The 54870-nt window shown below is 33.1% G+C and overlaps 1 protein-coding gene across 2 annotated transcripts; it reads left to right on the plus strand.

Moving 5' to 3' along the window:
• The first annotated feature begins 1960 nt into the window (after window positions 1–1960).
• mute (gon-4 like protein muscle wasted) lies at window positions 1961–49342 on the plus strand. Of its 2 annotated transcripts, none has more exons than XM_072532972.1 (17): window positions 1961–2374; window positions 3849–4014; window positions 4744–4958; window positions 6223–6664; window positions 17100–17261; window positions 18407–18543; window positions 18600–18626; window positions 21176–21343; window positions 22405–22741; window positions 23960–24619; window positions 26082–26259; window positions 34734–35178; window positions 38765–38963; window positions 39041–39241; window positions 43379–43660; window positions 44439–44634; window positions 48922–49342. In XM_072532972.1, the coding sequence occupies exons 1-17, from the start codon at window positions 2037–2039 to the stop codon at window positions 49209–49211; spliced, it is 4443 nt and encodes a 1480-aa protein (XP_072389073.1). In that variant the 5' UTR covers window positions 1961–2036; the 3' UTR covers window positions 49212–49342. The 2 variants fall into 2 exon arrangements, with proteins under 2 accessions (XP_072389073.1, XP_072389074.1); XM_072532973.1 differs by having other exon boundaries at window positions 17106–17261.
• Window positions 49343–54870: the final 5528 nt, after the last annotated feature.

Genomic DNA, 54870 nt, shown 5'->3' on the forward strand with positions numbered 1-54870 from the left:
TAATATACCTACTAATATGTGCATTAACAAAATTACAAGTTCCATTGTTGTACCAATTGTTGAACGATATCAATACGCGCCCCGTTGCACGTTGTGGTTTTGCCTAGTCACTCGTCGTAGACTAAAATAATCCTTAAATTGGTCTCTTATTTCAAATGCCCTTTTCGAATTTGGTAAATTTTCATTTTCCTCATCCATATTTCTAGTTTACTTTTTGTTCGTAAATAGTTATGTAATACACAACTCGCCATAACATTTTTGTCTACTGTTTCTACTTTCATTTCAAATGGCCGTAAAAATATTCTAAACCGGGAACTCAATATGCCGAATGCACATTCAACCGTTTGTCTTGCTCTTCAGAGTTTGTAATTAAAAACTTTGTTTCTATAATTGTCTATCACTTGTCTCTAAGGAAAAGGTCTCATAAGGTTTTTCATTAAAGGAAATGCCGCGTTACCAACAATAACATAAGGCACAACTATGTCTTCTCTTCCAGGTAGACCCTTGAGCTCGGGCAGAAGCAGCTGTCTGTTCATCATTTTTCTCTTTAATATGCAATTATCAAATATATTTCCATCTGGAAATCTGCCTTTAGAACCGACATCAATAAATACAAATTTATAATTCGCGTCTACTACCGCCAACAGCACAATATAATGATGTGGCTTATAATTAAAAAATGATGATCCACGGTTTCTTAATTGTCACGTGTTTTCGATCCATAGCTCCCACGGTACTGGGCATTTGCTATATATTTTGGAAATCGACGGCATTTTTTTTTCCATATATCCAGTGTAGGTTCCGGCAAGTAAATAGATTGCATGTTCCTCCAAATAGCTGAAGAGACCTTGGTTATAATATTTGAGATAGTATTTTGAAATGGACTCGCATAGGCAACATATTCAACATTGTAACAAAAAACTTAGTCTGAATGTTTTTCAGTCATCTCAATGTCTCTATTGTTTTAAATATTTTTGAAATGTTAACTTATTTCCTATCCTGTTAAGTTTTTCTCTCAATCATTTTTTGTATGATATTTTTATTTTCCTAATATCGTGTATCGTCAGATTAGCGCATAGTCATGAAAGAAACAGATGGTAAAAAAAGATAACAAACTTCTCCTATTATATTACTTAAATGAAACCAAGTGAATATTCAATAACATATCGAGGATAGGTAGGTAAGTAATCATTCACGCTTTAAAATCACATACACATAAAATTAAAGATCGATGTTAATATTGAGAGTAAACTAAGATCAAGTAGATACCATGTCGGGATAGTATGATCAATTTTTTTCTAACTTTGTCATGATTTACAATGAAATTACTAACGAGTAAATTTTATTGTCATGAATGGGTATGATATGTGGTTGTTTACATGCAAACAAATCACATGCTATGATTTTTCTGACGGGTATTCCCAAGTTAAAGTTAATTTCATGTAATCAAATGAACTATCCGCCAAATAAAGCCGTCTCAGGAAAGCACCTCAAAAATATTGGCAATATTATTTTTAAAGTCATCTACTCTAAAATGTATAATATATAATATGTTTGAATTGTCAATATGAATGAGGCAGACACAGACCAAGGCAGATAAAATTAAATTATTATTAGCAGAATTTTTTGTAGCAAACAAAACAAAATAATTTATTTTGTTTGTTTGTATTTTGAGAACAATTTCCGAAGTGGAAATAGAAACTTTTAAATAAACGTATGTATTTCCAACTGAAATTGTAGTTAATTCCCATTGAAGATACTAAAGTAAACACTATTAAAATGCCATAAGAAAATAGTTTCAGAACAATATTATTGCTCAGAAAAGTAAATTTAAAAAGTAAGGAATACATGATAAAATAATTTCAACTGATTTTAAAAATTTATAATATTCTAGGATTCGATATAAAAAATTGACTTAATATATGATGCGAATGACAGGATAACAAATGACATTTGACATATTATATTCAAATGTTTTGAAAATATTTAAGATTTATTAAGCTTTTTTATGTTTAGTGTTAACAATTTATAATAAAATGAGCGATAACGAAACTTGTAGTAAAGATGATTCTGAAGAGAATTCTGATGATAATCTTCACATTGTACTTGAAAGTCCAAGTCGTAAAAGAAAGCCTTCCCCAGTTCCTACAGAGTCTGAAAGAAAAATTATAGAATCTATAGAAGAGGAATTGGAACAGAAACTTGAAGAAAAAGCTGCAAGAACCAATTTAAATGTGGTAAATGTTAAAAATCTCATTAAACAGGTACTTACAAATGAAGATGTATTATCCCTAATTAGAAACGCGGAAGGTACAAAAAATGGTGAAAATATTTCTCCTATTTTTGAACCCAAGTGGACTAGATCAAAAATGAAGTAAGTTAACTTTAATAAAGAAATAAAACATTCTGTGATACCACTATTTTATGAAATTATGAATGAAGTTTTCCTTCAAATGAATCTTCTTCTTGGTGCTCTAACTCCTATTGAAGTATAGACCACATTGCATTTCTGGTGTGGACATTCATTGGAAGTTGATAAACTATACCAATCTAAGATAACAACTAATCTAATAGATTTTTAATATGACCATGATTCATCTGTTTTCAATTAAATTATTGAAATCTACTGAGCAGTTATCTAAGCTTATATGATTTTTTAATATTACTAAACAATTCAAATATCACCACTCTATTTTTACTTCAAATTGTTGGTATGTTAACTTCATGCTCTTGAGTTCAGAAACTTTAATTGGTTTATATGAAGTCAACACTATCACAAATTTATTATTTTTATTATAGCGCTGAAACCTTTTGATACCATAGGTATCTACAGTGAGTGAATTTTCCTCTTAAGTATAGTGGGTGCTTCATGGCTTAAATCTGATAATAAATTAATATTTATTGTATATTACCAAAATAAAAAAATAAATACAGATAGTAAGTACAGCCAAGAAGTTTTTATGTCCACCACAATGAGATATATCAAACTTATCCCAGCTTTTTACTAACTTTTTTTAAATTCCTCACATAACATTTGAAAGAATCATTCCAAAGTCCATAATTTTTGCAGATAGAACATTGTAAATGCAAAAAAAGGAAAAAATAAAAGAACCCTTCAGAAATTCAGGCTGATTTTGGAGTATAATATGAGTTTAATGAAAAATATTTCCTGCTATAGAAAGGTATCCAGCCCATACTTTTTAGCTATGCTTTATAGAATAAAATGGTAATTCTAAAACCCAAAAGCATAAACCATTTTAAAGAATTTAAGGTACACTAAGGTATTACATTTAAGAATGTCATCTGATAAAAAGGGTCACAAAAATCAATGTATCAATAGGGTTAAAATATAAAATCTTTATTAGAAAGTTACCTTATAGTGGTAGGTTTATAAGGAGGGCTCTTAGGATTGATAAACAATTCAGAAAAAACCGACAATTTCAGTATACAGAATTAATAAGATGGAAACCTTTTTTTTTTAACAAATAATTATTTATATTATATTCTTTTTGCATACAGAATTTTCTTCTGCCAGAAAAATGTCTTTGATTAAAATTACTATTTTTATTGGGAATACTATCTTTGGAAATCATTCTCAAAAGAACAATTTTCGAAGTGGAAATTAAAATTTCAAAAATAAAATTATTTTAAACTTAAATTGTGGCTTATTCCCAATAAAAATAGTAATTGCATTAAGATGCTACAAGAAAATAGCTTCAGAATAATTTTAATTGGTTAATATATACATTTTATTTTATTGTAATCCTTTTGATGTTAGGCAGTTTTATTCTTAGTATAAAGTATAAAGTGCAGTATCAGTTCAAAAATAATATAATTTAATTTTTAAGGCAATTATCTTCAGTATCTGGATTATCGTTGCCTGCTGTAAACTTGGAAGCACCAAAACCAGTATCTGAAGTTCAGGTTTTATTTACTGAAGAGTTACAGGAGGATTCTTCTGGAGATGAATATGTTCCTGGCATGGGTGACGAAGATAAAGAAGATTTGGAAGAGGTAGAAATTTTTTTATATTTTTATAGAAACTCCTTTTATTATCGCATAATGTTTCATTATGGTTTTATAATCGAGGATGATATAAATTATAATGTAATATATTGATGTTACAGTGGATATTTGAGTCTTCTTCAAGTGCCTGCTCTGAAAAGTTCATTTGATGTACATCTGTACCACTCTCTCAGGTTGCGCAGCCATGACATTCTAGATATTTGAGTAGGATGCTATAACACTTCTACAATATAAAATTATAAACTATCTAAAAGGTATCTCTATACTTGTAAGTCACCAGCTAATAAGGATAGCAGTAGAGTCAAAAATCAAATTGATTATGTCTTAATAAAACATAGATACCCAAACACAACCTTTAAACACCATTACAGCTGCGCTGGAGAACTGATTAGATGATTCTTGTTATTTCGGTGCCTATCTGTTTCTGATATTGGCAATTATTATGGCTACTCGTACCTTGTTCACTGATACTCAAAACAGTCCAGTAGTTGTCATAGAAAACCATGTGCATGACTTCTATTGGATATAAATGTATGACAATATGCAGCATCTAAAGATGTTGCTTTTTTTGTTGTGCAATATCTTGTGTTTTTATATTATTATTCAGGTGCATAATAGATACCTGTGTGAAGCAGTTGAAGATGGTTCTGACTTTTTCTGTGCCACATAATCTTGTATCAAGTTAATCTCAAATAACAAGTAATATACTTTTTTTAGAGTGAGGATGATCCAGATAGTTCATTATTCAGTGATCCCCCTTCCATTGAACCAGAAACTCCTCCGGAACAGCCTGTTGCTTCACCTCCACCACCACCCCACCCTAACACAGATGCCAATACTAATTGGACAGAAGATGGTGTCTTTAAAATTCCATCCACACCTAAGGATAAGGAGGAGCCAACAGATGAAACAACAATTGCTAAGAGAACCAGGTAGGGAATTATTTAAAATTATGTAATGTGAAATGTTCCTACTCCCTGCCAGCCCAATCTTTGTCTAAATTATAGGTTATTGTTTTTCCTTCAAAGAAAAAAATCCAAAATATACTAGGTAGAATGTAAGCTACAATCAAGTAAAATTCAGCACTACAGTAAAATAAAATCTCAAAATTTTCTTATCCAGATCCACAATTTACGATTCCACAAATTTATCATTGACAAAAAAAATCTGGCGTTTTGCAAAGGTTAATAATTAATATATCAGTACATTTATCATCTTACCATCCTAGATGGTTGAGCTGACAATACCAATATTGACATAGCACTAAATAATTACACTATTTCAAAACTTACCATCTAGCAAAATTATGACAGATTATCCCCTTTACTAGAGACTACATGTTAACCATTGAGTAGTGGTGCTATAGTTTTGAAAATTATCAGCATCATAGAAGAAGTGAAAAAAAATAAAATTACCTTATTTTTACTCTTAATCTGATAATAATTATTTCAACACCTTGTTAAATGATTTTGATTTCTTAATTCTTGTTTAGTTTTTTTTAAGTTTGTGTAAAAATTATAATACTTTATGAGAAAATATGTGAAGATTATTCTTTAAGATGCTAGCTTCTAAAGAAGAATTTAATTAAATTAATTTAACTTATTACATTATATCTCCATTTATAAAAGTAGGTCAGAAAGTATTGTTGAGAAATAAAAAAAAATTCATTTGAGTTAGTTATTTGTTTTCATTTGATTGAGAGTAGATTTAAAGTATTTTCAGAATTTGTTATACAGAATGTCTTACCATTTTTATACTCATAATTTTGATAATGTCGAACTTGTAAGTATAAATAAATATTTAGTTATTATTATATGCATATTATAACATCTATAGTTTGACATCATATATGTTTGTGTGTATGTATATATATATTACATATCATTTTTATTATTACTTTAAAATTTTGTGTTTTTCTTATCTTGTCTTGCAATGAGAAAATCTGCAATGAGATTGTCATTTGTTAGCTTTATTGGCTATTATCTTTGCTTTCTCCCCAATTTTACTTTATTTTGTGTAACAAAGGAAATATCCAAACAACCATGCCCACATCTCTGCCGATTCTGAGCAACGCAACCTAGTTCATTTTGTGGGACTCAAACATCTCCAACGTTTGTGTTGCTACAAATTTAGACTTGATTAATGGTTAAATATGATTTGATTGGTTTGTTACTTATATTATTGTTTTGGTTTCAGATCAAAATTGAGCTTGAGTTCAACGCCATTAGAAGTTATAGAAGAAGCATTTGTACCGCCCGACATACCACCAGATTTGTATGAAATGCACTGTGATAATGAAGACTGGATGGATTTTCTTAAAACATTCAATAAACCTTTGGAGGAAGTTGAAAAAGTTCCTGAAGAAGAAGAATTAGATCCGGAATATAATGTTTTGTCTGATGAAGAAATCGATAAACCAGACAAAGAGGAATTGAGAGTTGACAGAGCAGTTAAAGTGAGCAAAAAAGAGTTAAATGCATTGATAGCAGAACTATATGAATTTTGTTCAAACGAGCAAGCACATCTTGATGGTATGGAAGAAGAAGACTTTGATGCGACTTCTTTATTAGAAACCCAACTGGTAGAGGAGAATTCAAACAAAGTAGACACATTTGGGACCAGTGCTGATGAATCAGTGGTAGGTGATACTTTACTTACCATTACTTACTGATTATAATTTATTTACTAAAAATATCCAAGGTTGAAATAAAGTTGTCTATCTGTAGTATCTTAGTTTTATGAACCTTCTTCTTTGGGAACTTTATCTTAATTTTAAAACATTATCTTAGTGTTGTGACACAAGTACTGGCATCAGATACAAATGTATCCTGTGTGTTTGTACTTTATAGTTGTCCCAGTAAGGAATTGATAGATAAATAAAGTAAACCCACTCAATCAATCAGTTTATAACGTTCAACGCTGTCTTCTGATTTCCAGTCTCCATTTATCTCAGTTGTTCCAAAGGTTTTCTTTAACTCCCCTCTCCCTTAAGTCTTTATCGATACCTTCTCTCCAACTTACTACCTTGCTTTCTTCTTCCATGCGGTGTCCAGTTCAATACTTTCTTTGGTATTCTGTGTTCATCCATTCTTTGGACGTGTCCATACCATCTTAGTTGATTTATTCTGATGTCCTCTGTTATATTGTGCTTAACATCCATAATTTCTCGTATTCTTTCGTTTCTAACTCTGTCTAATCTTGATTTTCCAGCCTTTTTTCATTTCTGTTGCTTCTAATGCTTTTAAGTTTTTTCCTTTCAGTGGCCATACCTCATTTTCATATGTAACAATGCTTTTTATAATGCTGTTATAGATTTTGTGTTCGATTTCTTTGGAGATTGTTTTCTCCCATAGTACACTGTTTAATTGCCTAATGGCTTGTCTTTCCTGGTTATTTCTATGTTTAATTTCTTCGTCTAATTTGCCATCCTTGGTTATTTGGATGCCTAAATATTTGTATTTATGACAGTGATTTATTTCTCACTGTATTTCTTCCAAGATTAGATTTTGTTGAATTCCCCCAATACACATGTATTCACTTTTCTTTACTTCTAGTCCCCATAGTTCGTATTCTTCAATAAGTTTACGGGTCATATAGGTCATATAGGGTTTCGAGGTCTTCATAGTCTTGGGCCATCACTATCTGGTCATCTACAAAACTCAATGTGTACAATATTGCGTCGTTTAGAGGAATTCCCATGTTTCTGCATTTTCTTTTCCACGTCTTCATCGTTTGCTCCGAGTATTTTTTAAACAAAGTAGGAGACACGCAGCATCCTTGTTTGAGTCCTTTGTTGATAGTGAAACCCTTGGATACCTCCTGACCTTTCTTTATTTTACTTGTGTTGTTCTTGTAAAGGTCTTGAACAGCCTTGATTAAGGTTACACTAATATTTGTTTTCTCGAGAGCTTCCCAGAGTTTTTGTTGTGGCACACTATCATAAGCTTTTTTAAGGTCCACGTAGAGGAGATGTATTGGTTGATTTTGTGCTACTTTTTGAAGTTATACTTCTATACGCGCGCTCCACGTTGGAAATTTGTATGGGAGTGAATCTGTGAAACCATTACATATGTAAGATAATGAGTGAGAAAGAGACAGAAGATATATTTTCTCTCTCTTCCTCTCTCGAATATAAAAATGTTCCTTTTGTATATATAATTTAATATTATACATATTATATAAAGATATATATACATATAATATTATACATATAATAAAATATTTATTAATATTATTATTTATGTGATATGTTTTGTATTATTTATTAAATGTTCATAATTATATTATTCTTTTGTATTTCAAAATAATAATCTCAATAAATCACTGTATGATCCAGAACTGTCAATTTTGAAATACATTTGTGTTATGTCCTCGGTAGTGTAGTAGTCAGTATCCCCGCCCGTCACGCGGGAGACCGGGGTTCGATTCCCAGTCGGGGAGGACTTTTTTATTAATGTTATTACATTATTGTCATTTTTAAATACTTATGGATATTGCATTTTAATTTGTATTGTATTATTATATATGGAATTATGTTGCACTGTATTGTAGTGTATTTTTTTATGTATATTATTGTCATTTTTAAATACTTATGAATATTGCAGTTTAATTTGTATTGTATTATTATATTAATAACAAAATAAACAATGAATTTTACTGCAGAGTATGTGTAAAAAAATTTTGCATTCAACTCCTTTCATACATATATGAAAATAAAAATATACATTTTCATCAAAATATTGATTCAATCCTTCATTGTTAGTAAGTTGTTATTAATTCTGTTTCTCTTTCTGCTATGTCTTACCTATAGTATTACATATGTAATGATTGTGCAGATTGACTCCCAAATAAATTTGTAACGGCGAATGCGTGTATAGAAGTGTAACTTCCAACGGCAGTCCCACTGGACTGCCACACCCGTTTTTTTTTATTAGCTGGGTAACAGTAAACAGATGGTCAATAGTTGATCTACCTGCTCTAAATTAGGCCTGTTCTTCGGCCTCTATATCACAGAATTCATCTTCCATTCTCTTTTTGATGAGTTTCCCGTAAACTCTCGGGATGAAACTAAGGACTGCGATTCCTCGATAATTGTCACATACATATTTACTTCCCTTCTTATATATTGTCGTGATAAACGATGTCCTCCACTCCTCCGGTATACTCTCTCCGTTAATAGATTTATAATAAAGGCTGGCTAGCTGCTTTTATAATTTGCTTGTACCATACTTGAGTAGCTCAGGTAGAATATTGCCAGGGCCTGGTGATTTTCTATTCTTTAATGCTTGGCATACTCGTGCTGTTTCTTTGTTGTCAATCCGAATTGGGGAAGTTATTGTATGTACTTGCACCTCTGATTGTGTTTGAGGTGTTTTCGAATATTCTGCCTTTTCTTCCGCCAGTAGATTTGCGAAGTATTGGTTCCATTTATCTAGGCTGATCGGTGAGATAATGTCTTTAGTCTTATTTTGTCGAAGAGATCGAAATATTTTCCAGCTTTCAGTGCTTCTGCTACCCCCCAAGTAAGTGTTTATTCTGAAGCAGTTTCTTTCCCAGCTTTCGTTTTTCTTCTTAATTATTGTACTTCATACATTTCTTTGGGCTGTTCGATATTCGTTTTTTACTTTGATCAGCATTTATATTTAAGTGTTTGTGGTGTTTATCTCGTTTAATCTTTTTTTTTTCGATTTCTTCATCCCACCAATATATCTTCCTTCATTCGTTTTTTTCATATTTACCCAGGGCTTCTTCTGCTGCACTTTTGAGACATTGTTTTATGTAATTGTAATGGTGCTCAACACTATCAAAGTTTTCTTGTAAGAGCTTTTCATCGAGTCGCTTTTTGTACAGTGCCTTTGTGCTTTCATACTTGAGGCTATCCAAGTTGTATTTGGTTTCTATTGTTTTTTGCTCTTGTTTCTCGTTCTTTTTTCTTGGCTAGTCTTATGGGCATTATTTTAGCCTTTACTAGGTAGTGGTCGCTTCCACATGTGCTTCCTCTAAACCAGTGGTCGCCAACCTGTCGATCGCGAGCTACCGGTAGCTCGCGGAGGCAATTCTGGTAGCTCTCACAACGATTTTAATTTAAAAAATACAAACTGCAAAAATCAGAGAAGCTTCCGAAAATTCCACAAAAAAATCTAATTGTCATAATATTAAACATAATATTAAACATAAACAAAGAAGATCTTTTGAAGTTCATTCCACTGAAAGGACACACTACTGGACAGGAGTTGTTTTCTCATTTAAAAAATATTATTTCTTCCGAGAAAATTCCAATATCGAAAATGGTAGGCTTGACAACCGATGGCGCTCCAGCTATGGTGGGTTGTGATAAGGGTCTGGTGGCGTTATGTCGTATTTATCTGTTACCACTGCACTATCCATCACCAAGCATTATGTGGAAATTTCCTGAAACTAAACAACAGCTCCTGTCACTAAACAAAAGAAATACCACAGAATACAAAGAACTTAATCGAGCCATACGAAAACAGATAAAAGACGATATTAAAAAACATCAACAAGAACATGTAGAAAGAGTGATAGAGAAAAATCAAAGTCTGAAATATACCAAACCGAAATTAGGAAAGAAAAATATTATAACTATGAAAAATCAACAAGGCCAACTAGAAACAAGCAAAGCTCAGATATCAAACATAGTTGAAAACTTCTATACTGAGTTATACCGCTCAAGAAACGATCCCCCCGACTCTTCAAAGCAAAATCTGAAAAGACAAATAACAAACGTAAATTCTGAAGTAATGCCCGAAATAAGCAAAGTAGAAATAGAAAATGCAATTAAAGAATTGAAAAGAAATAAAGCACCGGGTAGTGATGGAATTCTGGCAGAAATGTTGAAAGAAGGAGGAGAAGAAGTCATCAGGTACCTAAAAAATACTTTTTAATAAATGCCTATTTGAAGGAAACATACCAAGGGAATGGAATACTGCTAACACAATATTAATACACAAAAAAGGGGACAATACAGATCTGAAAAATTATCGTCCAATATCACTACTATCACAACTTTATAAAACATTCACAAAAATAATTACAAATAGATTGACAACAAAGTTCGATGTATATCAACCAGTAGAGCAAGCCGGATTTAGAAAAGGGTTCAGTACATGTGACCATCTTCACACACTAAAAGTCCTAATATAAAAAGTTAACGAATACAATTTACCAATCTGTTTAGCATTTATAGACTACGAGAAAGCTTTTGACAGCATAGAATTATGGGCTATTGAGGAAGCACTGGTCAACAGCAGAATAGATTCTAGATATAGGATATTAATACATAATATATACCAACACGCTGAAATGGTAGTCACGATGGATAACGGAATGAAAACGAGGCCAATAAAAATCAACCGAGGAGTAAGACAGGGAGACACCATATCCCCAAAACTATTTACTGCCGCACTTGAAGACATCTTTAAATCACTAAATTGGGAAACGAAGGGACTGTCGATAAACGGAAAGTATTTAAACCATCTAAGATATGCAGATGACGTAGTACTAATAGCCGACAGCTGGAAAGAACTGAAGACGATGATCGATGAGCTTCATACGGAATCCATAAAAAAAGGACTGAAAATGAATCTGAGTAAAACTAAGCTAATGTCGAATAAAGATGATCAACCGACGATAACCATCCAAGGAACAAAAGTGGAACATGTAGAAGAATACATATATCTGGGTCAGAATATCAAGGTAAACAAAGAAAACCAAACTACCAAAATAAGCAGACGAGTAAGAATGGGATGGGCCGCATTTGGAAAACTCTCATACATACTGAAATTCAAAAAGATACCCCAAAACCTTCGAACCAAAGTGTTCGATTCTTGTATCCTTCCCGTTCTCACTTACGGAGCTCAAACCTGGACATTCACAAAAAAGAACATGGACAAGATTCGAAAAACTCAGCGAGCCATGGAACGACAGATGCTTGGTATCTACTAACAGATCGGCAAACGAACGAAGCAATCCGGAACAAAACAAAAATAAAGGACGCCGCGAAACAAGCAGCTAAATTAAAATGGAAATAGGCTGGACACAACGAACGTCTCGAAGATGGTAGATGGAACAAAGAAGTCGGAAACTGGCGACCGTACGATGCGAAGAGACCAAGAGGAAGACCTCAAATGCGCTGGAGCGACGATATCAAAAGAGTCGCAGGACCAATGTGGAAACGCCTAGCACACAACAGGGATGAATGGCGAGAAATGGGAGAGGCCTTTATTCGACAATTCGGAGATAGAAAAATGGCTAAAAAAAAACATTATACCGTTATGAAACTGGTGGTAAAAATTGTGAACAAGATTAGAGCTCAAGCGTTACAAAGTAGAGGACGGGTGCTGAAACGTTTTAATGATGTCCTATCTGGCATAGTTCAATTTTTCAAACAACGCGATGAACCGACTCCGGAACTAGAAAATTCAAACTGGCTTAGAGATTTTGGTTTTCTCGTGGACATTACAGAGAAATGAAACGAACTTAATTTGCAGCTTCAGGGGAGAGACAAAGAACTAGCGGAAATGATTTCTGATATAAAAGCATTTATCAAAAAGCTGGAGTTTTGGGAACAAAACCTAATTAACAGCGATTCCAAGCATTTTCCTATTCTTTCAAAAAAAATATCTCAAAATCCATTAGAACCCTATGACAACAAATATCATGTAGAAATAATTTCTACCCTGAAGAGTAACTTCAAAAATCGTTTAAAGGATTTCAATGAAATGGCTTTAGTAGCGCAGTTTGTTGTTTCACCCTTTATGGAAATTGGTATCCAGCAGTTTGCAGCTTGTGTTATGCAGAACTTTGGCGAAGACATCGCTGCAACAGAAATGGAAGTCGTTGAGTTTCAAAATGATTTAGCCTTAAAATCGTTAGTCTCAAGTACTGAATGTATCTGGCTTATTGTAAGTAAAGACAAATATTCAGTTCTATGCCGTGTTGCCTTGAAAGTGAAAGCATTATTCAGTTCAACCTATTTGTGTGAATCTTGTTTTTCCAATATGAAGTTTATTAAGAACAAATATCGCAATCGACTTACAGATGAACATTTGGATAATTGTATTCGAATGGCTGCATCAAATTATACTGCAAACATTAAAAAAATTATCGATGAGTCTGAGTGTGAGCCTTCTCATTGAACGTGCTTTTTTATTTTTCAATGTTTATGTTTATGATAGTGCGTTACTTTTTTGTAGTTATTATTAACTATTTTTAAATCATACGTGACATGCCGTTGTGGCTGGATAAAAGTTTGTGTTTATTTTTCAAATACCTTTTGCGTTACGTGGCTTCCGTGTGGGTAGCTCGCTGTTTATTCCAAAATTAACAAAGTAGCTCAACACATTGAAGAGGTTGGCGACCACCGCTCTAAACGCTCTTACGTCTTGTATATTGAGTTGCGTATTTTATCGGGCGATCACATAGTCTATAATGGATTTTAAATTTCTTGATTGTTGGACCCAAGCGAATTTATGTATTTCTCGATGCAGGAAAAAGCCGTTAAGTTTTCTCAGGTTTTTTTGTTCACATATATGTTATTAAGCCTATCTCCATTGTCATTTCTAGTATCTTCTCCGAATTGACCAACTATTTTATCTTTAACTTTTTTGCCCGTTCTCGCATTTAGGTCTCCTAATAGGAGTATTTCTCTTGCTGTTCCTATTTTTGATATTTCGTAAGATAGTTGCTCAAAGAACTCTTCTTTATCTTTTAATAGAAGAACTGCTGCTTCCCAGGATATTATGCACCTTCTAAGTCTTTTTCTTATAAGTATGGCCACTCCTTGCTGGGCTCTTTTATCTCTTTGTATTCCTGAGAAAAATTGGTCGTATTCTCCTAGGTTTTCTGAGCCTTGCCTTTCTTTTTAGTCACGGTAAGTACTAAAATATCCGTTTTTAATTTATTGACTTCCGAAATTACGTCATTGAGTTTATTGGAGAGCTCTTGAACGTTCCAAGTACCAATATTCATAGTTTGTTTTCTAAGCTTTGTAACTAAATATTTTGCCTACTACATAGGATATTACTATGGGGGGTTGAAAATTGTAAGTGTAAAAGAAGATATTTATGTTCACTTCCCATTTCTTTGCACAAAGCAGAGAATACTCTTGTGTTCCGTGGGCGAGATATAATGAAGTTTATAAATTTTACACACTCTTGCATAGATTCAGTTAAAAGCAGTGGCATTTCTTTGACACCTAATACCTCTCTGTGGATGCTATAATACACCCAAACACATTCTGATGCTACGGCTTTGATCCTCGAAAAAGTCCAGTATGGACGCATGTCATTGCCCGTGCTCCATCGCTACTTGGTCCCACACATTTTTTCCATTCAATCCCATTGTCATTAATGCAGCTATTAATCAGATTAAATATTTCTTCAGCCTTTGTTCTTGTTGACAGATATTTACAAAACAGAAATTCTTCGTGAATAGTATTTTCAAAATCGTATCTTACAAAACACATTAGATTAGCATTAATCTACTACTATTTTCATTTCTGGAACTATTAATTTCTCGGCAATTGTTTGAGGATAACCGGTTTCAGCAATTAATTTTGATATTTCATAAGAAGCCAGTACAAGGTTTTCAGATTGAGCGTTCTGAGAAAAATTCAAAGACATAGTCTTTTAGGTAGCTAGTAATTCCCTTTTTGTGACAGTAGACTGCGCATCGAGCGGCCGTTTGTAATTACCACTCGTACCTGCCTCTAGATGGACTATTACTCGACTGTCTATGTATTATTATTGACGCTTTTAGAACTTGTACCCGGATGCAATCACTCGAAGGTCTGTTTGTGCCAGTCTTAGAACTTGTACTTTGTTTTATAACAAATTTATCCATCGTCAAATTCAATGTAACCAATATGCACGAAAATACGCGCTCTCTGGCTTGACACTAAGCTTAAACTGAATGGAATAAAAGAAGGAGCGGTGCAGCGGACAGAAATTTGTAATTTTGTGGATGTGGTATTGGTAGGTTAAAATAAAGCGGTGGCAAAGCAAGATGTGAAACGGCGAAGCGAGGCGACCCGGCATTTTGCTTTCGCGGCCCGGAACCGGTTCTTTTTATTATTGTTTCAGACAAAACAAGTTATCGATGCAAGATATTCCTGGTCTGAAGTCAATCTGCTCTTCCCATTCATCAAACTGATTTTTTACCATTTTGTCACTTAATACCCTGCCATACAGTCTACTCGGAAGCGTTACTCTTAGTCCACATTTCAGAGTACTGTTCTGGGTCATTTGTTTTGGTCTTATGTCAATTTTATTTTCACGAAGTCAGTCGGGACGAAATGCTCTCAGGTAAGGCAATGCCCGTACGATCCTAGGGCTGTAATGTCCAGATCTCGTCAGTTCTCTGGGGCATACCTGGTTTTAAAAACATTAGGAAATACCTCCAATATTAAAGTGATTTTATATGTAAATGTGTCTTTACTTTTAAACTTTGAAGAAAACCTCATTTATTATTTTTTATGTTATTTAATTAGACAATAATATATCGATATATTGCATATATATCTATATACTGTTTCGGATATATATCGTATATCAATAGCTTGATACGATGTATCATATGATACGATATATCGATGTATAACTTTTTTTTCCATTCGTACTTTTCAATTACATTTTCGTTTGTTGGTAGGTAAATATCAAATATAATATAAGACCCAGAACACAACCTTGAGGGACTTCAACTCCTATAGGGTAGATTTTCTGATTCATACTTAACACGGTAGTATTTTCCTTCTAATATGATTTTAGTAAAGTAAACATTGATTCTGGAACGTTCATTTTTATTTTGAAGAGCAGCCCTTCATGCCAGACTTTAGCCTGACTAACGCCAAGAAAGAGTGCAGAGCAGTATTTTTTTCCTTGAAAGTTTTATTCACTGTATCAACGGCTGTATGTACTGGTTCTATTGTTGAATGCTTCTCTCTGAAACCAAACTGATAATCAGGAAAAGAGTATTATCAGTTATTATTTATAAGTCTTGTCGCTATTGCTTCTCAAATAGTTTAGCAATTACCGGTCACAGACTAATAGGACGATAAGAGGTATGTTCATGAGGCGGTTTATCATAGTTATGGATCATTATTATCTAGATTTAGCCATACGGCTCACACTCCCTATAAGGGGAAAATTCACTCATCCCAGATACCTACGGTATCAAAAGGATTGAGCTCTGGTGGGACTCTTTCCGTGTTGTCGAGACCTAGGTGACTTGGTATGCTGAAGTATCTCCCAAAAATTTTCGTATACACCTGGACGTCGCGAGGAGTACAGCTTTCTGCATGGCCTTATAGAGATGTTCATTTAGACCCAGCTGTTTTATGTTCTCTAGGAGGATTTTGGGAATAACACCAGTAGCAGATAGAATAATAGGTACTGTCTGGGTACTTTCCATTCTTCATTGTGTCCTGATTTGTATTTCTAGATCTCTGTACTTGGCGACCGTTTCGTTGATATTAACACGTAAATTATTAGTGTTGGGTATCGCCACATCAATAAGTGTTGTTTGACTAGTAAGTTTATTAACTAGTATGAGATCAGGTCTATTATGTGTCACTGGTTGGTCTGTGAGCACAGCGCGGTCCCAGTATAGCTTGTAGTTGTCATTTTCAAGCATTCTGTCAGGGACGTATTGATAATAAGGAAGATGGTCTGTTTGGAGAAGTCCCAGTTTGTCAGCTAGTTCTTGGTGGATAATCTTTCCTACTGAGTCATGGCGTTCTTTATAATCAGTACCGACAAATGCCTGGCAGTCACCGGTAAGATGTTGGATGGTTTATTGGGCTTGGCATCCATATCGGCATTTGTCATTTTGGACTTGAGGATCTTTAACAACATATTTGAGGTAATTTTTTGTTGGAGGTTTAGTTTTTTTAGGTCATTATTACTATATATAGCATATTATTGGAATGCCACGTTTGTTCCATACCAGAGGTCCAGTCATTGGACTGAGACTATTTCTAAGACGCTTGTTATTAGAATGTTTATAACTAATAGATTGCTGAATATACGTTATAGAAAAATTACATACAATTGTAGTTTCAGACTAAAACGGACGAAACAGGCGTGTTTACCGATATGCAGATAAACTTATTGGAGCAACAAATGAGACAACATGTGCAATTACTGACACAAAACTTTATACTTACTTACGAGCATCCAGAGCTTCACGAGCATTCCAAACAAATGAAGGAATATTTGGTAATTATACATATAAAAATACTTTATATATCTTTGAGTTTTATAATTAATTGTACAGAAAAGAGATGTTTTTTCCTATAACTTTCAATTTTTAATTTAAAAGTACAGTAGACTCCCTCTATAACGAGAACTGAAATGACAGACTAATTACCTCGTTATAAGCCGATCTCGTTATATAAGACAATAATAATACTGTGCATACATATGAATCTGTAGTTTTCTAAAACAATAACTTCCTATAGTGAAGCCATTCGGAGCAATATAAGATGCTAATAAATATTGTTTGAATGGCGTTTTTGAAACAAAGTTATTTACTTTTATTGTCAATGAAATATATTAAAACATAAAAGAGTTGTTTCCTTTTATTATCAATGATATACGTTAAAACAAAAAATCTGTACTAATATTTTTTTCCAACTACATAATGTATAAAGCGTATTTTCAAGGATAACATAAACTATTACTTCTGCAATTTTAAGAACTCTGTCATTTTTAACTGCTTTAAATGGTCCAGTATCATTCTATCATATTTTCTAAAGATGTGAAGCAGTTGTATTTATTCATTGTAAAGAAGTTTATTGCGAGCTGCAGTTAAGTTTATTGAGGGGCTGTTTGAAAAGGTATTTATTTATAGCCACGACCGGACCAAAAATGCAAAAAACACGTTTTTGGATCTTATTTTCTCTCGTTATAACCAAATACCTCGCTATAGACGGTTATAGTTCAATAGAAATTTCACGGGCCATCTAATGTATCTCGTTATAAGCGAAATCTCGTAATAACCGTGTTCGTTGTAGAGGGAGTATACTGTATTATTAGCTTCAAAACTTTAAAATCAAATGGACAACCAAAACTCGAAATCTGATAGTATTGTCAGTGATTTTTCTATTTTAATTTCATCTTTCTTAAGTCCTAAACACTTGGTGGAGAGTGGCTAAATACATGATAAATAAACTTATTTATCACCACACTAATCCACCTCGCCCTCATTTGTCATTTTTGTCGTTAACATACGTTTATATTCAAAGTAAACTCACTCTATGCTATGTAATACGAACTTCTGTTAGTGGCTTACGTTGTTTGTTTATGAATTTTTTTATAAAATTTTACTTCTTATTAATAACAATTGGTATTTAAATTTCTAGTATAATTTGAAATATTTAGCTGGCGATAAGGAAGAATCAAAATTTTGCGCTGTTAACTTAGAAGAAGCTATTGACTTGATATCATCTTGGGAAGACCTAGTCGCTTCTAATACTGATGATGTAAAGAGAATGAAAAGGTAAAATAACATTCAAATGATAATGATTTCTGTGTAGTAATTTTTGCCTTTTTCAGTCATGTCAAAAGCACCATTAATAAATCGTAAGTATTACTTTTATAATCTTGAATATGTTGCTTGTGTGAGTCCATTTCAAATAGGTAAAAAGAAATAAGAATTAGACTTACTCATAACCATTTATTCTACCACCAACGACCGGTTTCGCATACTATAATTTGCTATGCATCTTCAGGTCAACGGTATATGGTAAACTAAATGCTGAAAATATAATAAGCCGTATTAGGGTGCTGTCTGATACAGAATATAACGTATGGTTCTAAAGTTTTGGGAAAAATTTCACCTGGTCTGATTGAGAACAAAATGAATTTAACAAAGAAGGCCATGGAATTGAAATGTCATCAGTTATTGACATTTAATAAACAAAGCAGAATATTTTGGTTTGTGCTCTGCAAAATGTCTTATAAAATTTATATTCGTCGAGGTGTTTATAATATGGTTGGGCGAATGTCGAAACGAGATATTGTTAATATTTATCGAGATCAAAACATAAGCAAATCGACAATTTATAGCACAATCAGAGAATGTGAAGAAGGGATACCATGTGTTAACTTGCGTAAAAGTGGCCGACCGCGGATTTTGAACCATATAAGAGAGGCAAGACTGATTAAAGCAGCTAAGAACAAAATTGGGGTCTCACAGCGAAAACTGGCCAGAAGATTTCATGTTGGAAAGACTACAGTATACAGTACCCTATCGAGTAACAATATTATCTACTGGAAAAGAAGGAAAGCTCCAAAATACACAGAGGATCAATTAGAGAGAATTCCGAGATGTTGCCGCGCGTTAAGGCGAGTGCATTTCGTCAACAAGTTGATCGTGATGGACGATGAAAAATATTTTACTTTGTCCAATTCTGAGATGAAGGGTAACGATGGGTTTTACACGAACGATTACGAAAATGTACCTGATGAAATAAAATTCAAAAGTAAGAAAAAATTTGAGGACAAAATTTTGGTATGGTGTGCAATTGCTGAGGCTGGCTTTATCTCACAGCCCTACATTGGTGTTGTTCGAGGCGAAGCCTTAAACGCAAATATTTATATTCAAAGATGTCTCTCTAAATTGCTTCAGTTTGTGAACACGCATCATGCAAATGATCAAATAGTCTTTTGGCCAGATCTTGCTTCATGTCATTACGCGAGGGGATAAGACTGGATTAAATTTCAAATTCTGCCTAAAATACATGTTCATCAAAACATGAACACAGTGCACTGGTCCTAAAAATGAATAAAGAACGAATAACCGTTCTATTTTGTAGCAATGCAGCAGGAACTCACCGATTGAGGCCTATGTGTGTTTGTTGGGAAATCAAAAAAGCCAAGAGCTCTAAAAGGTATTTCCGAAAAAGCCAAAAAAGCTCATGGATGTCGACCACTTTATTTTCAGAATGGTTCGAAAATTAATTCGTCCCAAGTGTAAAATCTTTTTTAAATCAAAAAAAACTTCCTATCAAAGCATTGTTGCTTGTTGACAATGCGCCAACTCGCCCTCAAAATCTACAAGATGGTGACATAATTGTCAGATTTTTGCCACCGAATGTCACGAGCTTAATTCAGCCGTTAGACCAGGGAGTAATAATAGAGACATTCAAGAGATATTACAGAGAAGCATTCTTAAGGGATCTGTTATTACAGGAGACGAATGAATCCAAAAGTATTCCGGAATTCTGAAGTCTTTAACAATGAAACATGTTGTTTATTGGTGTACTGAGTCGTGGACCAAGATCAAATTTTCAACTTTGGGAAAATGCTGGAACAAACGTTTTGATGGGATTTTGATTGACGATCCTGACGAAGAAATTGAATCTTTAATAAAAAATTTGCTAGGATGTGACGAAATTAACCAAAAAGAGATACGCGAGTGGTTAGCAGCCGATGACTCACAAAGTGAATTCATCGACCAAAACATCATTGATATGGTTCTTCATCCAGACAACCTGAGCGTATCAGACGACGAAGATGACAACCTAACAGAAAACAGGCAGCACGGGACCGCCGACGAGATTTTCAATGCCTTTGAGGTAAGAATTTTATACAGTAGGCCTAATTAGTTAGGGACACGTCATTTTCAGATTGCTTACGTTTCGTCGAACAATCGAATGAGACAAAACCTCATGATGTTCTGCTAATGAAACGATGGAGAGATATAGCTGCAAAACATCGTTGTCAAAGGAAAACGCAAAAGAAAATAGAATATTTCTTTTAAAAAACATGTTAAACTTCGTTTATTTTCATTTTTCTTAATTTTATTACTTTATTCTATATTTACTTATTAGAAAACATTACGAAATCACCTCATAGTATTTTTTAATACCAACTTTGACCAAGAATACTATGTAATCTGATACAAGAAGAATACAAAAAACAATGTTATTTTTTACCGAAATTCTTGTTATCCTAAACGGTCTCCCCCCAATTATTTTGATCAGTAGTGTACACTGCTTGACATTTTACTTTGTGTTCATTTGGGAGTGACGTATACTGTATAGGTTACCAACTTTCCCACTAGCGATTTGGTGAATGTTACCATATATTTACATTTTTTAATATGTGAAATTTAATTTATTTTTCAGATTAGAGTATAGACAAAGAGGAGCCGAATACATAGTAACATTCCCTTCATTAATATTGGAAACCGTTTCTAACAGTTGTGTATTTTTATATCCGTCTCTTCTTCCGAAAATTCCTTACAAATCACCAAAATATTTTCATTCAACCACATTTACAGATCCTGAACTACAGTAAGTATTAATATTTGGATTTTGTTACTTTCATTAGAACTGTCTACTCGAAAAATGCATAGTTTAAAAGAGAAGTGGTATATTAAGGTCATATATGATATGTATCACTATTTTGGAATGATGCTAAGTTTATATTAATAACTAATACGAGGAAATATTCAATAGATAAACGCAGTCTGACATTCACACTCATAACAGCTCATTTGATTACATATGAGAGCTTTAAATAAGAATTATCTAAATTTTAAACCACTGAACGAATAAAACATTCTAAAATTTACTACGGCATTATAATAAGGCATTAACTACATGTATAAAAGAGGACAGATACTTCAAGATGCTGATACCATTTAAGAACACAATGTAAATATGTGAGTGATAAATTGAACAAATAAAACATTCTAAAATTTACTCAAGGCTTATATAAAAGAGGACATATACTTCAAGATGCTTTACCATACCAGAACAAAATGTAAATATGTGACTTAGAAGCAATATGACATCTGGTAAAAACTAGGAACTCGGTAAGCACTCTAGTCAAAAAAATATGTATATGCGTGTTTTATGAGAAAGACTTGATTATGGAAAACTAATCGAAATACGATAAACAGATAACAGTATTAAATACTAACGAATTAAATGAAATAGACATTGTTAGCGACATTTAAGTGGTTAACGACAGCACAGATGAAATTAGCACAAAACGTGGTATTCGACAAGGATGCATTTTGTCTCCACTACTCTTCAATTTATATTAAAAACATGTATTTCAAAGAGCCGTATAAACTAATACCGATGTAAATTTTATTTCTCTATTAAATGTTTTGTAGTTTCTTGTCATTCTTTTATAGGTATTCTTATTATATAGGTATAGGAATAGATATTTTCAATACCTTTCAAACGAGATATGACTTGTCATAAAGTCTCATTTAAAATTATCGGTCATAGTGGCTCCTTAACGTCATCTAGGACTATTACGTTGAGATAATTATAACAACCGATCAAAATCTACATACTTATTTATATTTATAATAATAATTATTTTTAAAATTATTTTATAGATTAATTTCTATAGGCCTGGAACAGTTTATGCCACTAGTTACTGAAGAATTAGGGCCAGGGAAAGTGGCAAAGAAAAAACTATATTGGTATTTGTCATATTATATACATGAATATATATTGCCAATAAAAAGTCCTAGGCAAATAGAACTGGTTCTAAGTAGGTGCGAATATTCTCGATGTGGTGATAATCCTATCAAAGATTTCCTTACATTTAAGAAAGCCCCATCTTATGTTCAATTTTATATTCCATTAGAATCGCTCAAAATATTACCTCCCTGTCAACGAAAACCAGAAGAGTTACCTTATCAATGGCGGAATTTCTGTTTTCCCTCTCATGTAAGTATTACAAAAAAAGTTATTTAAAACATTAATATTGGGCCACAGAATAAATAACAATCAGAATGCCCACTCTCAGATGCCGTCTTTGAAGTTTATCAGCACGCGATAGCCATATTTTAGACGGAAACATAGACTCGATTTGAGAAATTTGTGACAAGCTACGACAGAACTGTAATTAAAATTTTTACAGATTGATAATTTAGTAAATTTGAAATAATTTAATCTGTTCTTCAACTAAAAGAACGAATTAAATAGTGCATATTATGTCTATAGTTGCCGTAAATAAATTAAACCGGGTTAATTTTTCTATGCACACCAGATAAAATGTCACTGAACGGCACTGGTTCCATTTAAAACATAACTGATTCCGTTTGCGCGTACTTATTTTTTCAAGCAGAGTGGGCATTCTAATTGTTTATTATTCTGTGGTTCTGTCGTAGCTTGTCACAAATTTCTCAATGGACAGTGGAAGTGTGACGTCACAACTGTCAATTACTTTCCAAACAAAAGTTGAAATGTCCAATCTCAAGACTTTTTAATTTCTATAAAGTTAACATTTTGCCTCCTCTGCTACTTTTTCTTTTAAGTATAGTGTTTTTTACGATAATACCATCATAATTCAGTGGTCTATTTCTATGAAATATAGTTTAAAAGTGAACCTTACTTTATTGATACATGCATTTTATTGCTATTTTTATAAAACAACATGCTTTATTATTTACACAACCTTGTAAAATTGTTGTAGTAACTATTAGAATACTTAGATATTGCTAAAAGCGGAAAAATTCTGTAAAAAAATGAAAAAATAACGAAAAATACAAATTATCCACACTAAACAAGGTTTGTTTGGAAAGTGAAACTGACAGATGTCAATAAAATCTACGTCATCACTTCCACGGTCCATTCGAGTCTATCTTTCCGTTTAAAATATGGCGATTGCGTACTGACAAACTTCAAAGGCGGCATCTGAGAGTGGGCATTTTGATTATTTATTCTGTGTCTGTGATTAGGTAATATAAATTGATCATCTTATTTTTATTAATACTGATACTGATTTAAATCTAAGGGATATTCACTAAAAATTGCCACAATGTTAAAACCGACAGTGACAGTTAATATTTTAGGTTAGGCGGTCTTGTCTGAGTAATCAGCTTTTTCTAATCTAATGTTTATTTACTTTTTAAGTTTATAATAATATACAAAATTTGGTTGTAGAATATAACTCCGAATCCACTCCCAACTCAAATAAACTCATTTGGAGGATTTTTGTTACAACCAGCACCACAACCACTGTGCAATAGTCAATTGATATTATCCAATAATACCAAACAACTAATATTACCAAAAGGTGTAATAACTTCAACTCCACGGTCTGTAGTACAGCGAAAAAAATCTTCAAGGAAACGCAGCAGAAGGCAAAGTTTGTTTAATTCAAGATTGGATCATGTCAAACAAGATCCAATATCAAAATTTGTGAGATGTTTATGCGAACCACCACAGATTAGCAGAATCCTAAGATTATTTTCTTCCATATCAAGTGTAAGTCATACAACCGAGAGTTTTGATACAACCACAGATGAAGAAGTTAGCCCACCACCTAAAAAGAGTAATTTAAGTTCAGGAGTTAGCTCTAATATAAATTTAAAAGAGAATATTAGCCTGTCTGTAACAGATAAGCACAATATGTTACCAAATATGCCAAGCTTGAGCTCTGTTATAAAAATTAATTCACAGAATGAAAATACTGATCCTGGTAATGAAGGAAAAAATATAAATTCTTTGGAACATAATATTAGCTTGGAAATTTCAGAAGAAGGAGTTTCAGATTTTCAGTCAATAAGTGAACATGCAGAAGAAAATAAAGTGGATGATAAGGTAGGTTTATAAATGTATAAATTTATATATTATTTTTACTTACAGTCCCTACCGAAATTATTAGACGCCCAATAAGATTTTATAAAAAATGTTAATTATGAGCTGATACTAAATAGGTTTTTTCTATATACCAGAAACAATGTATGTTATTTGGTTGTCCATTAATTGTCTATATTTTATTACAAATAAAACATCATTATTAATGAACAAATATGTAATTATTGACTCTTAATTATGAACTTACCAACCTCCAGAAGTCAACATCTTTATCACGCAACTGTTTGGCCCAATTCAGATGCTTTGCTTTCATTGCAGGTGTTAACTTGGGCTTCCTAGTGGGGCGGTAGGCCATAAAATCAAAATCTTTTAATTTTCTTCACACAGTACGTTCAGAAGCATTCACATTGACATCTTGGAGTTGTGATTTTATCAATTTTGTGGTAGCAAATCTGTTTTCCAGGCAAATTTTCTTTAATGATCTTTCTAACCTTGGAGTGAAAATAGGCTTTCTGCTGCATTTTTTCTTTTGTTTTGGACTCAATTCTTTCCCTAATTCAATCTTCTTCTTTATGCGAAACCTTTAACCTTCGTGATATTTCGTGGTTTGAACATATTTTAGTATTCACTAGGGCCTTTATCTCAGCCTTTTTACGTGGTGAAAGATCACGTTCTTTACCCATGATGAAAGCATACAAACGGCTTATTTAAACTCTGCACATGAAATAAACAAATAACTGAGTAATATAAAACTGTTTAATAAACAAACACAGCACGTAAAGCCACAGAGACACGTTCCCAACTGAAGCACCTGTGAATGCAATGGGAGCAGGTTTAGACTTGTTTACGTTCCGGCAAGAATTGATTAAGACAGTGCTGCCATTTATGACAAATACTAAATATATAATAAATTTCCTGAATAAAAATCCATTTCATGTATGTTTATATGTGAAGGAACTGCATATAAACTCGAATAAAACATCAAATTATTAAAAAACAGGAGTGCGTCTAATAATTTGGCCAGGGACTGTACATATATACAACCAGTTGCTAAATTAAAATATCAGTATATATACAATGTCTGTGTGTGTAGGTATATTTTGTTTTCTATTGATTTCTTGGTTTATTAGTTTTCATCAATTTCTATCTCTGGAGGGGGGGGGGGGGTTGTTTTCGTGAAATTTACTTATTCAGTCATCTTCATGATGTATTGGAGACCTGTTTGTTTACTTACAATTTTTATATCAGTTTACTTTATTCAACGCTTCTTTAACTGGGGTATTGTGATTTAGATTTTGAACATTTTGACAGTAATTAATCCAGCTTTTAGTTACTTTAAAAATATCTAGATTTAAATCACTGACTATTGGGATAAATATGCCTTCCTTATGGTAGATTTTCCCTTCTTTATGGTAGTTTCGATGTTTGAACCTAACCTAACCTTCTGTTTTATGATTATTTTTAGGATAATTCAGATGGGAGCATTATTTTAACTTCTACACCTTCTACCACCAAAACTACAATAACTAGAAAAGAACTATCCGGCGCAGAAAAGAAAAGAGCCAAGATAAAAAAAGAATTTTTAGCTAATTTAGCTATTTCGACTCCTGAAGATTATGAAGTTGAAAAAGAGAAAAATAAAAGTAAGTATTATAAAAGATGCACTGAAGCAAAAAAAAATTTAATGAACAAGTGATATATTAGAAAAAGAAAGAAGCCACTTGATCGACTTGCTTGGAAAAACAAATTTAACTTATTATTGGCATTGAAGTCAAAACTGGGGCTTAAATAAAGCACACTATTATTTGAAGATTCAATTTTATTACCCTTTTCAAAAATTTCTACAATGCAATAAAAGAAAAAAATTACAAGGTGTACAAATATAATGGGTCTTTATAAAAACTTACCAAAATTTAGATTAGAAATATATATTGGTTCTTTTGCACAGACTTAGAGTACACAGCAGACAGTTGTAATATGTTGAGTAGAAAAACAAATTACAATAACAATGACACTTTTCCTAACACAAAGCTTAAAAAAATTTAGTTACATGTTAAAATTGATTTGTATAAACTTTTGAACAGTTTCTATATAGAAACTCATCGTTGACCGAAAGTCAAATAGTTATACATATTCTCTTTTCTATTCATTTTGCAAGTTGTAATAATTCAGGTTTTGTTAGTTTTGCGTCATACTTGATCTTGTTTTTTTGTCAACCAGATAATAATTTGAATTCTGGTTGAAACAGTGGAAGATTGCTTTTCTAAAAGAACACTGTAATATGGAGCATTATCCATCACAGTTAATGATGGCTCTTCTAAATTTGGAATTAGTTGTTCACTTACCCATTTAGTGAAAATTTCATTTATTTCCCCATGATAACCAGCTACTTTAAATTTTGAGCAAAATAATTAACTTGTTTCAGTAACTAACAAATTCTTTCGAAGAACCAACCTGAAAAATTATAAAACGTTTACCATCATACCCTTCTGGTTTATGAACACTTTTAACACTGTTGTCTTGCCAGTGTAATAAATCCACGTTTCTTCCAAAAAACAAGGTCTCTGGGAAGTTGTGCTCAAATAATGCTCTTTGATTATTGTCCTTTTTGTATTTAAATCCCAACTCTTAACAAAATGCTATAGTCGGTTCGCTATTCCCAGTCCGAACTGTCTAGTGAATTTAGTAATTATTTTTTTGTGAAGTTAGTTACTTTTTGACAGACTAGAAGTGGCTGGAAATTACTATACAACCAAGCACACATACTCATAGCCAATATTTCTAGTAAACAAACGTAAATAAAATAGCACTTTACAAATTACCGACAATCAATATTTATTTATTCGCACCATATAATGTATTGATAACAAATAATAAACTTATTTAGTGTACAAAATAAAAATATTTTGAGGAAATAAATTCCACAAAATTAAGCAGTCACCAGTCAATCAGAAAAGGTCTTATGGCACAGAATAATCTGTGCTTATGGCATACTTAATTGTTGTTGACGTTTTACTAGGATGAAATCAACATAAACTTTGGTTTTATTATCTTACCAAATAAGTATACTTCCCTATGCAAAGAGGATTTAGCAAAGCAAATACATGATACTATAACAAGCAAAGCAAATATTAGTAATTTCCAACAATTCATTCAGTTATTCTAGGTATTCATGTCCTGCAGAATAACAATAGAACTATATTTAATAAAATGAACAGCATGATTAATAATATTTACTAGAATATGTTGAATTATAACTGAAATATATTTTTTAAATATATACTACCCAAAATTTTATGAGTTTAGTATACACTTCCACTATTTGTAATAATTCTTCTTTTTTCAATAAAAAGTAAAGTAAAGTTCGTGTAACCTTCTGGCTAAGGTCTTTTTTCAATGAAAGAGTCTATAATAAAAGTTTATTTAAGCTGTTAAAACTGTGAGATAGGAACTTTTGTGTTGTAGATTTCCAGCTATGAATCTGTCAAAATATGCCCGAACTAAGCGAATGACCTTAACAGATGTTTTGCCAATAAATACAACTTCTTTATTCCTTAATTTATTACATATGCTTTACAGAGTATAGTAGGATCGTTTTAGCCTGTCGCATAAGTAATAAAAGTGTCTGTTCAGATTTGCAATAGGTAGTCAGTGGTTCTCAAATTAAAAATGTACGGTTTTCTTAATTCATCAATAACTTGTTCTATTTCATATGACTCTAAAATTTTTTTTTCGGTAGGCACAATACATTTCCGCCATTGTTCCTCATTGACTTGGTTTAGTGCATCTTGCCAGAGTTGTAAAACGCTGGCTTCGTCGGTGGTCTTACATGCATGTTTATCATAGTAGTTTTTAGTGATGTCCCACACCAATTCAATTGGATTGTACTGGCAGTAATATGGTGGTAGTCTTAGGACCTCATGACCATATTTTAGTGCCATTTGGTCAACGACAAATTTTTTCTCAGTAATGTGTTCTTTGCACTTATTTAATAATTCAGCTTTTAAAACTAGATGTTCGTGTTCTATATTTTTCTCCGACAGCCACTTTCTTAAGTCTTTTTTTTTTCCAGCTGCTTGTGGGAAACTTTTTCTCCTCTCTAGTGTGATACGAAGCATTGTCTAAGACTATTAATGACGGATTTTCCAGTTTTTTTATTAATTTTTCCTCAAACCAATGTTCAAAAATATCAGGGTCCATATTTCCGTGGTAATCATCAGTTTTTTTGTCGAAGAAAATATAAGACTAGCATTGGGTATAAAACCTTCCGTATTTCCTGCATGCAATATAATATATATTTTGCCATTACTCGCACTGGTACTCGAATATCATTTGGTAGAATCATCTTGCCAGGATGATTTGGTATTATTTCCTTTCGCAAAAATCCATGTTTCTTCAAGAAACACAAATTGTCTGGCAAATTCGGAATTCTTGTTTTTTAAATAGTTTCTTATAAATTTCCACCTTTTTCCAACAACATTGGACAGCTCGCAAAACACTTTACGATTATTGGTTTTTTTGTATCTAAAACCCATACTTTTGATAAACTGGTCAAACCCATATCACAAAGTTCTCTGTCCTTTATTTTTTGAATAAGTGGCTTTCTTGTAACATGTTCTTTTGCTTTGTACATGCCATAAATGATATTTCTGATTGAGATTTTAATACCTTGTGGCAAGTCGAGGGTTTTCGGATGCAAACGAATCCTTTTATTTTCCCTACTTAATTCCTCCTCACTCATTTTGCGAACTCTTTGCAAGGTCCGTTCTGAAATTCCACAAGCTGCACTTGTCCTTTTTTGAACTGCCAGTACTGATGTAATTGGACCCATGTTGATTTTTTCTAAAGTAAAATAATTTTCCACTTTCAACACAATTCGACGCTCACTCGGAGATAAAAACTTATATTTAGGTGTTCTATCGTTTTCTTGTACGTTATCCATTGTCACTATCGAAAACCGGCGATCGTTGAATACTAATAGCGAGATTTTTCTGAGCTCTCTGAATATATACACGAGGGGGCGGGGCCTCGGTGGCAGGGCGCGTCGGTCATTGGCCGATGAGTCCGGTCAATGGAGAGCCTCGACTCCGCAGACTGTTTACTATTTTTGCAAATATAACAACTAAAATTATCCAGTTATGCGACCGCAAGGAATGGATGCACTCCTCGAGACAATTTTATTTGAAATAAAATTATAAAAGTTTTTTCAATAAATTATCATCACAAAGCATTCAATTTGCGTTTTTTCACGATTTATAAAAAAATTGTTTTGGTAGCGCTGATTTATCCTCAAGTGTTACAGCCGACCAGTAGGAGGTTCGGTACCACAAAGCAGGTAGAAAAGAGAAAGCATAACAGAGTGGCTGTAACTAGAGTCATACATTATTTTTCGGGCGTTAATTCGAAATATGACAGGGTAAAACGACTTCACTTTAACATGTTTCTCTAAAAAAAAACAGTACAGAATAAGTCTCAATGTTCTAACTAGTTCAATGTAAAGAAAATAAATACATTGTTTTTATAAAACTAGAAATTATTTCAAATTTAAAAAGTCACAAGAAAATTGACTTAATATTAATCAATGTATTCAGCACAAATTTCATAAAGTACTGTCATCAATCTTTTTTACAACATACATTTATATAAAGTATGGATTAAAAGTACCTACTGGTTTATTATCAAATTCAGATTGAAGATTTTGGTACTTTGTTGCTACACTCTCTCAGATAGATCGGTTGTCTTGTTTTTCGGACGAGGTCGACTTTTCATGGTTTTTAAAGAATATGATTTTCTTTCTTTTTTTATAAGTGTACATACTGCCGTCGTGATATTTTTAATGCAGCAGCTATTCTCTTAAAGAAAGAATTGTTCAATGATATGTATTTTAATAAAATAATTATATAAATATAAATAATAAATTTCAATAAATAATAAATTTCAATATCTTACCTGTTGAACAGATGAAAATGGGTCCAAAGCCCTTACATTATTTTTTTTTTAATTTGAAATACTCCCAACACATTTAGCACAAGTTTTTGTGCTTCAGAATTAAATGTTTTATCAGGCAGACCTCAGCTAATAAATAAATTCTGAACCTAATAAATCGAACACGGAGGTAACAGCAAGTCGTTATAATAACTGTTTGTTAAAAACTATGTATATTCAAAGTACAAAAAAGGAATGAATATTTAAATGACACGAAAATAATGTATAAACACACTACAAACACTTTCAAAACAAAACTTACAATTGTCAGTAGGTGAATCAATCACTGACAATTTTTATTCGTTGACAATTACATATTTACCATTTAGTTCTTATGATTTAAAACCTTTAGGTATCTATATTACCTTTTTACATGAAACCCACAAATTTTCCCTTTGCAACCTGGGTAAATAAGTTTCTTTTTCTTATTTATTTATTTATTCCGTGAAAGTACAAATGTCACTTATAAAAAAATGGTAAATATACAATTATAGACTCTAAGCGAAGGCTATGCGGGTCAACTTAGAAAAAATATATAATACAAAGACTAATACAGATTGAACGAATTTAAAACGGAACATACAATTTAATATATGTCTGTTTGAACTGCATTTGAAATAGTGGACCAATATAAAACTTGGACAAAAATAAATCCATACCCGGTGATAGACATTGTATAAAATATCGTTCAACTATCTGTCTCCTTTAAAGGAAAGAGGAGCTTGCCTAATAGTCGGAGAGATAGAGCCGAAATTTTGAACTGATCAGTAATATGACATTTCTCTATTGGAATATATTCATTGTAACTGGGTTAAGACTTTGCCTTACAGGCGGACGCCCTTCGTGGTACAGGGGGTGGCTATACAGGGATGAAGTTGAAATTTTTTTCGGAAAAATTAACGATCGATAATATGGCTAAATATTTGCCCAAAGTAAGATCTTGGTATAACTAGACGAAATCCCAAAGGGAGGACGCGAGAGTGGATACATAAGGGGTGGCGGACAGGGGTGAAATTGCAATTTTTTGGGGAAAAATTAACGATAAGTAATATGTCCGCCATTTTCATGGCTCATTATTTAGCCCCTAAAAACTCTAAATTCAAAAGAGCGGACAGCTGGGTTGGTACAGAGAGCCATAAAACGGGGTCAAATGTACCACTTGCCTGCGCATTTTAGGTCTCGGTAACAATTTTCAAACTGATTTTATTATGATATTTTTATACCAATTGATTTGAAAATTTGTATGCTCACTTCTGTTACTATTCTGAAAAGCGTCAAGTAGAGTTTTCCTCAAAATTTTACAAAAAAATTTCCGTAAATGAAAATTTTCGTAATTTTTTGAGGTAAAATCTAATTTGTAGAATCCTTTCGATTTTCTGTCAGTTATACCATGAATTTTTCCAAAAATTTTCAAACGATTTTTCCGATAAGAAAAAAAAATTTGGAAAAATTTTAAAAATTTCGTCATTTTTCTCACTCTCACTGATGTCATCACATTCATCATCTTCGTCACTTTCACTTTCAATAATATCACATTCATTATCTGCTTCATTTTCAATCACTACTTCTCGAATTGATTCTGGCATCTGAGGTCCACTAAACCATTTGAATTTATATGTTTCATCTTCAAACTCCCAACCATGTTCTTCAACAATCAATTCTGTTGGTACTTTTTTATGAGCATTTGTCCAAATATTTGAAATATAATGGGCTCGCAGTAGATGTTGGTGTAACTCATCTTGACATGGTGGTAAGCTTGAAGCATCGAAATTTTTTAGTTTTTTTTTAAAGGCTCGTTCATATCATGCAACTTATACTGCCGGTTAAATAGTGAAAATCTGACATCGTTTACTTTTCTTTTTGGAATTGTTCTCGTCAGTCCTGTTCCATATAAGTGACATATGAAATTTTCTAAGGTTTCAAAAACTTCATTACAATCGAAGTCAGTTTCACCAAGTTGGATAAAAGCATCTTGATACTTATTACATTTAGCGCATGCGTCTAGAATTACTGATCTAAATGGAACGCGCATCATTATTATTTTAATATTTTAAAATAATAATGATGCAAAATTATTGTCCAAACAGAATTTGTAAAATTATAATTAACTAATGAAAAAAAAAAATTCAATCAATATGAAAGTTAAAAAAAATATTGAAAATATCTAAGTACAAAGTAAATTTCAAAACTTAAAAAATTGATAATTCCACTATTAAATTGATTTTTATTAATAATTATTTGTAAAATGTTAAAGGAATTCTACAAATTGAATTTTACCTATTGATAAATAGAAATAATATATTTTGTATTTGATTATTAATGTAATAATAAATCAAATTTTTCTTATATTTGAACAACCATTATTTATGCAATATAAATTTAAAAACATTTTTATTGTAATAAAAAATAAGTAAAATTACTATTTGTTATACCAAAAATATTTAATAGTTAACATTATAAAATTACTTTAATTTAATAAAATATCAAATATCAAACATTTATTCAATTAAAAATTAATTCGTAAAATATTTATATTTAAGAAAAAAATGTGATTTGTAAAGTAAATATGACTTTAGTTTGAAAAAAAAAACATTATCATATGTAATATCATTTTAAAACTACAAAATATTCTATAAAAGATTCAGACGATGACGTAGAGTTTTATCAAATGTTTTAGAAAAGTTTTTCTAATTTTTTTTTCTTATCGGAAAAATCGTTTGAAAATTTTTGGAAAAAAATCATGGTATAACTTACAGAAAATCGAAAGGATTCTATAAATTAGATTTTACCTCAAAAAATTACGAAAATTTTCATTTACGGAAATTTTTTTGGAAAATTTTGAGGAAAACTCTACTTGACGCTTCTCAGAATAGTAACAGAAGTGAGCATACAAATTTTCAAATCAATCGGTATAAAAATATCATAATAAAATCAGTTTGAAAATTGTTACCGAGACCTAAAATGCGCAGGCAAGTGGTACATTTGACCCCGTTTTATGGCTCTCTGTACCAACCCAGCTGTCCGCCCTTTTGGATTTAGAGTTTTTAGGGGCTAAATAATGAGCCATGAAAATGGCGGACATATTACTTATCGTTAATTTTTCCCCAAAAAATTGCAATTTCACCCCTGTCCGCCACCCCTTATGTATCCACTCTCGCGTCCGCCCTTTGGGATTTCGTCTGGTTATACTCATGGTATAATAAACGACAGGTTGGGTTATACCAAGATCTTACTCTGGGCAAATTTTCAGCCATATTATCGATCGTTAATTTTTCTGAAAAAAATTACAACTTCATCCCTGTATAGCCACCCCCTGTACCACGAGGGGCGTCCGCCTGTAAGACAAAGTCTTAACCCAGTTGCAATGAATATATTCCAATAGAGAAATGTCATATTACTGATCAGTTCAAAATTTCGGCTCTATCTCTTGGACTGTAAGGAAGCGATAAGTGGTTTGACAGCATAATAACTGCTTGTGTAGTCTAGTTTTCACAGTGATTCTAGGCAACCTATTTGGGTGGAGTTTTGACTTGTTCTTGAATGAATTCAGAATCCAGCAGCCCGCTGAAGTATTGGATTTTTATAATATAATTATTTGACAACCTTTTGTTGGCCAACCACCTAGAGCGGACTTGAGCCGAAATACATTGATTTCGTATGTTCCGTTTTAAATTCGTTCATTCTGTATAATTACTTTAACACATTAAGAATTTTTTAATAGGAAGATGAGGTTACAATTGTGCAAACAACTTATTTATGGTGTACATATATTATCATTATTGATATTTAAATAACAGAAAGAAGACTTAAACTTAGTTATAAAAAAAGGATAACAACAAAAATAAACAAATGTAAAAATGTCAGTGTGAGGATGTTAGAAAATGGTTCTCATAAATTAGATTTTTTAATTTTTGTTTGAAGGCATTGATGTTCATTGCCTTCACTATGCCAGGGATAAGGTTGTAGTACTTTATTCCTTCTACCATAATGCTTCGTTGTCATGCAGTTGTGTTCATTGCTGTTCATTGTTGTCCCATCTGTCTAAGATGGAATCTATTTCGTACGTTATAATTATTTATTATTAGAGTTATTTCTATAATATTAACGAATAAACTAAACATATTATTTTTAGTGTTTGCATTAGCATACTACGACAAATTGCGAGAAACGTTGGATTTACAAACTTATCACAAACTGATGCAAATCCTTAATGACCATGAAAAAGGCGATGCTCTAGACCTCTACTATAAAGTTGAAGCTGTTTTAATTCCAAAATATAAAGAATTAGCGGATGAATTTATTCTGTTTCTTCGAGAAAAGGAAGCTGCTGCTGTTGGTCGCCTAATTCCATGGATTCAGATGAATAATCGTTCAAAATTTTTGAGGAAAGTGGAAATTTTTTTTAAGGATCAACCGGCTCAGTTGCGGAAGATTTATCAAAGTATTACAGAGTTGTCACACACTGTAGGAGTTACTAAGGAAAAGATGAAAGGTAGCCTAATGCCATTGTTCAAAGGAAACACAATATTGGCGGATTTGTTTTTACAAAACTTCATGGACGAGCCGCCCCCACCCAGGTAATTTCTTTAATTATTATGTAGTATGCGAGCGTTATCGTAACATATTATTGATAAAATTATTTATATATATATATATATATATTCGGTTTTTTATAACGTCTTACGACGTTGTCCGACTCCCAAACCCCACTGTATTCTGTCTTGAGTTAGGTTTTCGTCCAGATTTCGAGCGCTAATCGCTTTCCTAACTCCCAGGTTCCAGCTCTGTGGTGGTCTTCCTCGTTTCCTCTTCTCTGGGGGTTGCCACATCATCGTTTTTTTAGGCAATCTTTCGTCCCCCATTCGGCTCACATGCCCATACCATATGAGCTGTTTTCTCTCAATATCCTCAACTATAGTGCCCTCTATACCCATTTGTTGTTTTATCACTTCATTCCGTATTCTGTCGGCTCTTGATATTCACATCGATCTTCTGATGGCATCCATTTCCGTGGCTTCGACCTTTTTCTTATATTTTTCGGTTATTCTCCATGTCTCAGCTCCATAAAGTAGGCTAGTTTTAACCATTATATCATAGATGTTCCATTTTCTTTTCTTTGATATTTCTTTACTCCATAGAATTCCGTTCAAACATGCTATAGCTCTTCGTGCTTGTACAATTCGATGTTCTATTTCTCGTTCGTCTTTTCCACTACGGTCGAAGATGACGCCCAGGTATTTATATTCGTTGCATGGATTTATTTTTTGATTGTCATCGATATTGAGTTGTTCTGCTTCAGCTCCAATTGAGAGGTATTTTGTCTTTTCTAAATTGATATTTAATCCCCATTTCTGGTATTCTTCAATTAGTTTTCTAAGCATGTATTCCATGTCATCTTTGTCATTTGAGATCACCACCTGGTCATCTGCAAACTGTAAAGTATATATGTAATCCTGATCGTTCAATTGTATACCCATTCCTTTGACTTTCCTTTTCCATTGTTTCAGAGTTTCATTGTTTTAAAATTATTTCCAAGAGTTAAATACAGCATGTATACTTGTAGAGAAATATGAAGCGATGTTCTATATTTTTTTTATTTAACATCTCAATTTATTTACAATCTGTAATATAAATACAATAAGTAATTTTCTATTATTTAACAATATAAATCTTATTAAAGAAAAAACATGTCTTGTAGAAAATTGTCCGTTTGCCATTTTCTACGGGGTGTTGTGTTCGGCAGCGTTAATTCGCTTCGCCCATTTTACGGTCGCTTTAGTCGCCCTATATCTCCGCTGTCCATGGGAGTGCGCAGGAGAATCACAGGCAGTCGATTTCACGTCGCTTACAAGAACTCAGCCTTTCACAGATCATAATTTAGCGAATTTTGCGTCGTAACTTCAGCCTGCAGCCGTACAAAATTCAACTGACCCATTTTTGGATAAAGATGAATTTGTACGTCAACAAACAGAACGTACACCAACGAAATGTAGTTTCAAAGGGACGGTGCTACTTGCCACACAGCTCAAGGCACATAGTACATATATTCTGCATGAGAGATTTGAGGGCATGGTCATTCCAAGTGGAGGTAATTGTGAACTGGCCACCGATATCGTACGATTTGACCCTGTTAGACTATTTCTTGTGGAGTTTCCTTAAGTCACAGGTATATGCGAATAAGCCACAAACCATAGCAGCCGCCAAAGCCAATATAATCCATGCCTTCGGTCAAATTCAGCCTGATATGTACGCCAGAGTCATGAAAAATTCATTTTCAAACGAATAAAAAATTCGATATCTCACGCATCTTATATTTAACACATTGCCTGCCACACGCCTTTCTCAAAAAGTTTCATGGGACGCCACACCAAAAAAGCTGTTTAATTCTTGGAGGCCATGTCAGACAGATATGACTGACGGAAATTTTTACGGTGGGGTCACGTCAGTCATATATGACTGACACGATAGCTTTTGAATACCCTTCTACGAGTATAACTCAAAGTTACGTGAGGGTATATGGATTTTTATATGCTATTTTGTTGTTGTGGCGTCCAGTGATACTTCATTAAAACATTGGTGGCGCTCCAAGAAAAAATAATGAAAAATTAAAAGAAGAAAATAGTTTTTATTTTTGCCATACAAAAGTAAAACAAAAACAGGAAAATATAAATTTATTACGTATGAATATTTTTAAAGCAGTCCATGCACATATAAGGTTGATCAGGACAACAACAGCAATTAGTCATTACTTTTTCACTTTCTTTCTGGCTTCCGATCTTCCTAGAGAACCAATCAAATGTCTGTAACAAGGCTTGCAAATACGACGAATTTTTTTGTCTTTGGTGAATGCATGTCCTGTTTTTTTTTATAGATTTTCTCTTGGTTCTATGTCTACATTTGCTGAACCAACCAGTTGTTCTCTGAACCTTCGTATTTGCATCTGCTTTTTCTTTGCATTGCCTCTACCAAAATAAGTTTTCGGGCAGGCCACGTCAGTCACAATTGGGTGACGATTTTAAATAAACAAAACTAATGTTTTTTATCATGCAATAATTTATTGCTGAAATCATGATAATCTAGACATAAAAACCTTTCCCTATATCTTCTTTTTTTGGCTGCGGCCTCCACGAACTTTATTAGAAAATGCCTGTGGCCCCCAGTGAAACAACATTGTCACTCATATATGACCGACATGGCCTACAGCAAAAAATTTGTCAGTCAATTTTGGATGACGTGGATGTGTTAAAGATAGAAGACCCTAAACTGTCTAATATTTGTTTAATTCACAATCTTCGTCGAGTGGAAGGGTGATTAGTCGCCCCACTTATTAAACCTAACCTATTATGATATAATACTAATTAATCTTTCTAATATATAAAAATCTAAATAATTACTCTTATCACATCACAATACCTGTTAGCAATAAATCAAAACATGCTGATGTTGTTTAGATTTTGATCATCGAGCAAAAAGACAAAAGAGGGAATCTAATCGTTATGAAAAGGAGACCAAAAAAGTGGCCTCTGATGGCGGACATATCCGGAAATGCGAATGCGCCAAATTTAAATTTCATGACACTTCACAATAATCATACAGTGGTGTAGGGGTTTTAATTTTTCTATTTATTTGTTATATTACATAATATTAATATTACATAATATTAATACATAATACACTTAAAATACTTTTTTTAGCACTAGAACACAATAAAGTTTTAATTAAATAATAACGATAATAGTCTAAAATGTGAAACAATTGTTAAAAAACTTCAATACAAATACAAATAATCTTTCATGTGACAGTTGGGACAAACAATAACATCAGCAATAACATAACCCAACTAAATTTGATTTTTAAACAATGAAAGAGCCTCTCTTTCCTTGTTTAATGTGGCCTCTCAAGATGGCACTTCCTGTCTAACAATATTTTTGCCCCCACTACCTATACATTCCCTCTTTTATCTTTTTGCTCGATGATTTTGATACTCGATACGAAAATTTACAGGGCAATGTAAGGGTTACGTCAAGATAATATTGATCTTGCTGACCAAAAAAAGATACACTGACAAACATTGCTTGAAGGCCTCCTTTTACTTAAAAAGTAGCTTAGAAAGATGAACCCGCCATATCCTAAAAGGTAATGTTGACTATTTATACGTTTTAGTTTAATGGAAGGACCTTATGAGGTAATCGATGTCAATAAAGAATTAGCTGCAAATGATGATGAGGAACCCTTTGAAACGATAACAGTACCAGATGTAGAAGACAGATATGGCGGTATTACATGTATCTGTAGTTGTCACGAAATTGAAGATGTAGAGTTTAAATCCAGGATTCGACACTGCAGTAGATGTGGAACAAAGGTAAGAATCATCTTTCTCACAGGTACGTTGCTTTTGAGCCTAAGAGTTTCAAGTGTTTTCTTCAAATCCTTTTGCAGTTTTTGAACGGCAGAGTTTATATCCAAACAGGAAGAGGGTTGAGACCAGCTGCAGTATCGTTTTTAAATAGCTCAAATACAGACCACAGTTCAAGATTATCCGAAAAATCTTCACATAGTTTTAATCGCCGAAAAAAACGATCCGATACCAGTCCTTCAAAGCAAGTTAGCCAATCTTCTGTGAAAGATAATCCTGACGAAGTAAGTAATTGTTTTAGAATGTAATTTAAGACTATTGTTTTATTTCTATAGCTCATTATAAAAGTAAGAGTACTTTTTTATGACCTGCGTTTCAATTATTTTAATCTGATTGAAGAATCTACAAGTAGAAGGAATATAATATACATTAATTATTAAATGATTAATAATGATTAGAAACGAGTAGAATAGATTTAATAGAAGAAAGATCTTGGATCGAACACTACTCACAACTTTTGACTGAAACAAGACCTCAATTCACGAACATCAGTACAACAACAGATGAACTGGAATTCAGTGAAGACGATGAAATAACAGTACAGGAAGTCGAGAATGCAATACAAACTCTAAAAAATCGGAAGTCATGCGGACCACAAGGTATACCAAATGAATTATTAAAACATAGCCCACAAGTATTACGAGAATTACTGGCGTATGTCTTCACCTTATTCTATAATGGACACGACTTACCACCGGAGTGGACAAAAGCACATATTAACAACATCTACAAAAAAGGAGATAGAAAGAATTGTTCAAACTACAGGGGGCTAAGTGTCATAAATTCACTCTCAAGACTGTATGGAAAAATAAAAAACAAAATTGAAAAAGAGATGACAGATGTTGAAGAACAGAATGGCTTTCGTGCAGGCAGATCCTGTATGGACAGTATATTCTCTCTAAAGCAAGTTATCGAGAAAAGATTAGCCCACAACCTTTTAACTCATATAGTCTTTATAGATCTGACAAAGGCATACGATAGTGTACCACTTTCAATGCTTTGAGTAGCAATGGAAAAACAAGGAATAAGCAAAAAAAATATACAAGCAGTACAACAGCTCTACAAAAATATGACGGCAAACATTAAAACTGGAAATAGATTAACTAGAGAAATTCCTATTAGTAAGGGCCTAAAGCAAGGCTGCTGCATAGCACCTACACTCTTCAAAATATATCTAAATGATGCACTCTCAGTGTGGAGAAGAAAGTGCTGCAATATGGGCATCCCAATCGGAGATGATAGATTGTACACCAAGCCATTCTAGCTGAAGACGAGAGTGATGTAGGCTACATGCTTAGAAAACTGGAAGATGAGTATACCAAATGGGGCCTCACAATTAATATACAAAAAACTGAGTACTTCGTTGTAGGAGAAAAACCAGAAAGCCTACAAATCGAAATGGGAACTATAAAACCAAAAAACAATTTTAAATACTTGGGAGTCCAAATAACATCAAAAGCAGGAAGTAGCGAAGAAATACACTCCAGGATTGGCCAAGCAAGATTAGCCACCAGACAGCTACACGGACTATTATGGAATAAAAAAATAACAAAAGAAAATAAAAGAAGAATTTATAAAACAATAATAGAAAGTATTGGGCTATACGGAGCCGAACTCTGGGAAATAAACCAAAGAAACCAATAAAAAATTAAGGCCATGGAAATGAACTACTGGAGACGATGTTGCCAGCTCACTAGACTGGGTCTAGTTCTCACCATAGGGTGAGAAACGAAGATATTCGGAGAGAAATGGAAATCGGACTAGACATAATAGACACAATCGAAGCCAAAAGACTTAACTGGTATGGACACCTTCAGATAATGCCTGAAAATAGATGGCCAAAAAAAAATAGAAAAATGGACTCCGCCAACTAGAAGAAAACGAGGTAGACCAAGACGATCCTGGAGAGATGATGTCGACGATGCAATGACCGCCAGAGATCTAACAACTGAAGATTGCTTCGACAGAAAACGTTGGAAATTAGGATGCGAGAAGCGGCGCCAGCTGTAGAAGACTCGCTGGTTATATATATATATATATATATATATATATATATATATATATATATATATATATATATATATATATATATGCTCGGAAAGATTTCCGCGGTTAGTACAATTAAACTTAAAGCTAAGATTAATATTATTATAAAAATTAATATTAAACTCACCAGTCTTCCGGGTTGAACCGCGTCGATCTCCATTTTGCCGAGCTTTCGACATCCTCTCTGATGTCTTCTTCAGGGCTTCCGAGGTCTCAGTCTCCCGAGCCCCCAGACACTACTACATTCACTAGTCACTTCTAGTTCACTCACTAGTTCACTACTACTAGTACTAAACTCCAGAACCATAGCCCTCATCCGCTTTTATAAACCAAGAATTATCCGAGAAGCCATAGAAATAGAAAAAAGACCAAATTGCCTTAATAAAAGAGATGACGCCATACGGCTACCTTCTACATGGAGACCTCTCTCATAAACAAAATATCGCCCCCTCCATCTTTGAATCAAAATCCCACTGTCGGAAATGTTCGCGCCAACTCTCGCGCCAATCCCCACCCTAACCCCCACCTAGGCCACGTCACCATCGACGGTATAAATGAACCGTCCCCTGGTCCCAGTCGTAGTAGTGAACTAGTGAGTGAACTAGAAGTGACTAGTGAATGTAGTAGTGTCTGGGGGCTCGGGAGACTGAGACCTCGGAAGCCCTGAAGAAGACATCAGAGAGGATGTCGAAAGCTCGGCAAAATGGATATCGACGCGGTTCAACCCGGAAGACTGGTGAGTTTAATATTAATTTTTATAATAATATTAATCTTAGCTTTAAGTTTAATATATATATATATATATATATATATATATATATATATATATATATATATATATATATATATATATATATATATATATATATATATATATATATATATACGAGCGCTACATGTTCTAAAGCATTGTGCAACCATTTCTTAAGTAACAAATGTCAAAAATACTTCTCAGAAAATGAAGATTTTAATGGAAATTTTCAAAAATGAACATTGTAATTTTTGCTGTTTTTTCTATAAAAATTACAATAAAGTCGTGGCTTTTAATATTCTGTATTACCAACTCTATTTTAAATTAGACTCCTCATTCGACTTGGAATTAAGTTGATCAAATTCTGTATGTTGTCTTGAGGAAAACTTGCCATTTGGGCCTCGAGCCGGCAAATTCATTTTTGGCACACCGACGGTTTCCAGGTATTGCGTTACCATCCTGGCTACGTGTGTCCGCGCGTTGTCTTGCATGAAAATAAAGTTTTCGCCCACAAACCCATTACGTGCTCCTCTAGAATTTCGATAATGTATCGGTGAGCATTCAACGCTCTTCTATCAATAAACACGAGATCAGGACGGCCTTCGAATGAAATGCCTGCCCAAAACATTACTAAGCCTCCACCAAAAACAACACGTACTCGTCGAACACAAGCATTATATCGTTCCCCACGTCTTCTGTACGTTTTGATGCGACCGTCTGAGCCATAAAGAACCATCCTGGACTCATCACTAAACAAAACATTTTTCCAATCTTCTATCGTCCAATGCTCGTGGTTTCTAGCAAACCCAAGTCGGTTTTTTCAATGTGCTGCTGTTAACAAAGGTCCTGTTGCTGGGCAGCGAGCCCTTAGACCAAATTTTCTCAACCTTCTTCTCACTGTAGAAGTGCTTAATTACTACCCGTGAGCATGTTGAAAACGGTTTTGGATTGCTTTAGCCGTAAAGAACCGATTTTGCAAAGAAGTGCGTTGTAAAGAACGGTCTTCTCTGGCCGGCGGCCAATAATAATATAAAAAAAAATAAACTTACCGCAAATTTACTTTACTTACCTCAAAAACTATTGGAAACTTAATAATAAAGTCTATTTAATAAATATATTCCCAAGAAATAGAACACACCACGCCTATGCACATTTAGAATGTGGAACGAATAAACTATTTCTCTTATTTCCATTCTTTCAAAGGACGTAAATACACAATAAAAATGACCCCGGTAAGAATTTACTTCTGATATTTAACATTGTTGCCGTTAGCTCTCAGTTCAATTTATAGATGAGTCACCGTTAATTGGAAATTGTCCTAGTATAGTCTACTGTACCGCCTACTTACTGTACCATCTTTTTTTGTAATTTTCTTGTCAGGCATACTTTTGGTAGACCAGCTTATGTGCCATTAGTTCTCTCTCGAGAAGTAATTGTAAGTTTCCGAGGTATGATGACCTTGCTAGTGTCAATACCCAACCGCCTCATGTTTCTAAGCCCCTTCATTGGACTGTTAGACTTAGTATTTTTACTATTAAAAAAACATAAATTGTATTTATTTTAGGAAACAGACGAAGATGGCGAGAAAAAGAAAAAACCTAAACGGAAACCCCGAACTAAGAAACCAAAGTTAAGCGATGATATTAAAGATGTAAGTAAAAAAGCAACACCAAGTAGAGTTCGAAATTTAAGTAAAGAATTTAAATCTACTCCTCGAAAGCGAACGTATTTAAAAAAGCTAAATACAATACGTAAAGCGGAACCCGTAGAAATTGGGATTGAAGAACAAGAAGAACACATAGAAACCGAATTAGACGAGCATGTTGAAACTGAACAAGAAGAGCAGGTTAGTTTTAATTTTACGCATAGAAAGTTCAGTCAAAATTCACAACTCACCCTGTATATTATTAAATAAGGGGTGCAGGCATTTTTTAATGGTCATTTGTTATTCCTCAGAGGGGCCTCCATATGAGATAGTACAACTCACCAAGTTTTTGAGTTGTTGGACCTGGTCGATTTTCACTATACTAAGCTTTTGACTTCCTCTCTGAAGTCTTCATTAGGGCTTCCGTTTCCTGAGCCCTCAGATCACTTCACTATACTGTTCACTGGTCACTGCACTACCAATAGTAGAGTAAGACTTCAGAGAGGAAGTCAAAAGTTCAGTGTGAAAATCGACGTAGTCCAACCCAGAAACCTGGTGACGTTTTAATGTTTCCAAGAATATTAATCTTAGATTTAGTATATATATATATATATATATATATATATATATATATATATATATATATATATATATATATATATAGTATATTTTTCAATACATATGATCAAAATATGTACCGTAGCATGAAAGTGTCAGAACGATTGGTTGAAAATGAGTTATAATTCGGCATTTTGGTTCTCATTTTCTAATAGATTGTTTGGAGCAAAATATTAAATTCCCTCATACCTTCATACCTTAAGTGTTACGTGGCGTTAAATCGGTAACCAAAGATGACCTTCCAAATCACATTAGCAAATTTAGCACACTCCGAAAGTTATTTAAATATTTAACAAAAGTTTCACTAAATTTGTGTGTCGATACTAGGGTTATAAAATAATAACACAATAATTTTTCACAGGTTGAAACTGAATTGGAAGAACAAATAGACATATATACAGACGAAAAGACTTATATTAAGCCTGGTAATAGCAATGGGCAGCAGAAAAGGTTGCTTGATGAATCATGTGAAGAAGGAGATCAAAGTGCTGCTGGTGAATCTTCGGGTGAAGTGAAACTTGGAAGTCCAGAACAACAAACTGCGGATTCAGAGAGTGGTTAGTGGTATATTTTTTTAATATCGATTAATCTCGATCCCGTTCTTTGCACGTCATTATTTAATTTGAACGAATTATATCAAATTTTCAACTTCTATTTAATCTCATAATTATTCTTAATTTTTTCTATTCTATACTTTTCTTTATTTCTTTACCGTATCTTTCTTCTTCCTACTTGAGCTCCTGTATTCATTTTATCATTTATGTCATCACACTTTTCATTCCGTTCAGATCCTTTTTTTTCTTCTATTTGTTCTATCCATTTCCAAAAATATTTTACTTTTTTTTGGTGTAATTCTCTTAATACGATCCAACTTTAGGCTGTCTTTTCTTATTTACTGCAGATTTATTATATTCTGATAGGAGAGTGTGACCATCTTTTAGAAAAAGAAAGACTGTGTTACTGCGAAAGGCGCCTAGAGTGCAACAAATTTAAGTTTGGGAATGTGACGTAGTGTTTAGCACAGGTTGGCGTACACAGGTCTTCTTCTTCTGGTTCCTATCCGTTTCGGATGTTGGAAATCATATTGGCAATCATGACCTTGCTCGCTGCGGCTCGAAACAGCTCCGTTGAGCCATGTTCTTAAATTCCGCAGCCATGATATTCTCCTTCTACCGGGTCCTCGCTTACCTTTGACTTTACCTTGCAATATAGACTGCAGCAGGGAGTAACGGTACACAGGTAGACTTGAAATAATTTTTCATAAGTATTTAGTATATTCAATTAAATTATTCAATGTATTAACATTACCACGAAGGAAGGGTTTCAACAATGCAAAAAAATAAGTAAGTAGTTTATTTTAACTAATTAAATAATATATTTATTTGTCTTAACCAGAATGTCTTAGTTACGATTCCTCGCATTATTGTAAGATCTCTATTCCTGAATTCGAATCACTATCTTCATCATCAGAAAGGATTTCTTCGGATGAACCATTATTAACAACAAATTGTAAGTGTTCCAGCGTGGTATCTAACAAATGTTCTTTTTGATTTGAGTGTTTTCATATTTTTGTACGTTTTACCAAAGCCCATATTTTTTCGATAGGGTTTAACTCCGGATGATAGGGAGTCAAGTGAAGTACTTTATGTCCATTTTGTCAAAGCTCATAATCTAATACATAAACAGGTGGAAAACGTGGTTTATGCGTTTGTATAATTTTATATAACTCCGGTTTGATTAGTGTTTGTTGAAAAGGAATACTTTTTTCCTATAACCACTTTTACTATAATATCCCTACGGCTAGCAGACGTCACTTGTTTTTCATTAGCACATTATGATAGGATGTATTTTTATTATCTCTACGATAGAATCAATTGTTTTTCAATTTTAAATTTTTACTCATAGATCGTATTGGGGCATTATTTTCGATAAATAATAAATTAAATTGATTAAAAAGTCAAACCTCTTGTATGTGTTAGTTTTTGTTGATTGTAAATGATTAAAATTTTATGTCAAATAATAATACATTGCATCAACTGTACTAAATAAAAATAAATCTAAAAAAGTTTAAAATGAAGGTTGGCGTTGACCGTTTGACGTTTCTTGATATTTTATACCCATTGTCATTATCAATTGTTATTTATGTGTACAAGAATACATACTTCTTCTGTCATATCTACGTTAAGTACATTGTGTTAGTTTTGGTAGAGCTTTTGTTACTTTCGTTCAAAATGCCACATCGGTAGGGCTGCTAGTAGAGAATATCGCAGGAGATTTCCTAATCGTCGAACTCCTAGTCATCCAACATTTGGGTCAGTTTTTAATTATTTGCGAGAAAATGGCACTTTTCCTAGTGGAACAACAGAGCGACATGTAGATGAAGCGCAGGAAGATGACATTATGGACGCCGTTACTATGAACCCTACAATAAGCACTAGACAAGTAAGTCGAGAACTCAATGTTACTCAATCAAAAGTAAGTAGAGTCTTACAAAAAAATAATCTATACCCATATCACATTCAAATGGTTCAGCGATTACATGCTGGAGATGAGATCGATAGGTTGGAATTTTGTAGATGGATTAACAATAATCGACCAACGCTATACAGGACACTATTTACAGATGAAGCCCAATTTACCAGAGACGGGATAAATAATTCACGAAATTCACATGTGTGGGCAGAAGAAAATCCCCATGCTATTCGAGAACGTCGTTCTCAGTTAAGGTTTTCGGTTAACGTGTGGATTGGTGTCATAAATAACCAATTAGTAGGTCCTCACTTTTTTGATGGTCCTTTAACAGGGCAGGTCTATTTGAACTTTCTACAAAATATTTTGCCGAATTTGCTCGCCAACGCGAACGTTGCTATACGAGGGATGTATTTTCAGCATGATGGGGCACCCCCACACTTTTTACTGGCAGTGAGACAACATCTCAATAATGTTTATGGCAACAGGTGGATAGGACGTGCAGGTCCTATTTCGTGGCCTTCAAGATCCCCTGATTTCAATCCCGTTGATTACCATATTTGGGGACGATTGAAGCAACTAGTTTACGCAGTGAATATTAATAACCGACAACAATTAATTGATAGAATTATACATTGTTGTAATACTATTAGAAACGATCCCCAGAGTATCCGTAATTCAATACGTCAATTAACAATTCGGCAACAAAAATGTGTACAGGCTGCAGGGTTCCATTTCGAAAATCTATTTTGAATTATTTTTATTTTGTTACCATTATTGTATCTTTTCCAGTTCTAATTTATGGGTTTTATAACTATGTACATATTTTTAGTTCTTTTTTAAATTGTTCTTCGTTATTGTTAGTAGTTACTGTTTTTTGTTGTGCAGTGACTCAGTTTATCATTTCAATTAAAATGTTTGAAATTTATAACATTTGTTTAAACTAATTACCTTATAATTTGATACTTCATTATGGTTGTTCTATTTTTGGTAAGATTTGATCGTTCACTAAAAATTTAATAAAAGTGCGACAACATTGTCGCATATGTCGTTTTCATTGGCTATTTATGTAGTTTGAAAATCACTTATTACATTTTAAAAAAAATATATATACAGGGTGTAATATTTAATACGAATCCCTAAATTAATTTTTCCAAAGCCTGTCCTGAAATTTTTTAGTTTAGCTAATACCAGTCGAATGCTTGATAGTAGTGTACTGTATCATGCAAAAATTTAAAAAATCAAATGAGCCGTATAAACACTACAGTAAAATGAAATAAATGGTCAATTACACAAATCACCCTGTTAATTAATAAAGAAGAGTTGACATTTTTTAGTGGCCACATGATATGCTCCCTGAGGGACTCTACATATGGTAGAAGTATGTAAAGTTCCTCATGACTCACCCTGTATATGTTTCTTGGGTATAAATTATGGTTCTAACCTCAGATCGAAATTAAATTAACTGCTTTAAATATTCTATTCGTTTCAAACGAATATCATAACTTTTCATCAGGACACTCCTCTTTCTTCGGTTTTTCGATATTGTTAAATAACTATTATTATATAATAATTGAACTAAACACACTATAGATACACTAAATGACTTAATAATACACTAATTACTACTACCAATGTACTAAGCACTAATCTAAAAAAAAATATCCAACACGATGAAATCAACAAGTCAAACACTCTCTGCGATACATACTTCTCAAACTACGACACTGGTAAGCAGCACACTGGTCGTTTCCATGGTAACACTAGTAAACCCGATTTATTGCGCATCGTCGAGGCACAGAATAATAAACAATCAGAATGTCCACTCTGCTTGTCAAGATAAGTACGCGCATCTTATTCGCGCAGACGGAATCAGCCATGTTTTAAACGGAACCAGTGGTTTTTAGTGAAATTTTATCTCATGTGTTTAGAAAAATTAACCCGGTTTAATTTATTTACGGCAACCATAGTCATAATATGCACTATTTTATTCGTAGTTTTAGTTGAAGAATAGATTAAATTATTTCAAATTTACTAAATTATTAATCTCTAAAAATTTAAATTACAATTCTGTCACAAATTTCTCAATCCGAGTCTATGTTTTCGTTTAAAAATATGGCGATCGCGTGCTGACACGTGTTTGACATATTTTGTCTCTAGATTTATAATTTTTCTGTTGCTTTTTATCTGTAATACTTTAAAAAGACACTAGTTAAAATTTCAATTTATAAATTTAAATTTTAAATAATATGAAAATTAATTAAAAACAAGAACATGTAATAATGTCTACACAGAACCTGATAATACTTGGAATATGAAAATTCATTTATAAACGAAACCTTGTTTTATAATTATTTTTACTTTATTTATTTCAGAGTTTTGTGAAGAATCCTCTCAGGATAACTGTGAATCGGACAGCAATTCCAGTACATCGTCTATTATTAACACACAGCAGAGTTATGCCGATGTACTAAGCCATAATTCATCCTGGAAACGGGAAGAGGACAAGATAATTTTGGAAGTATTCCAAACTGAAAATGATAAAGATCATGCCTTTAAAGCAATAGCAAACCAACTGCAGGATAGAACAGTGGATGAAATTAAAGCCAGATTTGATACTTTGATGGACTTATTGATGAAGACTGTTGAAGATCATAGAGATTAATTAGATTTTATTTTTTTCCTCGTTTTATAAATGTTCAAAACGTTTTATATTTTTTGTATATAATTTATGAATGTTTCATTCTGTTGTAGTGAGATTTAAATAAATAGTTTTTGTAAGATTTATTGATAAAAGTGGATAATTCACAAGATCGGATCTTTTCTGCAAAGTTAAATATCTTTTTCAGGCGTTACAACTATTTTAAAAAGTGACATTATAATAATTGATTATATTATTTTCTATATATTCAGTCCTAATGGAAAAACTCAAAACGAAATATTATCACAGACAAAAAACACACCATTAAAGACATCTCGGTTCTAATCAGATTTGTTTACGAGGTAAAATAGAAATAAGCTTAAAGAAGGAGAGATATAAGATGATTAAAAAGAAGAACAAATCAAAACCATGGATGAGACCATCAGATGTAGAGAGTTTTCAGCAATATATTTCCGACATACTTAGTAGTCCTGAAACAGAAGAGAAAGATTAGCCAAAATACCAGGCAACTAATGCAGAAAAGAAGAGAAATGATAAGCGAGACGAAAACTAAACCGACGAACTACAAATATTAAATAAAGAAATATCCAAAGCTGTTAGACAAGACACTCGAGGATACAACCAAGAACAAATCGAACATACCATTGTGAACAATTTTTCTCGATATGAAAGTATTGAGAAAAGAACTAAGAACGGGGACAAGACTGATAATAAAGATTAAAGATAGAAATGGTCATCTTACAACCAACAGAGAAGAAACCCTTAAAATAGTTGAAGACTTCTACAAATTGCTGTACTCAAGCCAACACAAAACAAATATCAGAGAAGATCAAGTACCAATATTAACAAGGAAAAAGGGCATTGTCAACCAAGGATCAGAACTACTACCGGAAATTACAATAGGCAGAAAGAAAACTAGCCCTAAGAATAACAAAAATCTCCAGGAGAAGAAACAATCAAAATCCGAGGTACTTGCCTACTTAAGAAAATAAAAAACCTTTTGGACAATAATATACCCGACAAATGGCACAATGCTGAGGTAATTCTATTGTACAAAAAAGGAGATCCCCATGAATTAGAAAACTACAGACCTATAAGTCTTCTTAGTCACCTATACAAACTCCTTACAAGAATAGTAACGAATCGTCTTGAGAAAAAACTTGATTTCTACCAGCCAATAGGGCAAGCGGGATTTCGTACCGGATTTGGAACAAATGATCACCTACAGAGCATTAAAACGGTAGACACGGTAGAATTTGCCAAAATCCTGGAAACACTACAAGCATGCCGCATTGACTACCGATATACAAGGTTAATTTACAATACATACAAGAACACAATTATGTCGGTGAAACTACATAAAAACACTGATCATACCCCAATCTGCAAGTGTTTACCGCAGTACTAGAATATGCTTGTAAAAAACTTAACTGGGAAGAGAAAGGCCTGAACATTGACGGTAGAAGAATAACAAATGAGAAATTCTCAGACATGGTTTTGTTCTGACAACCTCAAGGAGGTATGTACAATACTACATGAACTTTAGTTAGTGTGGGTCTTAAAATAAACATCTCCAAAACAAAATTCATTACAAACCTAGTACCTAGCGGAAATATCAATATTGGAGACAACGAAGTAGAGCTGGTGGAAAAATACATATACCTTATACGCGAAATAAAGATCACAAGAGACAATCAAACATGCGAACTACAAAGAAGAATAAACCTAGCATGGGCAGCCTATGGAAAACTCAGACATCTTTAAAAGCGATATACTAATTTTATTTCTTTAAAACATATAACATTTGACCAATGTGTGTTGCCTGTGATGACCTATGGTGCCGAAACTTGTTAGCTACAACTTCTAAAACGCCGCAAATAGCTCAGAGGAAAATGGAAAAGTCAATGCTGAGTATATCGCTTCGTGACCGAGTTAGAAATGAAGACTTAAGACGAATAACAAGAGTTACCGATGTAATTTCCCGAATTGCTACACTGAAATGGAACTGGACCGGACACGTCGCAGTAAAATCCCTTGGAAATTAGGGATGGAGTCAGAATATGCCTATCTATCGAAAAGTGGTTCCGAAGAAAGTGATACAGAAATTGAAACTTATTGAGGAAAGTTGACATCGGTTTGGATTTAGCTAGAAATTGGTATGTTATTAGCACAAATAAGCCACTCTGCTCCACCAGTATATCCATTTATTGGAGCTCTTGGCTCTACTTTTGCATCGCCAGAACAACTTGACGTCTTATGATTTATTTTTTGATGATTTTCTGGCCAACCACATTGTTACAGAGACCAATAGATTTGCGGAACAACAAGCAGGACCAGCATTAAGATCATGGTCGCCAGTTACTGTTAAAGAATTACATCTCTTCCTTGGAATGAACATTCTTCAAGCAATTATCAGAAAACCCGAGGAAAGAATGTACTGGACAATTTCAGAAGTATTTGAAACACCGATCTTCTCGAAGCTACTTGCTTATATAAGGTATGAAATTTAAAAAAAATTGCATTTTTGTTTTGCAATAATGAAGAATACAATCCCGAAACTCATCTACAGCCCAAACTAAATAAAATATGGCCTGTCGTCGAGAATATAAACGATAAATGTAGCTCATTAGATATTCCACAAAGAGACATCAGCATTGACCAAAGTTTTATGTTGTATAAAGGGCGTCTAGATTGGGTGCAATATATCCCACTGAAAAGAGCTCGATTTGGAATAAAGCTATATTGCCTATACTGCGAATCGAAGGGATATACAGGGAAAGGTACAAAAATACATGATAAATACAAAGATTTTCCTGTCTTCCCAAGTTGTATTAACGCTTATGGAACACTGTTAGGTATGGGTTATTAACTAACAACAATTTTTATATGTCACCTTAGTTGGATACATACGGAACTTTGCGTCTGAATCGTAAAGATGTTCCCTTGGAATTACCGAAGAAACGGTTGTAGAAGGCAGAAACGATTGCGTTTTAAAGGGGCAAAGTAATGGTGCTAACATGGAAGGATAAGAAAGAAGTTTGTCTTCTATCTATGGCGCATAATCCACAAATGCATCCAACAAGAAAAAGGGATAAAGAAGGAAACGCAATTTCTAAATCGAAAGTCCTCATTGACTATAATGATACAATGGGAGATGTTGATCTGCTAAATCAACACCTTCATGACTACCCAAGTACAAAAAAAAGGGGGGGAAATACTACAAAAAAATATTTTTGAAGTTATACTTCTATACGCACGGTCGGCGTTGGAAATTTGCATGAGAGTGAATCTGTGAAACCATTACATATGTAAGATAATGAGTAAGAGAGAGACAGAAGATATATTTTCTCTCTCTTCCTCTCTCGAGAATAAAAATGTTCCTTTTGTATATATATATTTAATATTATGTGTATATATATATATATATATATATATATATATATATATATATATATATATATATATATATATATTATATATAATATTGTACATACTGGAACCAGAAAGCAGTAGTAAAGGTGAACGATATAGAAACAAATAATATACCGATTGCGAGAGGGGTTAGGCAAGGATGCGTCTTGTCTCCGACGCTTTTCAACGTGTACTCACAGGTCATATTCAGAAAAGCCTTATGGAAAAGAAAAGAGGGAATAAGAATTGGTGGAGAAATCATAAACACCATGAGATTTGCAGACGACACGGTAATTATGGCTGAGAGTATAGAAGAACTACAAACTTTACTAGATGCAATAAATAGTGAATGCATTCAAATGGGACTTGACACCAACACAGATAAGACCAAATTTATGATAGTATCAAGGAGTCCAATAAATAATGAACAACTAACTCTTGGTGGACAGCAAATAGAGAGTAACAAAATATAAATATCTGGGAGCTTACATCAACACAGAATTAGATCCAGACCAAGAGATCCGGGTACGAATAGAAATGGCAAGGGCAGCGTTCTTAAAATTCAAACAATTGTTCTGTGACAAAAATCTGAATACTGCGCTGAGACTGAGGTTTGGTGAATGTTACGTCTGGTCGCAACTATTGTACGGGGTAGAAACATGGACACTAAAAGCGCAAATAGTTAAAAAGATTGAAGCCTTTGAACTTTGGATATACCGGAGAATGCCATGGACTGCCAGGGTCACCAATGAGGAAGTGCTGAGAAGGATGGGTCGAGACAAAAAATTGTTGAGAACGATAAAAGTACGCAAGTCTGCATACCTTGGACACATACTAAGAAATAATAAATATAGTCTTCTGCAGGGTAGAGTCGATGGTAAAAAGGGAATAGGTAGAAAGAGGAAGTCATGGCTGCGAAATATTCGAGACTGGACAAACATGACTGTAGACGAATTATTCCACGTTGCAAAAGACAAAGAAGCTTTTAAAAATGTGGTCGCCAACCTCCGTTAATGGGGACGGCATAGGAAGAAGAAGATATATATATATATATATATATATATATATATATATATATTTAATATTATATATAATTGTGTATTAATATTATAATTTATGTGATATGTTTTGTATTATTTAAGATTAAACGTTTATAATTATTTTAGGCTTTTGTATTTCAAAATAATCACTGTTTTACCGAGAACTGTCAATTTTGAAATCCGTTAGTGTCATGTCTAATTGGCAAATCCTTTACGTGTTTGGTTCATACGCTGGTGGTTGTGAGTTCGAATCCCAATTATGAATTTCCTTTTTTATTTTTGAAATATTTAAAAACCTCACGTTAATCTTATTAAATATATGTAATATACGCAAAAAACATAAATTTTAAAATAAAATGAAAACTTACAACATAATCTGAGTTGTTGATTTTTTATTTTTATCTTCGTAAAGTAAGTTGTTATTGTCAGTTTTCAATACTTATGAATATTACATTTAAATTTATATTGTATTATTATGTTGAATTATGTTGCAGTGTATTTATTCTATTGTAATTTTTATATTAATAACAAAATAAACAATGAATTTTACTGCAGAGTATATGTAAATTTTTTTTGCATTCAACTCCTTTTATACATATATAAAAATAAAAATTTTCATTAAACTATTGATACAATCCTTCATTTACTATACTCCTATTACAGGTCAAATGTTTATATACAGCAAACGATGCACCATATACCTATATAACTAATTCTTTTTCTCTTTCTGCTCTCTCTTACCTATAGCATTACATATGTAATGATCGTGCAGATTGACTCCTATATAAATTTTTAACGGCGAACGCGTGTATAGAAGCATAACTTCTACCGGCAGTCACACTGGACTGCCACACCAGTTTTTTTTTCATTTATTGGTATGGAACGCATTTGTATTGGACCAAAAAAATGGGAGTCCAAAAAGTAATTTGCAGTTTAGAAAAACTTTAGTAGGCAAAATAATTGAGAAATTTCATAAAAAAAGAAGATTTCATCTTCTAAAAAAGCTGGAAGACGTAGCATTCAACCCGGACCCTTGCGTCTCACTGAGAGACACTTTCCCGAGTATGTTCCACCAACTAAGAAAAATGCTAATCCATGTAGGTATTGTACTGTATGTTGTACAACAAAAGAGATAAAAAAGGAATGAAAAAACGTAAAGAAACTAGATATTTTTCTCAAAAATTGTAATGTGGGATTGTGTGCCGTACCAT

The sequence above is a fragment of the Diabrotica undecimpunctata genome, chromosome 5, assembly GCF_040954645.1.
Source record: "Diabrotica undecimpunctata isolate CICGRU chromosome 5, icDiaUnde3, whole genome shotgun sequence".
Lineage (NCBI taxonomy): Eukaryota > Metazoa > Arthropoda > Insecta > Coleoptera > Chrysomelidae > Diabrotica > Diabrotica undecimpunctata.

Coding starts and splice junctions, on each gene's coding strand:
- mute (XM_072532972.1), top strand. CDS start 2,037: ATGAGCGATAACGAAACTTGTAGTAAAGATGATTCTGAAGAGAATTCT. Junction 4,959..6,222: donor ACAATTGCTAAGAGAACCAG/GTAGGGAATTAT, acceptor TTTTGGTTTCAG/ATCAAAATTGAGCTTGAGTT. Junction 26,260..34,733: donor TGAAAAAGAGAAAAATAAAA/GTAAGTATTATA, acceptor TATTATTTTTAG/TGTTTGCATTAGCATACTAC.